General features: G+C 42.3%; 2 long non-coding RNA genes across 3 annotated transcripts; both read left to right on the forward strand.

Moving 5' to 3' along the window:
• Positions 1–16,784: 16,784 nt before the first annotated feature.
• On the forward strand, positions 16,785–22,449 carry LOC115518287. Of its 2 annotated transcripts, none has more exons than XR_003970215.1 (3): positions 16,785–16,923; positions 17,474–17,718; positions 22,302–22,449. It is a non-coding gene; the product is annotated as an uncharacterized LOC115518287 (long non-coding RNA). The 2 variants fall into 2 exon arrangements; XR_003970214.1 differs by lacking the exon at positions 22,302–22,449 and adding an exon at positions 20,741–20,930.
• Positions 22,450–32,250: 9,801 nt separating this feature from the next.
• LOC115518282 lies at positions 32,251–42,290 on the forward strand. The gene is made up of 3 exons (XR_003970213.1): positions 32,251–32,428; positions 38,050–40,418; positions 41,347–42,290. It is a non-coding gene; the product is annotated as an uncharacterized LOC115518282 (long non-coding RNA).
• Positions 42,291–65,324: the final 23,034 nt, after the last annotated feature.

Genomic DNA, 65,324 nt, shown 5'->3' on the forward strand with positions numbered 1-65,324 from the left:
TGGTAGTGTGTTTCCCCAGATTTAATAGTTCAAAGTCTGGCAAGAAATCGACCTTACCATTTATTTTTATTTTGTTTATCTGAAAAACAAAGCGTCCATATGGTGGTATCACTTGAGAACAGCTGACAAATAAATATAATAATCCTTAAAGTCACTGCTTCCCAAACACCCAGTCTGGCCCATGGCAGGGCTGCTTCCACATTGCTTGAGGTGCTGGTTAAAAATACAGATTCCCAGGCAGCTCTCCAAATCAGAATTTCTGGGTAGGAGCCCAGGAATCTTTATTTTTAATGAGTTGTTCAGATGGTTGTATACATCCAAGTTTAGGAAACACTTTGGTGTTTAAAAAATACGACACCTCAGCTCTGGCCAAGATGGAGTAACATGGATTGGATTTACCCTACAGCCCGAAACAACTAAAAGACTGTAACAAAATGTATAAAAGAATGATTTTTCAGAACTTGGACATCAGGCAATATAGGATGATGATGATGATGAGAGGCCAACAAATGATTTTCCACATGCCAGAAAGAGAGAGCGGGACAACGCTCAGTGTAGGACAATCACCTTTACAGGAAAAGATTATTAGAAGGTGATTTTATTTTACTCTATGAAGGATTCTTATTCAGTTCACAGAAGAGCCATCACATAGTGGGGGCCTGGCTGAATACCCTGATGGCCTTCCTTCCAGTGGGATATTCAGCAGCACAGGCGTGCATGTGCAGATACAGACTAAGGCCAAGTCAGGGATGGGTTTGCAACATGCTCTTGTTTGTGTTTTCAAAAGAGAGATTTACATAATACAATATGCAAAATCTTTCAGCAGGACACATAAGAAAGCAGTATGTTGATGGTGTCTCAGGAAGAAGCGTGACAAGCTGGCATGGGGCAGGAGAGAAACAAGTTTTGCTGTATGCTTTCTGCACTGTCAAAAGATCTTTAAATGATCATATATTTCATTTTAAATTAAAAATTAAAATAAATGAGTCATCTTAAGGATTTCTTTAAATATATAACCAGAGGCGCCTGCCTGGCTCAGTTGGTGGAGCATGCAATTCTTGATATCGGAGTTGTGCGTTCAAGCCCCATATTGGGTGTAGAGATTGCTTAAGAATAAATAAACTTTTAAAAGTACAATAATAGGGGCGCCTGGGTGGCTCAGTTGGTTAAGTGTCCAACTTCAGCTTCAGGTCAGGTCATGATCTCGTGGTTCATGAGTTTGAGCCCCACATCAGGCTCTGTGCTGACTGCTCAGAGCCTGGAGCCTGCTTCAGATTCTGTGTCTTCCTCTCACTCTGCACCGCCCCCCCCCACCCTCTGTCTCTCTCTCTCTCAAAAATAAATAAACATTAAAAATTAAAAAAAATATATAATAATGACATGAATAAATATTTAACCAAATTTTATGTGATTTTTACAGTTACCTATCCTCTAACTTTTGAGGAAAACCTCGAGCATGTAAAGCAATTATTATAATACACACCCATCTGATAATTTATCCTATGTATCATTCACAGTTTAGTTTGTCTTTATTCATCTGACATATAATATAATACTATACACCAAAAGATGACAACGAATTACATCATTATTGTGTTTCGACTTTTTTGAAAAACAAGTTGTTGTCATTGCTCGTTCATTTCCAAAATACGAGTTTAAAATTGTTTGTTTCTGGGTTCTGGCACAGTCCCACGCAATGCCCAGTGTCAATTATCTTGTTATATCCACATTCCTGCGGTTGTTCCTAAAATCTACAAAAGTATTCTATTTTAGACTCCCAAGTGTCAGAAGAGTAAGACATTTGTGCAAGCCCTTGTTTTGTCTATGCACGGGTACCTGTAAGATAAAGAAAAGATTCCAGGTCGGAATAAATGTTCTTCCCCGTAGGTAGGGCCAGCGTTCCAACTGGATGTCCATGCTCAGACCCCTGGGTCACGGGAGCCCTTCTGAAGGGGACCCTGCACGGCATTTGCCATTGTGCTTTTTGTACTCTTCTTAAGGCTGACAGCTACATGTTTTTGCTGTTAGGCAAGAGATTTGAGATATATGAATTATCTAAAATTGTGCTTCTGCAGAAAACAAGGATTTAGAAAATGTAAAAATGTAAGAGGCCCAAAGAATAGATTTAACCAAAGAACTAAAGTCAGAGAAAGTGATTCTGGGAATCTAAATAATTGAGACATCATTTCCATTCTTTCTGATACACCATTGTTTTCTCTACTCATGTATTGTCACCAAAGGACAAACAAGGTCAGTTCCTGCCCTCTTAAACTCCCCCTCAAAAACAATGGGAAAGGAAGCAAAATATGGATGTGTTTGTGTTTGCTTGTGTCAGCATAAACACTGGGAACCTACATAAGAAATAAACAATATGGTTACCTACATGGACAGGGGAATGGGGGTGGAGAGGGACTGGCATAGATGGGGATAGACCTCTCAACATTTACATTTTTTTTACCTAAGTATCGTTGACACACAGTGCTACATTAGCTTCAGGCATACAACATAGTGATTCCACAACTGCAGGTATTATGCTGTGCTCACCATGAGCATGGCTACCATCTGTCACCATACAATGCTGTTACGATACCACTGAGTATATTCGCTATGCTGTACCTTTCATCCCGTGACTTACTCATTCTGTAACTGGAAGCCTGTACCTCCCACTCCCTTTGACCTATTTTGCCCATCCCCCACCCCCTTCCTCCTTGACAACCATCAGTTTGTTCCTGTATGTATGGGTCTGTTTCTGTTTGTGTGTGTGTGTGTGTGTGTGTGCGTATGTTTTATTATTTTTTTTTTAGATTCCACATATAAGTGCAATCATATGGGATTTGTCTTTCTCTGTCTTCTTTCACTTAGCATTATATGCTCCAGGTCCATGTTGCTACAAATTGTAAAGTCTCACTCATTTTTACAGCTGTCTGATATTCCATTGTACATATATCACATCTTCTTTATCCATTCATCTATGGAAGGACACTTGGGTTACTTCCATATCTTGGCTATTGTAAATAATGCTGCAAAAAGCATAGGGGTGCATACATCTTCTTGAATTAATGTTTTCAGGGGTTTCTGGAATATACCAGAATAGTGGAATTTCTGGATCATATAGTATTTCTGTTTTTAATTTTTTTGAGGAAACTTCATTTTGTTTTTAACACTGGCTGCACCAATTTACATTCCCTTCAACAGTGCACAAATGTTCCCTTTTCTCCACATCCTCACCAACACTTGTTATTTCTTGTCTTTTCTGACAGGAGTAATAAGATATCTCAGTGTCGTCTTGATTTGAAGTTTCCTGATGATTAGTAATGTTGAGCATCTTTTTATGTGTCTGTTGGCCATCTTTATCAACATTTTCATTTTTATAGTGTTTACATATTGGAATATGTGACACATCACATATTTTTAAAATTTAAATTTAAAAAATATTTCTCAAAGTTTATCTCTTTGTATACAATCTTTATATAACATGCCTAAGGTTAGGTTGAATGGACTGAAGTTGCATAAACTGAGTAAAAACAACAGGAAGCTGAAACCCAACCTCCCCCCTCCCTTCCTCTGCTTATCATTTTGGATGAAAAAAAAGATCTCAAATAATTATCTAAGTGATTTCCTTCTGGCCACCATTTTCCATGGCTTCTATCAGACGAGTCTATAGGTTCTTAGAACATTTTGAAAAATAAAAGACAAAATTCTACTTTGTGTAATTTTTCCTTTTGGAGTCATTCTGGGTCCTCACTACAGAATCACCTATGTACGTGTTAGGATAATAGAAGGCAACAAAACAAAGGGGATCCTGGTAAGAAAATGAGATTGTGGTGTGTGTGTGTGTGTGTGTGTGTGTGTGTGTGTGTGTGTGCATACAAACACACACATACACACACACACACACACACACACACACACACTTATGTGCAGGGGAATGGGAAAGATGGCAGAGAAGGCCTGGAGGTATTTCCCAGTGTAAACATTAGAGGTTTAATTTTTGCAAAGCAGCTTTTCTGGTGAAATATTGCTGACTGTATTTGGAAGTTGATAATATAATTCAGTTCTCCTCTGGGCATTGTGGGTATACTATGATTTTCTTGGTTGAAATGCCTCCCTCCCCACCCTAGAATAGTAGAAAGAGTGAATAATTTCATATTGGACACTTTCCCTTTTGGGGAATAATTTAAGCACTACCATATGTCTTCTTATTTTGTCCTTCTACTGTCTCTTATGAACCGCTGGGCTTTGAAAATGCAAAAACAAAGCAAACACAAAGGAACACACTGAGGGGTGTGTGTGTGGTTGTGTGTGTGTGTGTGTGTGTGTGTGTGTGTGTGTGTGTTTAAAAGCACTCTGTGGTGATTGCCCAATCACTGGGCCATGGTAATTATCCAGGAAGGTGTTTGAAGATATGCTCCACTGAAGGGGAGTGATAACAACCTTCAGAAACTGTTTAATCCCCAGGAACTAAAATCAGTCTGATGGTGGCCGCACAAGATGGGAAGGAATAATCATTGAAATTAGACCCAAGGAGGAATGCATGAAGTGTGCTTGCTCTCAGCCACCAGTGTCAGAACAGCTCAGGGCCAAGGAGCATACATTTGACCTGAGATGAATTCTGCAGTATTTTCTGTCTACACCAGTTTGCTCCAAGTCCCTCCTGGTGGGTTGGTATCTCTCTCCCACATGTTGTGTGACGTCGCATCGTTGTCCCATGTTCACAGTGAGCTGTCAGATTCCCAGGAGCAGAGGCCTATTTCCGAAGCCTCTAAATCAATCTACAAATAATAGTCTGGTTATTTGATTTTTCACAGTTCTTTGCCTTTTTCCTGCACTGTGGCCTTATGTAGCTAACTTTATTCATCAAACAGCTATGGAGGTTGAAGTTATCTCCAATTTGGAGCCATATAATTTACTTGAAAAGTGCAGTGATTCTTTAAGTACACTCAGTTCGTGAGCACTCAGCACACCAGATTATTCAGGAAGCCTCTTATCTCAGAAAGCTGATTAAATTATAGCAATGATCAAGACATTTATTTCAAAGATACTGAGAAAAATCAGAGCATGCTTGTCAGGTGCCTGGGGCACTTTTTACACTTGACCCCAACATTCTTTAACCTCCCCTCCTCAAGATCAGGAGTCCCTGTCCCTGCTTCTGAATCAGGATGGGCTGGTCACTGCTTTGACCAATAAAGTGTGGTAGCAGCATTGCCGGGTGACTTCTGAGGCTATCTTAGAAAAGGCCATGCCGCTTCTACTTTTTTCTCCTGTGGGAGTCACTCTGCAAGAAGTGGAGTAAGGAGTCTACCTCCCCTGAGAAAGGCCTGCTGGAAACGCTTTCTGGTCACAGTGTTGCTGCGTTTCCACCGCTGGCCAGGAGGACAGGCCACCTTAGACACGCAGCCCAGCTGAGCCTTCAGATGGTTGCAGTCCCTGCCAACATCTGACTGCAACCTCAGGAGAAATTCCATGCGACAGAAAGGCAGCTAAGCCCTTCCTGAATTTATAACCCACAAAATCCTCTTTTAAATAATTGTTTCTAACACATTGGTTTGGGTTTCCACCACTATGTTTTGGGGTAATTTCTTATTCAGTGCCAAGGGGAAAGAATTTTCCCTTCTTTGACACACCTTCTCAACATTCCAGATGTTTCCTTTCACTTCTGAGCATTGACACTGGGGTTGTTTTAATCCATTTTTCCTTCGGTTCATCTTTTCATACTCCACAAATACACATACACAACCACATGTCCACAGCCACCTGCACATGCACAAACTTGATCATGTGGCTCAGTTTTACTCCCTAGTTCACTAAGTTCAAATCTCATTTTTCAGCTGATAAAACATGGGTCTGCAGGGACTAAATGTTAGTCCAAGGTCATATGGCTCAGTAGTGGCCCAGCTGGAAGTAAACCCAGATCTTCTGACATCCAGTCCAGTCCTTTTCCTACTAATTACTTTAATATCCCACTGATCTCGTAAAATAGAATGGGTCAAACCTATTCTAGTCCAGGGGACATAAACTCAGAATGAAAGTCCAAACAGACTCCTGGGTGCCGCACCCCGTTGCGCCTTCCAGGGTTGACCAGTGTGCATCTGGTGAGTGCTGCCCATGGCCTACCTCCTGGTTGGAGAAGAAGGACAGTGAGTGAGGAAAAGAAAGAAGTGCTGCTGAGAGGGCCTAGCCTATGCCTGCCCTCGTCCTCCTAGGCCTACATTATGAAGGCCTCACGCTAATTATGGTCAGAGTGCAAGCCAAGATTCCCAAATGGGCGGGAGAAACACCAGATACCCTCACCCCCACCCCCGCTTCTATGTGAGACACATTTTACGAAAACAAGTGTTTTAAAATGGTATATTGTACATCTCTGAAACAGGCTTGAAAAAGGTGAGCGACTGGGACAAAAGCCTGGGAAACTCTCTGTGAGACAGGACTGGGGCTGGTTAGATGTGGGGTGTGTACCTGTGTGCTTTATCTGCCACTGAAAGGACCAGGCAGGCTGTCAGTAATACACTCTCCTCTGCCCACTGCCCCAGCATTGCCCCAATTTCTCTAAGCCCTACAGCACTGTTGTATCATTTGTCTGGAGAGGGAATTAGAGCCAGTGAATAAGAAGGCCACCCCCCAGCCCCCGCAATGGTGTATTTCCATTCCCTTGAGCTGTCTTGCCAACAGCCAGATCTCCTTCCTCCACCCACCTCTCCACCATGCTCCTACCAAAGAGTGAAGGATGATTAAAAGTCTTCTGCATGAGGTGTGGTTTCGTTCAATATGTACTGTTGGTTCTGCAAATATGCTGGTGGGACGTTGACCATGCATGTTATGTGCCATATGCCGCTCTGTTGGCTGGCGTGCAGTGGAAAGCCTGAAAAGCAAGGGAGGGGACGTGGGTATTTTTCTCTGCTTTTGAAGCACAGACTTTAATAAAACGCAAAACAAAAACCCAAGAGTTTTGAGAAAAAAAGATCACATAATTACAGTTTTGTTAATCCTTCATGGATTCCTTACACTGTACACAATTTGCTCTTAAAAAAAAGCAGCAGCAGATTCATTCGACTGCCTCAGATTCATAAAATCACATTAAAATAAGTATATCTCGCTTTCTGTGCTTGATATTTTCTGGAAAAGTTGTATGTAAAGTGAATTTTTGCAAATTTGGCCTTATTTCAAATATTGCCAAGGTGCTTTCTACTTAAACTGGTACCATTTTGTAAAGCAAATAATAATTTTGTAATGCAAATAGTCACTCCCTAACTTATTTGTTTTGTAAGTTTGGGCTATTGTATTTGCATTTTTTTTTTCTAGAAGCCAGATACATCTATAGATGATGATGGGCAATAAGACACTAACTTATAAGTAATACATTGAAAATGTGATGAAAATATTTTTAGTTTTAGAAATTTAATCTAAGAATTTAGATTTGTTTAAAACAACTTTTGGGGCGCCTGGGTGGCGCAGTCGGTTAAGCGTCCGACTTCAGCCAGGTCACGATCTCGCGGTCCGTGAGTTCGAGCCCCGCGTTGGGCTCTGGGCTGATGGCTCAGAGCCTGGAGCCTGTTTCCGGTTCTGTGTCTCCCTCTCTCTCTGCCCCTCCCACACTCATGCTCTGTCTCTCAAAAAGGAATAAATGTTTAAAAAAAATTTAAAAAAAAAAACAAAAAACAACTTTTATCTAAAGAACTTGCACCTATCCCAAAGCAGGGCAGTCTGGCAAAATATTGATATAGCAAAATACTGAATTTATCCTAAGGATGTAAGAGGACAAAGTATAAAAATGGATGTACCAAAAAAAAAAAAAAAAAAGATTGCGGCATTGTTTATAATAACAAAAAGTTAAAAGGAACCCCAAATAGAGAAGTCAGTAAGAACAGTCTTTTAAATAAAAACATGATTTCATTTTCGTGCCATGATAGGTTACGCTTCTGTTAAAAGAGTAAAAGTGAGATACCATTTTCCCCTACCGTGTAGGCAACAATTTGAAAGTAACTTCCTGTTGCCGAGTATAGGGTAACGAGGAGGTCAGAAGCAGTGTGGGTAAGTACATAAAATACTTCCTCACTGGGTGGTTGTCTCTGGGAGGGGCCGTAGTTTTGAGTACCATCAAGTTTGCCAGTCCACAAATATTCAGGACACTGAGACACTATAATCAATGTGACATCAACTTGAATTATTTATTTTAAAAATACTCTAAAGCCATTTTATATATTTAAGAGATTTAAAGAGAGTTTTTAAAGAATTACAGTGTTTAATGAGAAAGTATGAAAGTTTAATTTTCGTAAGATGTTTTTACTAGAAACATCTCTTACTGTTCTTTAAGGGGAAAATATGTATCCAGCCCTTTCAAAACAAGTTCTAGATAAGATCATTTTGTGTATTTGAAAGCTGGGTAGTGAATTTTCTACTTTTAGTGACTCAGTAATTCCGTGGGTCTTCTTTTAGGTAGAGGGTATCCTTGCTGTCTAAAATTTACTTGATTAAAATAAGTTAAGAATTACTTGACAATTCAGTTTATGGAAACGGACTATTATTTGAGATGTGATCCAAAGAATTTCCATTTGGTTACCAGCTTCAGTTTTTGGTGTGTGCAGAGTACAGAAAAATAGAGATAAGGAATACTCACCAATAATCTCACCACACGTTTTTGTCTATTTCCTTCCAGGAGTTTTTCTTAGCATTGTTATCACTTTAAGTACAAAATACTATAAACATATAGAAAAATACAATAAATAATATAATAGGACTCCTGTTTGCTTCAGTATGACAAATTAGATACCCCGAACATCCCTCGTTGAGAACAACCAAAAATGCTAAGTAAAATATCAGAATTAAAAATTATTTTTAAATACATTACTGAACTGATAGGAGACTATGAAATATTCAGGGGCAAATAAAGTGAAAGCAGGAATCCTGGAAGGTAACTGTGCTCTAATTTAGCCTTCTCGGTGGAGGCATCTGTAGAGTCCTGGTGGCATTAACCTCAGGTTTTGATGGTGGCATGGGGTAATGCAGACAGGACCAAGGCAAGAACCCAACCAAGGTGAAATTTAATAGAAGACACATACCCCCATATAAAGCTAGGACCCCCAGTGTGCAATGCCTTCCATATACAGGTAAACTAGATATAAACCCACCCCACAGATGGGAGTAGCACGGAAACTTGCTTATCTTGACTGTTGTGCTGGGTAGAAGGGGAAAATAAATCTCCTTTGAAAATTTATAATCAGAAACAAAACCACAGAGGGATTTGTGGTCCAGAATTTACATTATCTGTAAGGACCAAAAAAAATTTCAAGCTGAAAATTTTATTTTAAAGTGATTTCACATTTTAATTGCCTCCAGGCACATGGCAGAAATAAAAGAAATATTCTCTGGAGGAACCCACCTTGAACCCAGGTCTTAAAAAGTTCCCACAACTAGACACAAGAGAATCTGGCCTGAATGTCAAAACTCACAAAATACACAAGCAATCAAGACACCATGGGGGAGACCCAAGAAACAAAATAAAAGAATCAGACCCCAAATAACACTGAATATTATAATTGTCAGTCCTACATAAAATAAGTGTATTTTTAATTGGCAGAAATTAATAATAGAGGGGATAAAAATATACAAGGAAAAAAGACTAAAAGTAAAGGTCTTATAAATTTGTAAAACAAGTAGAATATCTAAAAATAAAAAAATATTATAACTGAAATAACTCCAAATGGATTGGGTAAACAGAACATTGGGCGCATTAAAAAAAAAAAAAACTGGTACAAATTATCCATACAGTATAATAGGGAGACAACAAGATGAAAAGTATGAAAAAGAAGCCAAGAGACTTACAAGGTGGATAAGATATGTGAATCTAATTGGAATTTCAGAGAACAGACCTAACTTCAATAGTAATCAGGGAAATGCAAAGTGAAACAATGAGATGCCATTTTACCTTTCTCATCCTGGTATAATTCATGACACCAGTTCTGGGAGGATATTAGACAACCAAGAACTATTTTACTATGTTCTAGCAGGGGTGTAAGTTGGAACAACCACTTAAAAATTTTTTTTTTAATGTTTATTTCTTTTTGAGAGAGAAAGAGAGACAGAGCATGAGTGGGAGAGGGACAGAGAGAGAGAGGGAGACACAGAATCCAAGGCAGGCTCCATGCTCTGAGCTGTAGCACAGAGCCCGATGTGGGCCTCAAATGACGAACCGTGAGATCATGACCTGAGCTAAAGTCAGTCGCTTAACTGACTGAGCCCCCCAGGCGCCCCATGGAACAATCACTTTAGAAAGCAGTTTGGCAATATTTATTTTAGGGGTTTTAGGGTTTTGCAGTTTTGTTTTTTGTTTTTGAAAATTACTGCATACTTCCATTCTGCAAGAAAGTAGCACATATGAATCTAGCCATTACACAGCCCCAGGGACAAGTTCACTTCAGGAGGGTGCAAGGACACCTGCAAAGAGAGTAAAAGGTGAAACTGAGGAAGTTCTGGGAATCCTCCTGGTTATTCATTTATTCATTCATTCAACTAATAATTACTGAGGGCCTTTTCTGTAGCAGGTGCTAATAGTTTAAAGGGCTCACTTCTCCAAGCCAGAGTCAGTTCTTTTTAGGGCATGATGATACTCTATCTGTGCATCCTCAAATCTGCTCTTTTTCCCCTGTAGATTTCAGCATTTGGGCTGTTTTACTCACTTTAGACTTCCTACTGGAAAGAGTCCAGAGTACATGAAAGGAGCACAGTTCATTCTACCTTTTGCTAGGAAGGAAAGATGGAAACACAGTTGAAATTCTTCACTCTCCATCCTGCAAGATTCCACTCAGTTCTGATCTTTGTCTGACTATTCCAGCTAATCTGTCTTTCTCAATTCCCAGGCCTCATTTTCTATGGCAGTCTCTTGGTTATTAAAAATACACTTGCAATGGGAGTGCCTGGGTGGCTCAGTCGGTTGAGCACCTAACTCTTGATTTCCACTCAGGTCATGATCCCAGGGTCATAGGATCGACCCCTCCCCACCCCATCCACACTCAGCACAGAGCCTGCTTGGGATTCTCTCTTTCTCCTTCTGACCCTCTCCCCAATTCACGTGCATGCTCTCTCTCTAAAAGAAAATTAAAAAGTTTAGGGCCACCTAGGTAGCTCAGTCGGTTAATCATCCAACTTCCACTCAGGTCATGATCTTGTGGTTCTTGAGTTCCAGCCCCACGTTGGGCTCTGTGCTGACACCTCAGAGCCTGGAGCCTGCTTCAGATTCTGTGTCTCCCTCTCTCTCTGCCCCTTCCCCGCTCATACTCTGTCTCTCTCTGTCTCTCAAAAATGAATAAACGTTAAAAAAATTTTTTTTGATAAACATTAAAAAAATAATAAAATTAAATAAAATTAAAAAGTTAAAAAAATACACTTGCAGTGAAATTTCTTATAATGGTATTTAAATTGTGAAGGAAATTTCTCACTGCCTTATCATGACTTTTAGTTGTTTGATGACCAGAATGACTTTTTAGATCTCATTGTACCAGACACAAGGTACCATACACAAAGTTAATTATTAGTAAAGATTTCTTGAAAAAAAATGAATAAAAATATGTGACTGGATGACTTGACAAAAATTGGGGAATTATTTTTAAATTTTATTTACCAATGTGATCCCTTCTCCTTGTATGACAGATGCCTTTAACTGGAAATCCAGAGAGGGACTGGCATCTGTATATCAAAATATATCATGCTACATATAGTCGAAGCGTAGCTGGAGGTATTCAGAAGCAGTTTGTCCTATAGCTATAAATGTGGTATTTTATGATTTTATAAAATTAGCTGCACCTAGCAAAAAAACAGTATCTCCTGAATTGATGTATCCATACACTTGAATGTGCTCTCAAATAGGCCCATTCAAAGCATTTTTAAGCCTTAATTTTCCAATATCAGATCTCATTTTTAATTAAGGCTTAGCTTCCACTCTCCCCTGCATCTCCATAGAAGGATTAGGCCAGACCACATCACATCTGGCTGGGTCTGTGATGTCTCGGGGATTTATGAATGACAAGCGATATTAAAACTGGGGTCGTGTGCAGTCATCCTGAAATCAGAAGCTGAATGCTCCGTTCCCAGCCACGTGGGGTTGGGGTAAACAGGTCATCAAAGGCAGCAGTATCTCTGCTCTCTCCTTTTGTATTCAGAATCTTCCTTCACAAAAAAATTCAGCACCAGAATCTTGTGGCATTCTTTAATGAGTAACTGTAATCAAAGCAAAGCTCTTTCTTAACGTTGGTTATAAAGAGAGCAAGGGGAGAAAGAGACTGGAAGGGGTGTGAGAGAGAATCGGAAGGAGACGAAGTGGGGGCACATCGGGGGTTCACTCGCACGAGAGGCCTGCTTTTGCGCCCACCAGGAAGACTCATGGGCCCTGTCTATTGGAGTTCCTGCTAATAATATGAGAAACATGCAAACTAGCGAGTTCACACAGAAGTTCAGACATTCTTGGGGCATTACGGAGAATTGTTTTGAAAACATACAATAAGATTATTGAGGGACTGGTTTGTCAGTAAGCAGCAGCCGAAGCTCTGGGAACATGGGAGCTTTTCCTAAAACCTCAGTGGTGACCGTGGGTCGTGGAGGGACACTTGTCTCCCTGTGACCAGGGCTGTCCGTGCCCATCCCATGTGTATGGTCCATGAGACCGGCTGGGTAGCTCGAGCTGTCTTCATTTCCTCAGTGACTGCTGCCACTGAGCCCATGTTCAGTAAGACTCCAGGGGTCACGCCCTGGCTCCCTGAAGCCCCGGGCTTCTGCCTCTTCCAAGGGTAACATGCTGGAAAACAGGAAGGAGAGAAGCAAATATCCCAAAAGATTTCACTGGGAGACAGAGACATACACATAGATAATATATGTGAAAGCATCTTGAAAAGTTCCACGTGCTACATGAATAAAGTTAATACTACTTCTCTATAATAGCATGGCTTAATGGATCCACATGTAAGCACTCTTCCATGGGTAAGCTAGTCCTTCAAAGCAGAACCAGTAGTACCATTTTACTAATCCATAATTCAACCTTGTGGAAATTCATCTAGACTTTGTGATGCATGATGGGTGGTCACCAGCAAGTAGAGTCAGAGACCTTTATTTCTTTATTTTTTTTATTTTTTTTTATTTTTTAACGTTTATTTATTTTTGAGACAGAGAGAGACAGAGCATGAACGGGGGAGGGCAGAGAGAGAGGGAGACACAGAATCTGAAGCAGGCTCCAGGCTCCGAGCCATCAGCCCAGAGCCCAGCGTGGGGCTCGAACTCATGGACCTCGAGATCGTGACCTGAGCTGAAGTCGGATGCTTAACCGACTGAGCTACTCAGGCGCCCCAGAGACCTTTATTTCTTAACTTTGGTTATGGTCAGATAAGCAACGAGAGAATAGGCACTGGCATCCAAGAATTCATGTTAATATGCATCACTTTCTAATTTTCAAAGCACTCATGCTTTACAGCTTCAGAACTGCGTGACATAGGTAGGGATTATTACCTCCCTTTCCCTGGCAAGGAAACTGAGGCCCAGAGAGTTTGCATGGCTTGTCCCCAGGTCACAGGGATGATGAGCGGGTGCACCATGACTGTGTAGTCAGTGGCCTCTAGGAAGCAATGCAGAAACGTGGCAGGATATAAATTCTAAACCCAGGGTGTTAAACAATTGAACTGTAGCACCCTAGAGGCCAAAGCCCCTTCCCTATTTGCGGCTCCCAGTGTTGCTGAAGAGTGTGCCTGGAGATAGGGTGTGTTTAGACTTGGGTACTTTCATGTCTCATCTGTTGTACCTTCTCTTTTAGAGCCACATGCTCTTGAATGATCTGGACAAAGGAGAACTTGCTCTGGTATTAGGGTAATTGCAACATGGTAATACTTAGCACACTCAGCACTTTCCACCTAGATGCTATCTCATTAACCTTCCCATGTCTCAGAGAGCCATGTGCTACATGCAATGTTGCTGTAGCCTCCGTTGCTCTAGGAAAAGAGTCAGTCCTCCTCTGAGCCCCAAGATGAGGTCCTTTGGCTCTGCAGCTATTTTCCTGGATTACCGTAGGCCTGAAACTGAGGTTTCCCTTTATTTTTTTGTTTATTTGTTTTTTTAACATTTATTTATTTTTGAGAGATACAGAGACAGAGTGCAAGCGGGGGAAGGGCAGAGAGAGAGGGAGACACTGAATCCGAAGCAGGCACCAGGCTCTGACCTGACATGGGGCTGGAACTCACAGAACCGTGAGATCATAACCTGAGCCAAAGCCGGATGTTTAACCGACTGAGCCACCCAGGTGCCCCGAGGTTTCCTTTTAAATAAAGAGAATGACTGGGGTCCAAGTGGCAAATACCATCTATTGTTGTTTTCTGAGTGCAGGTATTTAGAAGTCTCATTGCTATAAAAACAGTTTTTGCCTCTCTAGAACAACACTGAGTAACACATGGATGCTTTTTTTTTTTTAATGTTTATTTATTTTTGACCGAGAAACAGAGCATGAGTGGGGGAGGGGCAGAGAGAGAGGGAGACACAGAATCCAAAGCAGGCTCCAGGCTGTGAGCTGTCAGCACAGAGCCTGACTGTGGGGCTCGAACTCACAGACCATAACCTGAGCTGAAGTGGTACGCTCAACTGACTGAACCACCCAGGCACCCCTACATAGATGCTTTTTAAATGTCTGTTACCTAATCCTCACAACGGTGTAGGAAGCACGTGTCATTACCCACCTTATAGGAAACTTTTTAGAGGAGATTCGGAGATTAAATGCCTTGCTCGAAGACACGCTGTTGCTAGATGGGAGATTAGGGTTTGCCGCCAGCTCTGGGTCTCTTCACAGCCTCGATGTAAAGTGCCGGGATCCTGTGTGAGGGCTGGTCCCTCGCTTCTTCGGTCTCATGAGCTGAAGGGAAAGAGCGAGGACCCAAACAGACCATCTACTTGGTACCAGCTACACATGCAGACTCCCCTCCACCCACGGCAGGCTGCCCAGAGAGGGAGGAGGAATGGGAGGGGACAGCACAGCCAGAGCTCATGCGGAGCACCTCGCAGCTCCTGGGCATCTCATCTAAAATCAGGAAGATTTCAAAACCCAGACACTATTTCCAGGGCTGCCAAGAGCCGCGGAGAAGTACGCAGGGGTGTGGAGGGCTTTTCAAAAGCAGGATGAAAGGAGAAGGGAGGACAGAAGTTGGAGAGACCGTTTTGAGGGAGAGGACAGGGTCCCGCTGGGTCAGGGTCAACTCCTGCTGTGGGAGTAAAAGCCTCGATGAAAACATGCCTGGTGTGACCGTAAGAGTACTCGTTGATTTGTGAAAAAAATGGCTTACAATACGCAGAATCTGCATTTTAAGATTTGTCCTACCAAATTCATAAGGAAAAGAAATGCTCCAGCCTGCAATGTCAGTAAAATGAAGTGGTGATGTGTACCTAATCAAATCAACAAGAATGCACCTTTTGAGGCCAATTCTTATATGCCTTTATTGTATTTATGTTAACTTCTGGGTTTCATGTGAGAGTCTTGCTAATAATAGGATTTATATAAAATTGGCTGTAAGGGGAGAGGTAGTTATTGTCTCCGGTTACTTATGATCCATGCCGTAATTTCTCAGCTAGCAGCTCAACTTGCAATTATCATTTGTTTGAGTAGGTCCTTGAACCCAGGCCTTGGCCTTGGGAATGGGTGGCCCTGAGCAGGGCTGCCCCACACCCATGGCCTGGTGGTTTGCCTGCTGTGTGCACTTAAGGGTGTTGACATGGTCAGAGGAACTGACGAAATCCAATACTCATTTTTACATTCTTCCATGGAAAAGTGAATTCAGATTGGGATCAGCTTTACTAATAAACACTCCAGAAGTAATCAGCCACCTTCCCTGAGGCTACATTTCTCATGCAGTGTCCTTGTTCTGGGCACATGACTAATCACAAAGCTCTGATAAGTAGTGTGTGTTCCATGTAAATTATAATGTCACGCTGACATTTTGGCCTTATATTGATGAAACAGGTATTTCCAGCTCTGTCAGATCAAACTTACAGCCTAATGAATACTTTTGGAGGTCTGCAGCTGATTCTTCACCTACTTAAATTTCAGTAATTTATGTTCTCTAAATTAGCACAAAATGACAAACTTCAAGTAGTCATTTGGTTATTCCCATTGCCTTAAGTAGGTGAATAGTAAACTGTTCAAAGACTCCTATTTGGGGCACCTGGGTGGCTCAGTTGGTTAAGCGTCTGACTTTGGCTCAGGTCATGATCTCACTCTTCGTGAGTTCAAGCCCCGCATTGGGTTCTGCACTGACAGTGCAGAGCCTTCTTGGGATTCTCTCTCTCTGCCTTTCTCTCCCACTCGCTTGCATGTGCAAACTCCCTCTCTCTCTCTCTCAAAATAAACAACAACAACAAAAAATCCACTAAGACTCATATTTTTCCCTCTTGTCTATTTTCAAAGGGACAGACTCTCATTGTCAGGGGCCCATGTCAGGGTTCTATCATTCCTACAAGCAGATTTCTCTCTTAAATCCATGCAGAGTCTCTCCTGCTTTAATTAAGATTCCTCTTCCCGTTAGGTCTGCAGAAGTCATGGGGTATAACTATTTGATGTTCAATCCTTGAAACCCTCCATGAACTTGAAAACAGCAACCAGGTTTATCCAGAGGCTTCTCTACCATGAGATAAACCCTGATTCCTTTTAACTTTCCATTTTGACTCTGTTTCTCCCAATAGAGGCTCCTCCCCTCTGGGGTCTTCCCATTTTTATCATGTGGTGATGCACTTATTGGGATGCATTCAGGGGTTCATTCTCTTTCAGTGAAAGCGGGCAGGCCAGTGACTCCAGCTCAACCACACCATGGAGGATGTCTCTGTGGTCTCATGTCCACCTTCATTTGCAAGATGTCTGCCACAGTTCCAGGTAATCCGTGGGATCTCAGGGGAAAGAAGACAGCTCCTCCTGTGAGTCTCTCTATAAGAAAAGCCCTTTTCCAAAATTCCCCAGGTGGCTTACTCTCAGACCTCATTGGCTAGAATTGGGCCACAGGCCAGGGGAAGAGGACAGCCCACATTGCACAGACCAGTCACCATTCATACCCCGCCCCCACTTCTGCTCTGGCAAGAGGAGTCATTTCCTGAGCACATAACTTTGTGGAGAGTGAAACGTCAAACAAAATCAAGGCTCAACCAGCAAGGGTAAAGGGGAAAGTAACAGTGGTGGCTGTTAGATGGGCAGTCAGCTGTGTTTGCCACAGGTGACCCAAAAAATGGAGAGTAAAACTATTCTCCACATAGTTCAAAAAAATTTTTTTAAGTTTATTTATTTTTGAGACAGAGTGAGAGACAGAGCATGAACGGGGGAGGGGCAGAGAGAGAGGGAGACAGAATCGGAAGCAGGCTCCAGGCTCTGAGCCATCAGCCCAGAGCCCGACGCAGGGCTCAAACTCACATAGTTCAAAATATTAACAGCAACACAGCAAAACAAGTAATAACAAAACCCTTTCTGTGTCAGGTATTGTGACAACTAGCAGGCACACAAAACTGAACATCACGTGGGCCTTGACCTGGAGAGCTAGCAAGCAAACCGGCATCCCATGTCATTTCAAAATTGTATAGTAAGCAAGGAGAGGCATGCAGTGTTCTGGAAGCACAGAGAAGGATCCCTCAGCTCTACTGAGGGATGATTCCTGGGGAGAGACCAAGTGGACTGGCTATAGATGCTGAGAATGAGTTTCACTATGAAGACAATGCTGTAAGGTATGTGATTCTTGATTTTTTAATCTTTGTGTAATATTTTATGTTTTATTATTATGGTTCATCTACAGTTGATGAAATAGAAAATCCCTTCAAGCTTGAGGGTGGTGTCCCCTGCAAGGGTCATTTCCCATGAGTTCAGTTTTTCGTATTTTGTATCTGGATGGAATCCATTTTATGATCACAGAATTCCATATTTAAACAAGGAAGCCGCTCATCCAGTAGGAAAATGTGTGAGGGAGTGCAAATGAATTCAGTCTTAATCATTATGATGTCACTGGCTCTGTAAGTGGATTTGTTTTTCAGTATTATAAGAGAACTTCAGTAATTTGAACTGAGGGGGAATCAGTCAGAATGAGTGAAAGTCTATCATGTACAATTGTTTTATTACTTTTATTTATGTGTATGCTAAAATAGCAAAGAGTTGCTTATGAGGAATCTGTGTTAAATTGATAAGAATGATTTCCTTAGCATATTCATTACCTCCTTTAAAATGATCTTCAGGTTGGGAATGCAAGCTGGGGCCGCCACTCTGGAAAACAGTATGGAGGTTCCTCAAAAAACTAAAAATAGAACTACCCTATGACCCAGCAATTGCACTACTAGGCATTTATCCAAGGGATACAGGTGTGCTGTTTCAAAGGGACATGTGCACCCCCATGTTTATAGCAGCACTATCAACAATAACCAAAGTATGGAAAGAGCCCAAATGTCCATAGATGGATGAATGGATAAAGAAGATGTGGTATATATATACAATGGAGTATTACTCGGCAATCAAAAAGAATGAAATCTTTCCATGTGCCACTACGTGGATGGAACTGGAGGGTATTATGCTAAGTGAAATTAGTCAGTCAGAGAAAGACAAACATCATAGGACTTCACTCATATAAGGACTTTAAGAGACAAAACAAATGAACATAAGGTAAGGGAAACAAAAATAATATAAAAACAGGGAGGGGGACAAAACAGAAGAGACTCATAAATATGGAGAACAAACCAAGGGCTACTGGAGGGGTTGTGGGAGGGGGGATGGGCTAAATGGGTAAGGGGCACTAAGGAATCTACTCCTGAAATCATTGTTGCACTATATGCTAACTAATTTGGATATAAATTTTTAAAAATAAAAAAAAAATAGAAACAAAGAAAAAAAGTGATCTTCAGAGGCACCTGGGTGGCTCAGGTCATGAGCTCATAGTTTGTGAGTTCAAGTCCCACATTAGGCTCTGTGCTGACAATGCAGAGCCTGTTTGGGATTCTCTCTCTCCCTCTCTCTACCCTTCCACCTCTCACTCTCTCTCTCTCTCTCTCTCTCAAAAATAAAATAAAGAAACATAAAAAAAATTAAAAATGCTCTTCAGATGACAAGAGACATTGGAAAACAAGCTGTGCTTTCCTCCTGCATCTTTTTTTTTTTCTTTAACAGATGTAAACTTTAGCCTGGTCTGTGTTGAGTTTATTAGAAAATTATGAATATGTAAAGAATAATTACTTTTTAAAACCTTGGATCCATCCTTGGAGTTCTGTGGGCATGTTTCCATGAAAATGTGATCCTCCTGTTATCAAAAGATAAAAGATAATTATTCCAATGAACACCTAAGCAAAAGTCATGAACAGGCAATTCAGGGTAACAAACCATATAAAATAGGGTTAGATGCCTTAATAATCAAAGAAATGAAAACTAAAGCAAGATATCACTGGTCAAATTGGCAAAAGAAATAAAAAAAAATCGGCAAAAGATTTTGTAAAAGTATAAATCAATAAATGAAGTGCTAATGCCCAGGGCTGGTGAGAAGGTGGAGAATTGAGCACTAATGTTTTATTCTATATACAGAGATGAATATATAAGGATGTTTATTCTAGGACCATTTGTTTTAGTACAAAATTTTAAAACAACTTAAATGTTTACTAAATAATGGTGTGTTTGAGCCACTTGAGTGGGTCAGTTGGTTAAGCGTCTGACTCTTGATTTCAGCTCAGGTCTTTATCCCAGGGTGGTTAGTTCAAGCCCTGTGTTGGGCTCCACACTGGGCATGAAGCCTACTTAAAAGGAAACAGAGGGGCGCCTGGGTGGCTCAGTCAGTTGAGCATCGGACTTCAGCTCAGGTCACCATCTCGCGGTCCGTGAGTTCGAGTCCCGCTTCGGGCTCTGGGCTGATGGCTCAGAGCCTGGAGCCTGTTTCTGATTCTGTGTCTCCCTCTCTCTCTGCCCCTCCCCCATTCATGCTCTGTCTCTCTCTGTCTCAAAAATAAACGTTAAAAAAAAATTAAAAAAAAAGGAAATAGAAAAAAAGAAAGAAAGAGAAAGAAAGAAAGAAAGAAATGTGTATTCATGCAATGGAATATTACACATCTGTCAGAAAAGGAAAGTATCTCTGTATATACTGATTTTTAAAAATCTCTCAACATTAAAAAAAATTTTTTTTTTTTTAATTTAAAAAAGGGTGCTTGGGTGGCTCAGTCGGTTAAGCATCCAACTTTGGCTCAGGTCATGATCTCACACTTCATGGGTTCGAGTCCTGGTTCGGGCTCTATGCTGACAGCTCGGAGTGTGGAGCCTGCTTCAGATTCTGTGTCTCCCTCTCTCTCTGCCCCTCCCCCGCTCATACTCTCTCGCTGTCAAAAATAAACATTAAAAAATTTTTTTTAATCTCAAGATGTGTTGCATACACAAAGCAAGTTACAGAACAAAGTAATGTTATCTATATGCACATGTATGGAGACATTAGTAATTATACTTCTGGAAGGATATGTAGGAAACTGTTACAGCAATCTCATTGGTTACCTTTGGGGAAAAGGACTAGAGGTAAAGCATGAAAGACTTTACTTTTCACTTTGTACTTTTCTGTGTGCTTTGAATCTGTGCAAGAATTGCTTTATTCTAAAATATGAAATGTAATTTTTTAAGAAAAAGAATAGGTTACATCTTCATGGTTTGACACGGGAAATTTTCTGCACTGTAAGAGGAGAAAGTGTAGAAAAATCACAATGTTATGACTCTGTTAATGGTGCTATTTCTATCTAGATAAAGATGCAGACATACACAGTGTTTGAAGAAGTCTGGATGAAAATAACTCGCACTACCATCTATGCGGCTGCCCCACAGCCAGAGTGGAGAAGTACTGACATTGTAGAAACCTTCACTTTCTATGTACTGTTTACCTTTTTGTACAGTGCTAGTGAATTATCAGAAAGAAAAACAAATTTTTCCAAATGAGGGGAAAAATTGAAAGAAAGAAAGAAAGAAAGAAAGAAAGAAAGAAAGAAAGAAAGAAAGAAAATCCAGTTCTCCCAACGCCCTTTTGCATGAAGCTTGCATGAAGTGCTCTGGTCTGCTCTATGCAAAAACAGAGTTTGACTCCGCCTATCACCTGGCTCCTCCAAGCTTACTCTCACCACCTTCCCTTTTAAATCCCACCTGCCAGGGAAGCCTTTGTAGTCAGAGTGGGATCTCTCCTCTGATCCAACTTATCTACCCCAGGCTTACCCAACTAGAAAAACTGGAAAATAAAAGTCAAAAACAGTACGTTCAAACAAGACGCTGAAAACTGGCCCAACCTGTACACGAAACCAACATGTCTTATTCGAGTACCATGAGTTTGTGCAAGGAGCTAGCAGCCCGCTGGGAGGAAAGGAAACGCAGGCTGGAGACCCAGGCCCTAGTGCATCCCTGCCATTTTTTGAACTCCACCATTTTTCTCACCTGCTCATCCTATCTGTTACTCTAACTCAGGAGGCTGATAAGAGAATCTGGGGAGGCAGGAGCAGTGCTATGGAAATAAAAGGTAATTAGTCATATCATCGTGTGAGCCCTGGAGGACAGGATTTGTATTGTGGGTTTGGTATGAATATTGCCTAGAAAATGAGGAGAACCCAAGATGTTCATTAACACAAATGTGCTTTGATTTTACGAAGAAAATGCTGTGACAATCCAACCCGAATGATTTCTCTTTTCAATGACTTTTCACCTGAGGATCTCAAAATGTCTCTTCCAGTCTTCCATCACAGCTGCCCCATAATGAGTGTGGGCTGCTACTAGGCCACCAATAGTAGTGTTGACACATTTTCCAGCATTTCCCCCCCTCCCCATCATGAATAATACGTTTCTTGTTACTGGTGAGAGCCATTATAACAGGAAGGAAGAGCAGCTCAGATGTGTCTGAGCGCTGGGAGTTTAGAAAAGAAACCTTGGGTGGAACTGGAAGAGGAGACTGAGCAGGCTGAGGGGAAGTAGCCAAGCAGAGATTTCTAAAGCCAATGCGATGACTTAACCCTACATACTGTGCAGGTCTTCTTTAGTCTTTGTTTGAACCCTGTTATTACTCTAGTTACAGAAGATTCCACAAGCTGGCGCACAAAGCAAGAGACAGCAGTGTTCCTTGTAAGCTGAGAAGATATTTAGATGACAAGGTTGACTACCAGTAGTGGCTGAATTGTGTCCCCCAAAATAGATATGCTGAAGTACTAGCCTCCAAACCTCAGAATGTGATCTTATTTGGAAAGAGGGTCTTTACAGATTTAATCAGGTTAAAACGAAGCCATTAGGGTGGGCACTAATCCAATATGACTCGTGTCTTTCTAAAAAGGGGAAATTTGAATACAGAGACAGACACACAGACATACAGAGGGAAGAAGATGTGGAGACACAGGAAGAACACCGTGGAGAGGCAGAGATTTGGAGTGATGTTGCATCTATAAGCCAAGGTATGCCTGAGGCTACCAGAAGCTAGGAGACAGGCCTGGAACAGATCCTTCCCCAGAGCCTGCAGAGGGAGCACAGCCCTGCCCACACCTTGGTTTTGGACTTCTGGCCTCCAGAGCTGTGAGACAGTAAGTTTTTATTTATTAAGTAGATAACCACCCAGTCGGTGATACTTTCTTATGGCAGCCCTAGGAAACTACTACATGCACCACAGTCACATATCCTTCCAGCAATGGGTATTTGTAGGACAAAAAAAGTAACAGGAGTGGCTTTTCCACTCTAGTGGTAGATTTTTCTGAGAACACTCAGCCTGGAGATAGTTGTCTTTCCATAGAATGCAGAAAGCCAGTAAACCCTCCCTCTGCAGCCTGGCAGAGAGGAGAGGCGCAGAGCCCAGTGTAGGCTGGTAGGGAGCACACCGTCCTACCTTGGACCATTGCTTGGCTCTGTGCAGGGGCCCACACTGTGCACACAGCTGCTTCAAGCCCCACATTTTACCAAATGGAGACAAAGACAGGTATGGGGCTCCCCAAAGGGAACGAAAGTCCTGAGACCAGGCAGTGACCCTTCTAATGCCAACCATGGAGACAGCAATTAGGGGCAAGAGGGCTCACAAGCAAAAGAGAACCTGAAAAATCTCAGGAATACCCATAACTGGACCCTATCTGGCAAAGGAGTTTTCTTTGCTCTATTTGTTTTTATTTTATTTTAAAACTTCCTTGGGGGGAAGTTATCATTAAATTGCAACCCCAGTGCTTAATCTTTGTATGTATATTTGTGAACATATAACTTATTTCTGTGTATGTGTGTCATTCTGTTCTATGGATTCAGTCTCTCTAGCTCATCCTTTTGTTATCTTTTTGAAGCCAGGAAATAAAAACAAAAATTCGGGGCACCTGGGTGGCTCAGTCGGTTGAGTGTCCGACTTCGGATCAGGTCATGATCTTGCAGTTTGTGAGTTTGAGCCCCGCATCCAGCTCTGTGGTGACAGCCCAGGGCCTGGAGCCTGCTTCGGATTCTGTGTCTCCCTCTCTCTCTCTACCCCAACCCTGCTCACATTCCATGTCTCTCTGTCTCTCAATAATAAATAAATGTTAAAAAAAAATTTATTAAAAAAAAAAGCTCAGATGTTATTAAAGAGAAGCCCCTGGACCAAGGGGTCCCCACATGAGGGCAGCCCTGAGTGGGCAGATTCCAGGCCTGAAGCTGTCCTGCCAGGAAGGACTCCCGGCTGTCTGGGGACATGCTCTGCTCAGACCTAACCTCGATCTCTGCAAGGTTAGACAAAGGCCTCGGCACTGGGCCTTTGTTTTCATTGTCCAAAGACCCAGCTCTTCTCTCTTTTGTCTTAAGAGCAGGCCAGGGTGGGAGGAGCGGAAGGACTGACATCAGAGAGGTTCCTAGCAAACAATGTTACAAACTTAGGGTAATTTCCCCTATTTACCTCACTCAAAAAAAAAAAGAAAAAAAAAAGACTACTTTTGTCAAAATAAAAAAAACATGTGAAAAGTGCAGGTTTGTTGTTGTTTTGAAGAATTTGAACAGTCGAGGTGTTTTCCCTGGTACTCAGTTTCAAAATCAACAAACTGGCAGCTAACTGCCTGAAAAAAGGAAAAATGGAGTCAGCTCAGCTCTGTCCTCATCCTTCCTCACAGCGCTCCCAAGTGAAATGAAAAGCGCGTCCTCGGCCCCTGCTGCCCCCAAACTAATGACTGCACAATGCTTCACGACCCGCCTTGGCCTACCCTGGCCACCAGCGTCCTCACACCAGGTGTCAGGAGGGGAAGGAAGAAAGGTCGCCTTGTTTGTACGTTTGGTTATCTCACTACCACTAGGCTGGTAAAATGGTTTTTCTGAGAGCTTCTTGTTCGTCTGGCTTTTAAAAACTTGTTATGCTTCCTTTTTCTTCTTCTCCTTTTTTTCTTCCTGAAGGATAAGAGAGATGCAGACTTTCCAGTGTTAACTGTCCCGGATTTTTCCTCCGCTGTATGACTGAGTGGCAGCAATGTGGTTCTAAGAGGCATGATTTGTTTATAAACATATCTGGAAATAGTTAAAAATAAAAACTGCCAAGGGTGGGGCTGGGTCATAGCCAAGTCATGAGAAGCAAGATGTGTATCCTGGAGGTGGGCATTAACACCCTGGCAGACAGAGTTTTGAAGTAATTTAGGGTCAGGTGGAAACACTGATAGTACTTACCTACGGTATCTGATTATTCTTACCGTCGGTTTTAGGTTCTAGAGAGAATGGCTTCTAGCTTGCTGGGAAGCTGATCTGAGTGGCTCTATACTTTAAACACAATCCTGTTTTGTACAGTTTCTTAGATGAATGCTGACTGGGCGGTATTTAAGGAATAGCTTCATGTCTGTGGCTGCCCCAGAACTCACCTTTACTTCCTCTTGCTTCCTTCTCTTTGTGCTGCCTTGGTCCCTGGCTGTGACACAGACAGTGGAGGAGACTGCCTGGGGACCAAAAGAGGATGGGGAAGTCGTTAGCATGACTAAACTTGCCCTTCCCAGGTTCAGTACATCACCTTTCAATTCTCTTTTTATTCTGTTCTTTCTCTTCTAGTCTAGTGGGAGCGCCTCTTCAGTGACTTTAAGTAGAAGGTAGGGAGGGGTTGTTTGGTCAAAGGGCGTGGAGATGGGAACAGGAGAATCAAGGAGAGGAAACAGGGGGCCAGAGATAAAGAAATCAGAGCTAGAAGAAGAGAAATAAATAGAAACAAAGACGATGAATAATACCAGATACAAAAGAGGGAGCAAGATGATAAAGAAGTGAGACGCAGAGATGGTCCTGCAGAAAGAAACAATTCAAAAATAGAAACATGGGAGAAGCCCAAAAACAAACAGAGAAGCCCATACAGGAAAGGAAAGAACCAAATGGAAGTAAGTAATGGAACCCCAAATAGAAAGGACGTCTGAATGAGAAATGTGACTTAGGGAAGGAACAGAGAAGCCTTTGTGGTGTGTTTGTAGACCAGAGGGAGAACGACAGAATAGAGGGAATCCAGGAGTGTTTATTCCTCACACCTAGCAAACAAAAAATTCATTATTTTTTAATCATGGAAGAAATAGCTCTAAGAGCACCAGGCCTTTCATGCTATCAGTCTGGCTCTCACTCATCTTACTCCCTTAGGACTCCTTCAGAAGTGTAAGGAGACCCAGCATGAGGAACCACATTTCCACCCAGATGACTTTTATATAAAGTTGATTTTAGAGAGATACATTCGCCTAGGCCCTAAAGCTGAGCCCCCTGTTCCGGGTGGTGAATGATCCTGAGCTTTTTAGTCTCTATATATCCCAGGGTTAAATGACAAACATATCTTGATTCCTAAAAATCTGAGTTAAAAAAATGAAATAACTATTTGCATGACTCCCTTTTCAGAAGACTGCCGTACTATTAATAACTTAGAAGTTGCCTTCTAAGTTTAAATAATTTAACAAGTAGAGTAATAAAAAAAATGTAAGTAAAGCATAAACTGATAAATGCAACACATACCCAGGAGAAGCAAAGATCAGTTATTTCATTACTGCAAATTGCTGTTACTAAACATTATGATAAATTATCAGAAAGATGCCTCTCCCCCCCTTCTATAATTTCAGGTTATTAATTTTATTCATATACAAGTAATTCTTTCCTTGTGTGCCTCTCTTGCCCTGTATCTCTAATGAGGAACAGAAAAAAATATGCGGTAGATGAAATACTCAAATTGGAGCCAAAGCAAATGAAAAAAAAGATATCAGAAACAAATAACATTATTAGCTTTTAGCCCCATAATAAGCTCTTATTTATTTAGACCCTATTAATTTGGAATTTGTAATAAGTTGATTGGGATCTGGGCAGAAATTTTCCTTCATTTAGCAAACTCTGTCTTGCTAAGTAGTACAAAAGAGTGATATAAATGAGATTACAAGGGGAATATTTGAAATACATCTTTGAGCACTTCAGGCAATCTCTTATATATGAATAATTAATATAACGAATACATACCATCCTTATCCAATAATTATCTGGTAATTCAGGAGGAATTTGTTAGGTCACCCTGCAGAGTAGGGAGCTGTGGGTTTATCACTAAACAGCTCTCTGACCATAGGAAAGGCACTTAACTTCTTCAGCCCTTGTTTTTCTTACCTGTAACATTAGGCTGATAACACCAAATCTGCCCAGTTCAAGTGGTTTTTATGAACACACAAAAAAGAGAATGGGTGGGAATCCATTTTGAAATTCGGATGGTATTAGGAAAATCTATTTTATTTAAAATGAATTTGCAATTCATACTTGTCACTAATTCAATCTGACCTTCTGCCCAACTGCCTATAGCAGTGAGGTTTTTATGCTTTATAAAGCTTCAGTGAAAGGAAATTCCCTAATGAAATATGTGGACATAAACATACATGTACGGATATAAACATTCATCCTCTTTCTACTCCTGGAAAGAGTCTTCATAACATTATTATGAAGTCTGACAGGCTTGGGTTCAAATTCAGGACCTTCCAAACAGATGAGTTAGCCTAAAGAATGATCTCCTTCAGCCCCAGTTTCTTTGTCTGTAAATAATAATACCTGCTGTATAGAACACTTATAAAGACTATGGGAGAGGGGCAGCTGGGTGGCTCAGTCTGGGTGGTTAAATGTGACTTTTGATCTCTGCTCAGTCATGATTTCACAGCTCATGAGTTTGAGCCCCACTCTGGGCTCTGTGCTGACAGCATGGAGCCTTCCTGGGATTCTCTCTCTTTGTCTCTCTCTCTCTCTCTCTCTCTCTCTCTGCCCCTCCCCTGCTTGCACACACATACTCTCTCTCTCTTTCTCTTAAAATAAATAATCTTTAAAAAATACAAAAAAAAAGGGGCGCCTGGGTGGCTCAGTTGGTTAAGCATCCGACTTCTGCTCAGGTCATGATCTCACAGTTAGTGAGTTCAAGCCCCGCGTCAGGCTCTGTGCCGACAGTTCAGAGCCTGAAGCCTGCTTCGGATTCTGTGTCTCCCCTTCTCTCTGCCCCTTTCCAACTCATGCTCTCTCTCTCTCTCTCACTCAAAAATAAACATAAAAAAATTTTTTTAAATACAAAAACAGAGAGTAGGGGAGATAATGTACATAGCATAGTGCCTATCACAGAGTGGACACTCCAAAGACGTAAGGATTATTAATATGAAAGATAAATTGCCTTGGAGTGCTGTTTGCATTGGTGAAAATACTCAAGACTCATCACTTTGAGTCTCCTGCTCCCAGTACAACTTAGCTCCCAAACATGAGGCCAAGTAGAGTCTTAATCACAGTGTCCTGTACAGGCTTTTTTTTTTTTTTTTTACACATAGACAACCTATATTGCTTTTGATGAAATGTAAGTTGCAAAGTATCAAGTATCAAAATAATGTTTCCTCAATTTTAAGACACTCGCTTTTTCACATTTGAACATTTTGGAAATCAGAAAGAGCTTTAGAATCTTTGTCAAAATAAACATGTCAACTGCTAGGTATAGGAGTTGCTAAAAGGAATTGTCATTTGCTTGTGATGGGTGAATTCAGCCAGATCTTTCAGAATAAAGAATTTTCAAAGCCAGGAAGTATTGGTGTTTATGCTTCACTCAGTTGCAAAACATCTGTCTGTCAAGCTTTTCAAGAGAAGCTATTGAACTTCCTGTAAGATGTAATCAATTAAAAAAAAAAAAATTTAAGATTCAAAACCAGGTGCTTACAGAGGTCAAACTCACAGGCACTTTTATGAATGTGTCACCTCTGCTTGGCAACTGCCAGTGTTGTAGTGAATCCAAGAAATCTGTAGAATATGAGTGAGGATGGTGGGTAAGTAATTGTATGAATAAAATGTGTGCTGTTTGTTGGTTAAAAAAAAATTGGGTATATTCAGTGTTGTATTTCTGGTTCTCTCTCTTAATAAAACTGTCATTTTAATTAGATAAAGCAATCTTTCTTCTGTTTGACAGAATCAACAGAGAAATCTTCTAGCTTTTAAAGTCATGGGTTAAGATATAATTAAATTTATACTTAAGATGGCTGCACTTTGCTGTATGTGTGTTATACTTCAATACAACATTTAAAAATTACAAATAGATGTTCCTGTGTGTTTAACTTGAATACCTGAAGATTTATTAAAGTATATAACCAGGTACAGCTTTTTAACTAGTAAGTATAATGTTTTTTAAGTTTATTTATTTATTTTTTTAGTAATCTTTACACCTGACACAGGGCTCAAACTCATGACCCAAGATCAAGAGTCACATGCTCTTCTGACTGAGCCAGCCAGGTGCCCCTAATCAGTTATAGAACTTACCTTTTGGGCTAAATCCTAGGCACTTTATGCACATGTCAAAATTTATTGAGAATTTACTCTGTCCCAGATACTTACTTGCAAGAGGTCTACCAACATCTCATTTAATCTTTAAAAGGCCTTATGAGGTGGGTATTATTATCTTTATAAATAAGGAAGTGTTTGTATAAGGCACATATAAAGTAGTTACTTTGTAGGTCACACAGCTGGAAACTGGTCCAGGAAAAATGAGAATCTGCGCAGTGTGACTCCAAAGTCTTGCATTTGTGTACTTTTTCACAGTCCCCCTCAACAATCTACACAATAGGTTCTATTGTCCTTACTTCACAGATGACACTCTAAAACTCAGAGAGGTTAAAAACTTTGACTGTATCACACACCTTGTAACTGGGAAAGCCAGGATTCATACCCCGTCCTGTCTACAAAGACACTTTTGGCTCCTCTATCATAGCCAATGTGATACCTTTCTTGGGGGAGGACATGTTCTTCAGACATCGCCTTCTTTAAAAAAAAAACATTTTTTTTTTTTTACTGTTTGTTTATTTTTGAGAGAGAGAGACACACGCACAGAGTGAGCAGGGGAGGGGCAGAGAGAGAGGGAGACAGAATCCGAAACAGCTCAACTGTCAGCACAGAGCCTGACGTGGAGCTGGAAGCCACAAACCGCGAGATCACGACCTGAGCCCAAGTCAGACGCTTAACCGACTGAGCCACCGAGGCACTCCACACATGGCTTTCTTTTACATCACATCATAGTATACCCTAGGAATGAGGGTGGGGTGGAGAAAGAAGGGGAGGGAAGAAACCCAAAAGAACAGCTCTTAGAACTTCAAAGGAGTTGCCATTGAGCTTTGTAACCCTGGCCATGCATAAATTGGAATTTTCCTCTTGAAATGACCTTCTTTGGGCGCAGTTGCCATTAAATTTAGTTCACATCCATTTGGATATTATGCTGCGAGGTTTTCTAACTTGGCAACATTCCCTTCCTACTATGCCCTTATACACCTACCCCCCTTAAGAGAAAAAACAAAACAGAATTTTAAGGAATGTATTCCTCAAACTTGGAAACCTCTGATGGGCAGTCACTGTTGTCTTGCTCAAAGAGGCACCAACCAGGGGATGCCAAGCTGTGTTCCTATTAGGCCTATTTTAGCTTCCTCTATGACTTACCATTTGTAAATTAGTTCTAACCCTTTGAGATTCCAACCATACCAATTTTAAGAAATGCTAATTTCAACAACCATTTATCTTGGGCCATTTCAGTTGGCTGCCCTTTTCTTTATTAGTAACTAAAAATTATGATTGGAGTCACCTCCACGCCTGTGGAAAAAAAGCTTCATTTCTCCCCACCCTGAAGACATTTACAATAATGACTTGGGAACTTGCAATAGAGAGAGAGCATTGAACAACAGAGTACTATTTGGGCATTTTTAGCATTTCAGAAGTCACGTACTACTTGTAGCTTGAGAAATTTTGAAAGAATTTTCTAAATGTTGGGTTCTTGAAACAAATTAAAACAGATATTGGAAGAATTTTACAAAATTGCCAGTCTTTTGGGGAAGTTAATAGGCTATAATAATTTACTGAAAACAGCACGTTCTCATTTCCATGTGGTTCACTATTCATAAATGTCCCTTACAATAGTGTGTATTATGAAGAAAGGTGGGGGGCAGGCACGTGGGTGGCTCAGTCAGTTGAGCACCTGACTTTGGCTCAGGTCATGATCTCTCAGTTTGTGAGTTGCAGCCCCACATTGGGCTCACTGCCAGTCAGCAGAGCCTGCTTGGGATGCTACTTTCCCCACCCTCTCTGCCCCTCCCTCACAAGCGCTCTCTCAAACGTAAATAAACACTTAAAAATATATGTAAAGGTCAGCATCAACCTAAACAATAAAAGTTAAAACTTTAAAAAACAGTTTTAGTGAGACCTCTCATTAACAACATTTATGAAGTAAAAGGTTAAAAAAGAATTCCACAGTCCACATGTTTTGAATGTTTGTCCTTTTAAGTAGTAGGTTAAGGGGTGTGTCATTTTCTTTTCTTTGTGTTCTATGTCCTTTCCAGCTGTTACATAGTGACATGTTTTGCACCTTCAGCCATCAAGGCGGTTGAAAAAGAAAATAATCTGTCCCTCTGGATTCTAGTTATGGCTCTGCACCCCAGCACCTATAAACTCAAAGTCAAAACTCCATGGATGCCTGGATTCCAAGATTAAACCTCTACTCACAAGCAAAAGGGCTGGTTGGATAGGAGGTGGGGACAAGAAATTGTTTGTTTGTTTAGAGAGAGAGAGAGCTCTCTAGAGAAAGAAGCAGAGAGAGAGAGCGCACGCGAGAGAATCCCACACAGGCTCTACACTCAATGTAGAGCCCCACGCTGGGATCACGACCTGAGATGAAATCAAGAGTCAGATACTCAACTGACTGAGCCACCCAGGTGCCCCCAAAATTATTTCTAATTAAAGAAGTGGAACTTACAAGCAATGGTAATGAAACTTCAGCTGAAAAATACTAGACTTTCTAATGCATTTGGATATTAGGAGCTGTGATGTGAATGTCCCTTTTCATAACTATTGCAGTAGGTTGAGAAATCATCCACCAGAGAAAGTTGTTCATCTGGTCACCAGACAAGGGAGGCTTGGGTGGACTTAGTTAAAGTGTCTGTTTAATGAGGTGGGGCTGTTTTTGAGAACATGTGATGGGTCTAAGTTTCCTGGTGCAGAAGTGTTAGGCAGCGTGCTTTATTAGGAAAAGAGGAATCTGCAGAGTATTGAGAAACATCAACTTGTTGCCAGTCAGGGCCTCCCTGGCCACAGCTACATTGATGGGGGAATCCGTAGGATGAACAATGCCCACGTCTAATGTTGTGTTTACAGTTTTCCACCTTAGTGTAAGTTCAAATGCCTGCTTTGTCACTTACTAGCCTTGTGATTTAAGGAAAGTTACTTAACCACTCTAAGCCTCACTCTGGTCATCTGTAAAATGGAGATAATAATGGTCGCTATCTTACAGGGTTGTTTAAGGGCCAATGTATGTAAAGCCTTTTAGCACAGCACCTGGCACATCACATGTGCTAACAAATGATTGAAATGTGTTTACATCCTTTTATTACTTAGACCATTTTTAAATGTGTCATTTGTATGTTGTGATGACAGTTTGCAAAACAATTCACACCACTTTGAGGTTTCATGTGTAGTAGGAAGCTCTGAGTTCTGCCCTGGGAAAGGGTACTTTGTTGGCTTTCTGTGGAGGAGTTTTGGAAATAATTGGTCTCTCCCATCCTCCAGGCCTTGAACTTCATCTGTGGACTCTAAAAAATGCAAAAGAGGGGCGCCTGGGTGGCGCAGTCGGTTAAGCGTCCGACTTCAGCCAGGTCACGATCTCGCGGTCCGTGAGTTCAAGCCCCACGTCAGGCTCTGGGCTGATGGCTCGGAGCCTGGAGCCTGTTTCCGATTCTGTGTCTCCCTCTCTCTCTGCCCCTCCCCCGTTCATGCTCTGTCTCTCTCTGTCCCAAAAATAAATAAATAAATAAATAAAAAAATGCAAAAGAGCTGGAGAGAAATGGCTACCTGCTGTGGAAGACCAGGCCCACCCTGTATCCTCAGCCCTCTGCTCTCTCGCCTTTGGGCCTAAAACTATGTGTGAACAAGAAGAGCAGCTGTCACTATATGTATGAAGGCACCCAGCTGGGGGTGGACAACATCGAGACCTGCATCCAGAAGGTCAGCATCCAGCAGAGGGGACATGGGTCGGTTCACTGGGGGTCTGGAAGGTCACACCCTTTAGATCAAGTAGGGGAAACTGGTGCCCAGAGTAAACACCAAAACCCAGCTCGGAGGCCCTCAAGTCCATTCCCAGAGCTGATTCAGAGATTTAGGCAGCTTCTCCCCTCACCCACTCACAGGCCGACAATGGGAACTCAAAGAATAGGGCCTTCCTTCCTTCCTACTCTGACTGCAGACCTGTTGGTCAGCAATGGCCTCAGGGAATTGTAAACCTTTTGGAGAAAGAAATCACAGGCGAGGGCTGCAAACAGACAATTCAGTGAAAATCTGTTCAATTCAAGGAGGCCTGCAGAGCTCTATTATTAGCTCCCGAAGCAGTGAGGGAGGAGCCTGGACGGTGCCCTAAACACCAATCCTCTTCAGCCCTTTTCTCTCTTCCATGGAGCCTACTTCAAACCTTCTCCATTGTTAAAAATCAGTACAGGGGCGCCTGGGCGGCTCAGTCGGTTAAGCGTCCGACTTCGGTTCAAGTCATGATCTTACGGTCCGTGAGTTCGAGCCCAGCATTGGGCTCTGTGCCGTTAGTTCAGAGCCTGGAGTTTGCTTCAAACTCTGTCTCCCTCTCTCTCTGCCCCTCCCCCACTCACTCTCTGTCTCTATCAAAAAATGAATAAACAGTTAAAAAAATATTTTAAAAATCAGTAGAGAAAAGGGGCGTCTGGGTGGCTCAGTTGGTTAAGCGTCTGACTTCGGCTCAGGTCATGATCTCATAGTTGGTGAGTTTGAGCCCTGCATCAGGCTCTGCACTGAGCGTGCAGATCCTGCTTGGGATTCTCTCTCTCCCTCTCTCTCTGCCCCTGTCCCTCTCTGCCTCTCCCAAAATAAATAAACTTTTAAAAAGTCTTAAAAGAAAAAAATCAGTAGGGAAAAAACCAACAACCTAGTAGAAAAATGGGCAAGGACATTATATTTGTCAAGGTTCTCTAGAGAAACAGAACGATAGACAGATGGATAAATAGATTTATGATGAGGGATTGGTTACATGATTATGGAGATGGAGAAGTCTCAAGATAATCCTGTCTGTAAGCTGGAGACCCAGGAAATCCAGTGATGCAATTCAGCCCAAACCTGAAGGCCTGAGAAACAGGGAGGCTGATGGTATAACTCTCAGTCCCAGGACAGGAGAAGATGAAATGCCCCAGATCAAGCAGTGAGGCAAGAAAAACAGGAGCGAATTCCTCCTTCCTCTGCACGTTGTTCTATTCAGGCCCCCACCAGATTAGACAATGATCACTCATGCTGGGGAGGATGATCTGCTTTCCTGAGTTTAGCAAGTCAAATGCTAATCTCATCTGGAAACGCCCTCACAGACATACTTAGAAATAATGCTTAGTCTAGGCCCCCATGGCCAGTAGACTTGACCCGTAATACCAACCATCATGATGTGAACAGAGTGCAAGTTCACAGCTACATATTTTCCCTAGTAGACACTCTCATATGTATGTCAAGAAGTGTGCACAAGGAACGGATTAAATAAGGTGTGCTTCACAGTGGGGTGGATTTATTTGTGTGGCTGTGGAACCATCTTCAAGACACGGGTTAAGTGAAAAACTGGTTCACAACAGGGTTCTGACTTTAGACTTGCAGTCTAAAGAGATTGTATGAATTTACACTGTTATACTCCTCCCAGTCATTGATAATATAATTTATTAGTGAATATTTTTATTTTGGCCAATCTGATAGGTGAAAAATGAAATTTTGTTTCACTTTGGGTTTTTTTAACTGTGAGGGAAAGAATGAATTCCTTCTTAACAGATTTTCTTGCCTTGCACTAACAGAGAAATAGAACCCTCAGTGGGAACACCTTTAACCTGTCCCCACAGCCAAGCATATGCTCTTTCCTCCCTCACACTCATCTTTCCACGTTCTGTATCCTCCTCAGTCTCTGGAGGCTGTCCTCAGCTTCCCCTAGGTCCTTGCACTCTTTGCTCAGCACATAGCCCCACCTTCCCTCCTGAATTTTTATCACTGACATTTAAATTCACCAGAGTCTCCCGGATCTTAAACCACCACTCAGCAGTTGCCCCAGACCCTCTTTTCCTCTTTTGGGTTTAATCTCTTGAAAGAGTTGCCTACACTGCCTATTACCTGCTCCCCTCCCTGTGCTCACTCTGCAACCTGCCTTCTGTCTCTACCACGCTCCTTGAACTTGCCCCTCCAAAATCTCATGTGACTTCCGTGTTGCTAAAATCACCGGACACCTTCTCGAGCATTCTCGTCTGCTCCTCCAGCTAGCTTCAGTTGCCAAGCCTATATCTTTTGTCTAGATCCCTCAACAACTAAGTAACTGATTAAGTAACTAACTGCTGGTACTGGTCATCCACTTTGGGGGTCTTGTGGGCAGCTCAGCTTCAGCATGCTGAAAACTTTCTGTCCCCAGTGCTCTCTCTCTCTCTCAGGCAATGGCTCTGTCATCCAACCAGTTGGCCAAGCCAGAGACTTGGGAGTGGCCCTGTCACTGTGCCCCTCCCCTGCCCTCTGTGGCCAACCTTGCAGTTACCCTTTGAATCTTCCTCCTCAGCTACTATACTAGCTCAGGCCACCATTTTCTCTGAGGAGTTACAATAGGTTCTTCTCATTCAGTTCTCCACACTGCCTGCTATAGCCCTTTTCAAGGGCTTCTTCCTACCCTTAGGATAAATTCCAAATTCCTTACCATGGTTACAAGACCCTTGGTGACCTGGTCTCATTCACTAACCACCCTCTTGCATTCTAAGATCCAGACCTACTGAACTTGCTATAGTTTTCTAATGCCTAACATTCTTGCCCTCTTCTGAGTCCTTAAATATGGCATTCCCTCTGCCTCTTCTTTTTTCTTCTTATTTTCTTCTCCGGGATAACTTCTACTCATCCTTCAGGTCTTGGCTTGAAGCTCTCTTCCTCTCTTCCTTGTTTCTTTAGTTCTGATTCTTCCAATAAGATTCAAATTTAAGACGGAGCTTATGCCCTCCTAAAACATCATTGTGCCCCCTCCCACTGCTAAGTACCAGATAACCTTTGCAGGAACTGATGTATGCATGACCATCCCCCATTTCACAATGCATTTTGTAAAATACTTTTTTTATGTTTGTTTATTTATGTTGAGAGAGACAGAGAGGGTCAGGGGCAGAGAGAGAGGGAGAGAGAGAATCCCAAGCAGGCTCTGCACTGTCAGCACAGAGCCTGACGTGGGGCTCGAACTCACGAACCACGAGATCATGACCCAAGCCCAAATCAAGAGTCTGATGCTTAACCGACTGAGCCACCCAGGTGCCCCTCACAATGCATTTTAACAAAGAAGTGTAAATAGAGTCTTTGCTTTTGTGGAATCATTATGGAGGAAGTAGCTTAGCCAGAAATACCCTATGGAGTTAGAATTACAATTCTAACTAATTTGTTAGTGTTGTCCCTCTGGTGATAGATATTAAAATTTACAGAAAATTTGTAATAGTGCATCCCCTCGTCTTCTTTTTTAAAACCCTGTGTGTGTAAAATGCACATATGTGTGTCAGAGAACAACTCTGCCAGATTGGTTTTTGTAGTCCAGTAGTTTGAACTAAAAAATCTGTGAGAAGATTGTTTTTTTAGCAAGTTTTCCAAAAATAATCTTGAGGCAAGACAGTGGGAACTGTGTATTTAAAAATGTATTTTCGTGGCTGCTGTACACATACAGTTTGTATTTCTGAAATTTTAACACATAGGCACCTGAAGTGCACTGTTGAAATCAAATAGTATACACATTCCAAGGCTCAAGGCTGACCAGTGTCAGAATTACAAGTGTCGATTGTTGGCAGAAAACAAAGTGTTTGGAAGCTAGAAAACATGGCTGTTTGTTCAGATTAATTCTGAGAAGGGGGGATGGAATCAACGAGTTTGTGAATCCAAGCAAAATTCAGACAGAATTTCTAGGAATGCAGTCAGAGTGAGAGCAGACCTTTTAGAAATGAAAAGAATTTAAACACCAAGTTGAATAAATGAAGCAGCAAAAGAAATGGCGTTGACCTAGCTGTGAAACGAAGAGAACTAAAGTAGTGAGTTCTTAGCGGACCTCGCAGAATTCCCAGTAAGAGGAAAACAAAAAAACAGGAGTGTTCGAAGCGGTTTTCTTTTCCTTAAGTCCACAAGTGTATGGATGTCCCCACAATCCACCCAAGCTCCCCTCCTCAAAACAGGCCCCTTCTGGACACTGTAGCTTCCTCTGCTGCAACCCCTCCCACCTTCTTACTCACAGGGAAACCTGGGATTCTCCTCACCCAACCACCGGCCTGAGTCTTTTCAGCTCCTACTACTTAATAGCTCTAGGGCCTGTCTCTCCACAGCTGCTAACCTGGTACAAGCCGCCCCCCCCAGCCCACCCCCCACAACGCCACCACCACCCCCCACACCAACACAGCTTCTGCCTGGCCTGAGGGCAGGAAGGAGCATCTGTGCTGTCCAAGCAGTGCTATCTAGAGATGGACCTCTGGGTCACAGTCTGGTTCCAGCACTTTCCAGCCAAATAGTGCCGGCCCAATTTTTCTGTGTCTCAATCTCTTCTTCTGTGAAAAGTGGGGGACAGTAGCATCTGGCCCATAGGGCTGCGTGAGAATTAAATAAGCTGTGTATAAAGGTCATAGAACAATACTTGGTCCGTAGTAAAACATGTTACATAAACATTAGCTACCATTTTTCCTTATTTCCTTATTCCCTTGCTTCCTTTCTTGACTCATTTGAACCTATTTTCCTGGAGCAAATCATGTTCAAATAAACTGATTCTTCAACTTACTGCTGAAAACACTTGGAGAATTTCCCTGTGGCTTTTAGAGAAACCCTAAATGCTTAAAGAGGCTGACAGGGCTGGGCTTGGGCTGGGCCCTGTCTCCCTCTCCAGCCCCATCCTGTACCCCATCCCCCTATTCTCAGAGCTCCAGACTCTCTGACCTTCTTTCAGTTCTTCAAACCCTCAGAGCTTCCTCTCACCTCAGGGCTTTTACACAAGCTGCTTCCTCTGTCCGAAATGCCGGAATGCCGACTCATCCTTCCCGTCTCCACAGGAGCCTCATCACTTCCTCAGGGAGACCTTGCCCAGCCTCCCTAACTAGGTCAGCCCTCACTATGGCACCATGTCTTTTTCCTCCATGGCACTTCTCAGGGTTCTCCTCTGACACATTTTCATGGGGTAATTAGATTTACATTTCTCTCATTCCTACAGTGGAAGCTCTGTGAAGGTGGAGACCATGTCTATTTTCCATTTATTCCAAACCTCAGAGCCTGGCATAGTTCCTGAATATAACACTGTGCGTGCTCAATTAATATCTTTGAGATATGGAGGGGAAGGAGGGGGGAAGGGAAGAAAAAGGTGTGCCCAAATGTCCTTGACTGTTCTGGAGGCCAATCTGCCACGAGGGTGTGTGGTGGGTTCAAGGAAACCTCTCCCACCACAAGCCTGTGTGCTCTTCCCTCCTCTCGCTGCCTTTGATTCATTAATGTGTTTCATTCACAATTAAATTCAAGTGTTTATTCTTAGGAAGAAAGGTCCTCACGTTGGCATTATAATGTGACCTTTGAAGGCAATTTGTGGCATATTTTTTCTCATGCAGACATTTTGTGGCTCCAAGGAAGGACAAGGTCCTAGGCATGAGGTTGCAGGGGAATAAATTCCCCCCAGCTACATCCAAATGGGATGCTTGACCAGACTGTCAGCTTGCTCCCTGGTATTACCACCCCATACTGAAAAGCAATCCACATAAGGAGCTCCAGCACCAGCAAAAGGTAATGCAAAGAAGAGAGGAGAGAAAAGCCTTCCGGGTTCACCTTTCCCACCATCTAGGGAAAGCACTAGAGAATGAAGGTCAGCATAAACAGAAGGACTCCTTTCTCTAAACTAAAAGCAGAAGAGATAGGCATTCCTCTTGCTGCATGTGGATGAATAGAGATGAATTCCAGAAGAATAAGAGAAAAAGGAATGTCAGAGTTGAAAGTGATGTTTTACCCCCGGTCCATCCTCATTCTTACATCCAAGAAGCAACTGAGGGCGAAGAGGTGAAAAGGCTTTGCCTAAGGCTACACAGAGGCCTGGGTTCCACAGGGAGGCTGAAGGAGGAAGGCAGCTGAGGTTTTTAGTGGTTTGACATTGAGCTCCTGTCCATAGCTCAGGTGCTTCACCCTGATTAAATCCTGACATAACTGTAGGAAGTTGTGTCATTACCCCCATTTTATAGATGAAAACCCTGATGGTCAGGAAGTCCTGGGACAAGACAAAAGCTGTTCAGTGGAAACTTTCTGAGGCTAACACTGCAAAGTATCCTTGGCCTTGACTGTGCACCTGAGCAGCCTTATCTGTAGGGTGACCACATGCTCTGGTTCACCTGAATCAAGCCTGGTTTATACCTGTTGTCCCAGGGTCAGTAGTAATGGCACCTTCTTTTGCTCTCAAAAGTGCCCCAGTCGGGATAATACATTTATCATGTGATTACTCTAGTATCTACAAAATGGGGTATTCATATTACCTGCTCATGGAGTTTTCGCAAGGAATCAATGGGATTTCACACATAAAATGCATGGCATCTGGCATGTAGTAAGCACTAAATAGATGTTAGTGGTTATTGTTACTGTTATTATTATTATTATTAGGAAGGTATCTGAAGAGGGGGCAGCAAGGAGTAAAGACATGGTTTCCCACTTGACATGCCCATCACAGTCTCCACGAATGGCGCTCCCTGGAGTTGGGCAGTGCCCATTCAAACTGACCTGTTGGGAATGGCACCATCCACTCTAGCCTAGAGGCCATCTGGAGGCACTGAGCTTGCCTCTTCCACCTCTCCATCAGTCACATTCACTGCTTGGGTCTCTTTGGGTCCCAAAGTTGAAACTGATTTTTTTTTTTTTTCCCTTTTACTCTAAAGTCTAAGGCTTAGATTTCTTAAAGAGGAAGAAGAGTCACAGAGAATCCTATAGAGGATCCCCTCCCCCCAGCCCCAGCCTGTGCTTAATTAAGTGAGTGGCTTAAGGGACTTGCTTCCTCTTCAAGATTAAGAGGTGGGTGTGAATATTTTCCTCTGGCCCCCTTATATGTTCTTGATTACAGTAATAAAAATGCTAAGCTCTATTGCCTCTCACTGGAGTAAAGGCAGCTGAAAACTCCTCATTCCCTGAAGAACCTAATTGTTGATTCTAGTGCATCTAAACAGGTGTTCTTTAGATTGCTTTTTCTAATGCCTTTTCACTGGAAAGATCAATTTAAATGTTGCTTTGAGCTAATCAGTGATTGCTTCTGTATTCATCCAAATTTATATCTTTGCTTCTGCGTGCTAGATGAGACATTACTTTCAAAGTCTATAAACTTAAATAAGGGAGGTGATTTCTAATTTAGCTCTTTGTCCTCTTCTGTCTTCCATATTTTATGCAAAATATGCATGTATTTCTTTTTGTTATTTAAAATCCTAGTTGAAACCTGTGTTTGAACGTCCTGAGTCATCTTTGGATGTCCTATAACGCCACGTGTGGTATGTCCTACAGAGTGGGTATTCAATAAATATTTGTGGAAAAGATAAATTCATGCCTTAACCTGGATTGCAAGCACATTGGATTTGTGGTCCCTAGGTGTCTGAGTTCAGGAATTCTTTCAATATTGTCTGAACTTTCTTGTGTCTGCATCTGTGTTTATTCTGCTCTCTCTGCCTAGAATTTCCCCAGTCCCATCTCTCAGAAAGCTCACGTTCACGCAAGGTTCTCATCAAATGCCAGCTGCTCCACGAAACCAGGCTGCAGTCTCCAACCACCTCTCCTGGAGTCAGTATCCGAACAAGGGATCTGGAGAGGGTTGCATCTGATTTTCCAAACCCCACGGTACTCTGCACCTCTCTGATTTATCTCATCTGTGGGTATTTGCGCCTGGCCTTTTTTCACCCATGGTGAGCACGTGAAACTTCTTCAGGCAACACAGAGGGTGTACTTTGCTGAACCACAGGTATAGACTAAAAAATAGTTGTTGCTTAATGAATTGTAGGTGTATAGTTTTGAAGAATCACATTTTATTTCTTTTTTTTTTAAGTTTTATTTATTTTTGAGAGAGAGGGAGGGGGAGGATTAGAGAGACAGGAAGACACAGAATCTGAAGCAGGCTCCAGGCTCTGAGCTGTCAGCAAATAGTCTGACACGGGGCTTGAACCCATGAAACATGAGATCATGGCCTGAGCCGAAGGCCTATGCTTAACCAACTGAGCCACCCAGGCGCCCCAAGAATGATGTTTTAAAGTAAAGTGTACCCGGATGGAGAAATGATGGATGTGGCTCTTCAATCAAGTCCTCAGAACATAATCCTTTAGCCATCTATCAGCACTCTCTCTTTCACACGCAAAGAACCCCTGGTTCCGAGAGTCCTGGGTCTTCCTTAAGGTCACCTGGCGGGGAAAGACCAAAATTCAGCCAGCAGATCTTCTGTAGTGCTCTTCCAGACATACCTTCAGGCATAATTTAACATGTATCAGTTTATCCTTGAGTGTAAAGTACACTTCATGATTGGTGACCGGCTAACTATTCATAGTTCCTCACTCCCTCCCTTTTAGTGCCTGTTTCTAAGCAGCAAAGTTGTGGTTCAGTGACTTCTGTCTGGATAATATGAAAACAGGGCACCCGGCCAATTTTGATGAGCTAACTATTTCCCTAAATTATCATGCCTAAGCAAAAGGCCCCAAACCTGCTGTTCAACACTTATCATTGGATCTGGGGGATGGGCTCTACACAGGCATATCATCAAATAACTGGAATTTTACATTTGCGATTGTCAAGCAGTGAAAATTGTCATCCTTAGAAATGACTGACAGTTCCCCTGCCTCATTTCTGCTACACTGAGTTAGGTAAAGAAAAAAAAAAAATCACCTTCACTCTTTTTACAGATTTCTTGCTGAAGACCCATGTGACAGGACTATAAATTTTCACCAGAAATTGATGGGAGAACGGACACTTCAAAGTGCCTGAAAGACTTTGCAAAAGGTCCCAATTAGCAGAATGCAGCTAACACCTTAAAAAAAGAAAATAGAATAAATGTTGCAGTGGGAATGAATCTTGCCTGGAGTGCTGGGTTTTTGGCTGATTGCCTGGCGAGAGTGGTGGCCAGGACTTGCCAGCTGGCTGATCCACACGCCTATAAAGGATGCGGTCAGCTTACACCTTGGCAAGCTACAATTTTGATGGAAATCTTAGAGGTCGGCAGGCGTTCTCCCTAGTAAAGTACGTTAGATCAGGTCATTGCTTTTATTTGAGTGAAGAAAATATCCTGATGGCCAGGATTAGGAGCACCAAGTCAGTACTCTGCTCCAAAGGAGAATTCATTACTGCATCAGAAGGGATATATGCCCTAAAGGAGACAGAGGGTGTAATTGAAGGTGGCACATTCATCTAATCCCCACGTTAAACCAGTCATGCCACCGAAGCAAACCAACTGGCTCGCCAGCAACCACACATCTTCCCACAAGTTCCACTCAACAACCAGTTTTTCAAACTCTGAACTCCAAAGCTACTGCTTTCCTATCCTCTTGTGTTTACTCATATTTACCTGTGGGTAGTTGTTTCACTTGTTTGTTTTGCATAGATCTGACTTCGAGGATCAGATGTAAACATTCTAGTAGCCCCACAGTGGCTAGCTTAGTGCTTTTCATCTGGAGGCACTCCATGAATGACAAAGCTGCCAAAGGAGCTTCCATAGTCCACAGTCCATCCTGAAAATTTAAAAACCAGTTTTAAAAAACTGACAACCTCTCTATCAGTCTCCCAAATGGATTTATTTTTTTGAAATTTATTAAAAACTGATTTTAGGGCACCTGGGTGGCTCAGTCGGTTAAGCGTCCGACTTCGGCTCAGGTCATGATCTCACAGTTGGTGGGTTCGAGCCCAGCATCAGGCTGTGTGCTGACAGCTCAGAGCCTGAAGCCTGCTTTGGATTCTGTGTCTCCCTCTCTCTCTGACCCTCCCCCGCTCATACTCTCTCTTGCTTTCCCAAAAATAAATAAAACATTTAAAAATAAATAAAAATAACAACTGATTTTAATATTTATTTTTTAAAAAACAAGCACGTAAAAATATCCAGGAAAAAATACAGTGAACAAATTCAAAAGTCAAATACAGACTGTGAAAATCATTTGCAAGACTGTAGATGTAAATAACAAAGGGTCTATATCCTTACTAAAGAAGAGTGGACAAAGAACTTAATCTGGAAATTTACAAAATGTGAAATGACTATTTAACATATGAAAGCATTTTCAAACTGAGCAGTAATGAATACAAATGGAACCAGATACCTCTTTTCATTTATCATATAAAGAAAAACCCAAGTTGTCCTGGATATGGGTTATTTGATGCTTTCATATACTGACCATGCCAATGCAAAATAAAACCAGCTTTCCGGAGGGCAAATTGTCAATTACTGTCAATACATATTCAATGTATATTCGAAGGTTTAACTGTATGACCTGCAGAAATTCATCCCAATTGAATGAGTAGATCCCAGACAAATATTTAAAGATCTGTGTACAAGCAAACCAGAAGACCCTAATTGTTGAACAGAAGACTAATCAAATGAGGAAAACTCCATCCATTCCTTCATGCAGCCATTAAACTGATAAAATTGATATCTATTAATTTGAAGAGAAAGATGTTTACAACATAATTAAGAAAAAAAAAAAACAGGCCACAGAAAAGTATGATCAAGTTTTTGAAAAACATATTTATACATATACATATCTGTTTATATTTACACACACACACACACACGCACACAAACATATAGGTTTACCTCTGCAAGGTAGCCATGATTTATCCCCTCCTCAGAGTTGTTTTGATTCATTGAGCTTAGCTCTGTGATATAAATATGAGGGTTTTGTTCAAACTTATACGGTTTTATTATTTATTTATACGTTTTAATTTTTTTTCAAACATACTTAAAAGTTTTAAAAACCTAAGATGTTGGGGCGACTGGGTGGCTCAGTCAGTTGAGCTTCCGACTCTTGATTTCGGCTTGGGTCATGATCCCAGGTTCGTGGGCTTGAACCCTGCATTGGGTTCTGTGGTGAGTGTGAAGCCTGCTTAATATTCTCTCTCGCTCCCTCTGTCCCTTTCCCCTGCTTGCTTATTCTCTCTCTCTCTGAAATGAAAAATGAAAAATGAAAAAAAATATATAAAATGATATACAAAAGAGGATACCAGAGGATTTGAAGGAGAATTCTATAGATGCTTGCTTGAGTAATGAGAAATGTACTAATTGGTTTTTTTCCTTGCCAGAAATCAAACTGGATTAGGTTTTTAGACTTAACTATGTGAAATATGGATATGTACATATTCATGTAGGAATGGGGAGGTTGGATTAGATGGAATCTAAAAAGTCTTCCATGCTTTAGGTTTACTACAGTATAAGCATATACAGGCAACCCTTGACTCACACTGGGTTGTATATGGGAGGATTATATTAAGTCTGAAGTTGATGGTACAATTTCAAATCTATGGAGGAGGTGGAAGAAGGGAAATTGATGAGGAAGCGAAGAGTAAAAACAGAGCCGTTGAGAAAAAACTGTAAAAAGGTAGGGAAAAAATAATCTTTGTCTTAATGCCATAGAAAATTAGCTGATGGAGAATAGTTGAAAATTACTAATGTTGAATAAAGTAAATCAAATTAGTATTAGTATGTGAGTATGTGATTATGAAAAGATGGACTAAATTAGCTGTCTTTTCAAGACTATTGGTGGGGCGCCTGGGTGGCGCAGTCGGTTGGGCGTCCGACTTCAGCCAGGTCACGATCTCGCGGTCCGTGAGTTCGAGCCTCGCGTCGGGCTCTGGGCTGATGGCTCAGAGCCTGGAGCCTGTTTCTGATTCTGTGTCTCCCTCTCTCTCTGCCCCTCCCCCGTTCATGCTCTGTCTCTCTCTGTCCCAAAAATAAATAAACGTTGAAAAAAAAAAAAAAAAAAGACTATTGGTAATAGAATCAATTAGGGTTCATTATTAGCTATATTAACAGAAAATTAGCCCTTGCTAGCTCCTAAAAATCTGAGGTTCTTATAAGAGATGATCGTCCCTTATCAACATATATAAAACTTGAACATTTATAAAGCAGCTCCCTTCCCAGAGCTAAACTAGATTAGATGATCAATTAATGGTAAAATGTTACTGTATCTCTTTTTAATATTTCTTCTCAAAAACTTAAATATTCCTGATTCAACTTGTGTTTCTATTTGAGTAATATAATTTGGTCATAATTGTTTTCATTTCGATTGTCTTTACATTTTGGGTACTTATTATCTTTTCTCTCATCCCCTGGGAATGCCAAGTACCAATTTTTGCTATTTAGCAAGTCAGTAAGGAGCTTCCCACTGAGTGCCTTAATTATTGTTAATTGAATATTGTAAATGGTTTTTCAGGATCACCATCTTGTGACATTTTTGTCAGTTAGCAAGACTTAAAGCACCAAGAATCCCTTCTACCCCTTTCCATACAATCATCAAATCAGTAACTATAAAAAATACTCTCCTCTTGTCAAATGTCAAGTCACATACGTGCTTCATATGTATTTAGAACATGGTGGCTGCTCAATGAATATGAAACAATAGCTGCCCTTTTATTTTATTTTTAATGTTTATTTGTTTAACAGAGAGAAAGCAAGAGAGAGAGCGTGCATGAGTGGGGGAGAGGCAGAGAGAGAGAATCTCAAGCAGGCCCCAAGCTGTCAACACAGATCCTGACACGGGGCTCAATCCCACAAACCATAAACTGAAATTAAGAGTCGGACAAATAGCTCTCCTTTTTAAATGGAATGATTCCCAGGTCCAGTCTTCGAGGGAACATCCCTTTCACTTTCCCGAGCTCCCACAGTGCATCTCATCCAGCATGGCAGGCCTGGTGCTCTAGGGTAGAGCTCATCCTTGTTCATGCACCAGGACCAAGCTTTCTAGTACTTTTTGCTGCTCTATAATCAAAAGAAGGAAAAAATTGTAAATAAAGAGCCTCAGAAAATCTGAGAATGTCAAAAATGCTACAAGCAAAAAACTGGAGAGTGGAAAAATCACTGAGTCAGCCTTCCTATGTACTTCTTGCCTTACAATGAACAATAAAAAAGAAATGAGAAATTTATGATGTGCCTTTTGAACTTTCAAACTATGTCTCCAATTTTTTAAGGGGCTGGGGGATAAGGCTTCAATGTACTGAAATTGTATTGGAGGTTGGTTTTAACTATGTAAAATCTTGCCTTCTTTATGATTTGTTTTCTTGCTTGGTCAATGAAATCTCAACCATCCTTAAGAAATCAGGACCAGAAGAAGCCTTGAGACATAATCGAGAGTCCTTTCCCATCATGGTGGCCCATAAATTACCAAAAAGAGAATGAGAGAGTGAGAGTGTATATGTCTCTTTGGAGGGATAGGCTTCCACAGAATTGGCTTGGTTAGTAACCTAATAGAATGTAAATGCCATTTTCTGTCAGGACTTTTGCCTTGTACCTAGTCAACTGTTATTAAGTTTGGCAGGTTTCAGATTTAGAGACAAATTCAAGGCCCACCTTTGGTTATTTTCCAAAGTCAAGTTTTATGTACTATGCAGTGATAATTTTGCTCCTGGCTTTTGATTTTTCTTAGGACAATAAGAACTTGCTTTCATTTCTCAACTATTTGATCTTTATTATATAGAGATTTGTAAATCACCTTAAATATTTTATGATAGAAAATGAGTCAGAATGGATAAATGCATGAATAAAATAATAAAAATGTCCTCAAGCTCAAGTTTAAGAGAAAATTTGCTAGCTCTGAAGAAAAGCTAATTATCATTATTTTGTAATAGAGGCAGCAATCAGAGCCTGCTTACACCCCAGACACTTCTAGTGAGAAATGCCCTGAACACAGCCTTTTACTTCCCACCAATCATTTGCTCCTAGGAATTGGACCAGAGGCAGACACCTGACCTGAAGGTAACCATTGAATTGGCTAGAAATGGCCTCTAATGTAACCTGGAACCAATAGGTGAACAGGAGCAGTCAGATTCTGTCTCCTGAGAATTGAAGGTGCAGCAAGAATGTGTTCATTAGTAAGAGGGAGCTCAATGGGAAGGACCTCTATTAGGGAGGGTCCCGAGAGCCATAATGCCATGTGCACACTGGCCGACGAAGCAGAGACTACAAGGAAGCCACAAACGTGGTCAGGGGAGAAAAGGAAACGAGTCAAGTGGGCCTACCGGATAGATATGGGACAACAGCAGGACCCAGAACTGCCATTCTTTCTGGAAACTTCAGCATCTGCTTCCAGTCCACATGCATTCTCCTGGTCAACCTCCCGTTTCTCCAAGGAAACCTAGCAGAACCTTTGTTGTTTGCAGTTCAGAGTCTCAATATGTGTCAAAGCATTTTCTTTTCCTGTTTTTACTCACTTGTAAAGTTTTTACTTGATCACTTTGCGCTTTTCATTTCCCCAATAATACTAAAAATTTCTATCTCATAAAAAGATATTTGGGAGCAGAAGTTTGAAGGAAACCAACAGAAAGGGCTATTATTCCCATTTCCTTGTCTCTAAATACCATATTAAAAATTCCTTGATATTTACGAAAGGAGATTCGCTAACTTCCTCCAACGGCTTGCTTACTTTTCTTACAAAGAGTGGAACTCATCTACTGTGAGGCCCCACTGTCTGATATTTGCATATACTGGGGTTTTCTCCACTTTTTCCAGTTGCTGTGGGTGGAATATCTGGCTTGACTTGATTTCTGCCTGAGACATGCACTGCGTCTCCACTCAGTGCTTCCTTCTTTAGGGCTCAGTTCCCTACACTAAGGCCTGTTTATCTGGGGGCTATGGGAGGAGCATATCAGCCTGTTCCTACACATGAGCCGAAACTTTTTAAACTGTAAACATGACAACAAACCTGCAAGGGAACACTGGTGATTAGCTTGATGGAAATGTAGATCTCATGGGGGTTCTACCACAGTAGACACCTCTTAAGTCACCGTGTTCTCCTTGTCCTTCATTTATCAGTCACTTCAGGCTTTCAGAAATAAGCAGACATTTCAACCCCTAATGCTTCTCGTTTTCATTACTTCTGTATTCTTTGGGCCCAGAATACCTGCCACACAGAGTCCAAAATTTTAAATAATTCACGAATTTGTCAATGTTTAGTTTCTTTTGGGGGTCATCTTAGTGACAACAATGACTATATAGCAAATCAAGTCAGTTGTGCAAAATCCAGTTTGCTCATCAGCGAAAACATCAGGAGGACTTTTCAGTCTGAATATGTTCCAAGAAGTATAATTCTTCCTCACAGTCCGATGCATGTTAACTAAGATTGAGTCCCAGCTAATGGTGGCCGGATTTGCCACTTTATCTTTCAGGGCAGGGTCCTCTTGTTCTCAACCTTATGAACTACTCACACCTTCTCTATTGAGAAGCTTGTTTTGTAAACCTTTGGCCTACTTTCCATGGGAGAACCCTAGCTGCTTAATGGTACTTTTGCATCAGCCCTCCCCCCCACCAAGACATTCATGCCACCGTGTGGTGCATAATGCTCTCATTCTGCTCTGCTGGAATGTCCTCCTTTTCCTGGCCAGCTGTTGAGGCCCAGCGTAAGTCTTCCCTTCTTTTCAAATTCTCCTCTGATTTTTCCAGTTCTTCTCAACTCTCACAGCCTTAGCCATCCGTATCAACTTAACTCATTATTATAAACTGCAATGAATTGTTGCCTGTATTTGGCAGGTCAGACCCTCCACCAGATCACAAGCTCAGAAACGGAACTGAACTATGGCCTTCACTGTGAGTTTATGCTCCACATCTTTTGCACATTAGTTCTGATACACAAAAGAGAAAAGTTATGGTTGATATACTGCAACTGCATTTTCTTTGCATGTGGAAAAGCGGTAGGAAGCACAGTCACTATAATCTCCTCTGTGGGAAAAACTAGAGGGGGCATGAATCGCCTTCCAGATTTGAATCGTTCTGGAAAAGGACCCTTTATTCCCCCAGGAATTGCCCTTGCAGGAGGGCAGCCTGGAGAGAGAGGGCAGCTTTCCAGTTATCCACAAACTTGCTTCCTTAAGTTGTTCTAAGGGAATGCTCGGGTGCTCTGATGTGCCCCGTATTCAAGCGCAAGTATGAAAACCTACTCTAAAATGAAACCTAAGTGATTTGTAAAATCATTCTTCTGAGAGTGGACAGGGGAGCACCCACCACAGAGGTAGTGACAACCAGCCATTGTGACTACCATGGTGTCATTGTTCTCTTCCTCCCCAACTCACAGGGCATACCAGTCGCAACTGAAAAGTAGTCTCGAAATATTTGAGTTGAAATGTTACTAGAAGACTTTCTTAATTTTCAATGTTTATGTATTTTGCATGTCAAAGATGCAAATTTATTTTTACCATGCAGTCCAATGGCTCCATACTTTTTGACAATTAAGGTTATGGTGGCATTTGCTCACAGCCAGTAAGTTCAAGCTTGTAAGGCAAGCCCTCCAAAGCTAGACTAATTTCCCCTAAGCCCCAGGACTGGAAATTAGGTTACCGCCACTAGGGTTTTCACATGACTCAACCCTTCTCCTAACTCTCTCTGCTGAGGCAAAGCATTTAGCTCACAATCCGGTCAATGCCTTCAAATGAGATCATAATTGGGAACAGGCTTTGTAAGTGTCCCCTTTACTGTGGGAGCTTAGGTCTGACAGCAGCAACCAGAGAGAGAATAGCACAGAGAGTTGCTGTCACTGAGCCAGCCCATAGGACTCTAGGACAGAAGACCTTCCAAGGCCTCGGCTTCTCACTCTGTGGTAAAGGGAGGCAGTACCGCTCTTTATTACATGTAGCGGCCCTGGAGGAGCAAAAGACATGGACAAGTCACCTAACCAGCTGCAGGATAAGCAGAAGCAGAGTGGCGGAGGGAGGAGGGGGAGGGGGCAGGCGAGTAGCCACATTCAAGTGGGGAGCACAGCAAATGCTGAAATCCCAGAGACATGCTGAGGGCAGGCATCCGGGCAGACAGACTTCGGAAACACAAGGTCTGGGCTGGGCTTGCCATTGCAGCTGTGCTCTGGAGAAATCTCTTTTGCAGGCTTGAAGTACCACCGGCTTTGAGGCACATCTGCCATCGTTACGAGACCACAATTCAGAAGCGACCGCTTCACACCAAACACGTGGAACAGAAAAATAGGATGAATTTAAGAAGTGGTGGGGCACCTGGGTGGCTCAGTTGGTTAAGGGTCCAACTTCAGCTTAGGTCATGATCTCGCAGTTCGTGAGTTCGAGCCCTGCCTTGGGCCCTCTGCTGACAGCTCAGAGCCTGGAGCCTGCTTCAGATTCTGTGCCTGCCTCTCTCTGTGCCCCTCCCCTGCTCATGCTCTGTCTCCTCTCTCTCTCAAAAATAAATAATAAACATTTAAAAAATTGAAAAAAAAAAAAGAAATGGAGTTGAAAGTCTTGGATTCACATTCCATGCAGTGGAGTATCGGAGTGGGCTCTCTAGAGCCAATGCCTCTCTTCCCAACTCCACATCCAGTGATGTCAGGATGATGCCTTGAAATTGGCTATTGTTGGAACATTCACACGACAGAAATTGGCAAACAGTAGGGCCACCTGGGTGGCCCAGTCGGTTAAGCATCTGACTTGGGCTCAGGTCATGATCTCATGGTTTGAGACTGAGCCCCACATCACTGTCAGCACAGAGTCTGCTTCAGATCCTCTGGCTCCCTCTTTGTCAGCCCTTTCTCTGTTTGTGTGTGCTCTCTCAAAAATAAATAAATGTTAAAAAAGAAGTTGGCAAACAATAAAGCTCAGTGTGGTGGGTGTTTTTCTCCCTGCCAAAAGTCACCTTTGCATATATGCCACATGAGCCGTGTGAACCTTGGGTGATACTTATTTCACAGGGGGATTAGTGCAAATGAGATACTTAATTTGGAAGTCCTCTGTAACCTGTAAAGTTTCTACATGTGTTAGTTTTTGCTATTTGAAATAAAATGTTAAATATGAAGCTTTAACATTTATTAAAATCTAAGTGTGTAATTATTACCTTTCATTGCAAGCTTCAAATATGATATAGGACAAGATTTCAGAAAGCAAAACAATTAGGAAGCAGCCTTTTTGTGTTGGTTAAAGCTATTATGTGCAAGTTACAAAACTCCTAACTCCAACCAGCTTCAACAGTGAAGTGAGTTCACTGTCACCTAAACTAAAAGGCCAGAGAGAGTGCCAGCTTAATTCAGCTAGCTTAATCCAGAGGCCAGGCTAAACCCAGCAGGTCAGATGATGCCATCGTAGAGCGGGAGGACCATATGTTCCTGTTTGCCCAGGATAGTCCTGTTTACGCATCCTATCTGGTTTGGTGTATGTCTTGCCCGGTTTCATTCTCGAAGTTGTCCTAGTTTAGAAGATAAATGATATGTTTACTTAACCAAGGTTTGCTCTCTCTGCTCAGTTTTTTTGTGTTGCAGGATTCACCCTCAGGTATCACAAGACATGTTTCCCCACCCGTTCCCTGCAGTTCCAGCCTCTTCCGTGCAGAGAGCATAAGATCTGTAGAAGCTGCAGACCCCGTAACGTCATACCACCCAATCTAGTGGGACAGAAAATCTCTTCCAGTAGCCTGTGCAAGTGCTGGGATTCACTGCCTCTCCCTGGTCTGATTTGGGTCACATGGCCATTGCTGAAACATCCCTTTGGGAACATGGATTCACCAATGGACTTAGTCAACTGTGCTCACACCTAGAGTAGGCCTGAGAGAATTCCAAACAAATCACCCAATTGAGAATGAGGTGACTTCTCCCAAGGAACAGCAAGTAACTGTCGGCAGCAGAAGAGGTGAGTGGATACTGAAGAGGGAACAAGAATGATCCGTGGCCTTGCAGCGCAGTAAAAGTGCTGGAATAGGAATGAGCCGACCCAGCTTTTAGCTTTTCCACTAACTAGGGTTGGGATGGTGGGCAAGCCTTTGCTTGCCATAGGCCTCAGTTTCTTGTTAGGTAAAGTGGAAGGGTAGGACTAGAGAATTTCGAAGGTTCCATTTCACTCACCGTGTTTAATTTATGGCTGTGTCCTCTCATTAGTCTTCAGGGTTATCAATTCCAGGTTTATTTTCATACCGGATTTTTCTCACTGGGCCTAAATAGAACTCACCTTGGCTTTATTCCTGATGCTAGAAAACTTCCAGCTCTGGTGGAGATCTGAAATGTTCCATTGCTCCTATTAAGTAAATCATATTCTTTAACTAGCTAACTTTCCCCACAGTTTACAACTTGTGTCAGACCCCAGGAAGATTTGCTTTTAGTTTTCTCCCTGTGAACCAAACAAGTCATAAAAACAGATTTATATCATGGTTTCCTTACAGCTGCATTTTATCCTGGGTTTCTTAAATCAAGAAATTGACTAACATAATGGCTGAATGAATAAAACACGGCAGCAATGAGTGACTGCCTTTAGCAAACTGAGAGGGAGCCTTATTATTTAAATGTTCCTGGTTATATTAAGTGGAGCAAAAGGCTTGGAATGGAAAGTGAGAGAAATAGACAGCCAAGTCAAAAACGCCACCAAGCTGTAAATAAAATATGAAACTGGCTTGGAAAGGGAGCTTTACTTCGAAGTCAAACACTGATATATAGTCCCTAATTGTGGGACGTTTGTAAAAGGTGACATGACACCTGTCAATTATCTACAGCAGCCAGGAAATGTAGATTACATGAATAATTCACCAATCCAGTGCCCTTTGTTGCCAAGCCAGCTAAGCCCGGTCCATAAAATAACTGCTGATAGGAAAGAAGAAAAAATATGTTTAAATCGCAACAGCCGTATGTTACACACGGAAATGTTTTTAAGGCAGTTTCATTATACAACTATGTTCCAGTCAGCACCAGTGGCTAAATAATTAACATGGGAGCTTTTATCAGGTGTAACACGGGAGGGGGCTCGGGCTCTGGAAACTTTATAGGTCCCCTTGGGGAGGCCACAGAAGAGTCTTCAGTAACAGAAACATATCATTACGTATCATCATTTCTCACCCGCACAAGTAGCACACAACCCTTTAAAAAAGCGAAGTCTGAACTTTTGTTTTGGAAACATGGAATCATAGAATAATACATTTGGCAGGTCACTTAGGGATAGCCTACTCTATTGGTTTTTAGAAGCAATGGAACCCCTTTTTTCAAAGAAAACCTTATGTGCATGTACACAACATAAGACAGATAAAAGTGGGATGATTTTAGCTCACTCTGGGAGTGGTGGTGAGGAGGATTATAGATCCCTGGGAACTGCCTACTTAGCAGCCCCCTGCCCTGCACCTCACTCCCTACCCCTGCCCAACCACCTACAGGGATCCAACAGTCCCATTTCACAGATGAGGAAAATGAGGCTCCTGAGAGGCAAAGGGGGCTCCTTGAAGTCCCAGAGCGAGTCGATCGCAGAGCTGGGACTGGAAGCCAGACTGCCGCCACCCATGCACCACATATACACATGTACGACTGTCAGGACAGCTTGTCTACACGGCCACGTGAGCTGCCAGGATTTGGAGAAATACCAGTTCTGCAGCTCCCAGGACCTCACAAGTGAGCTTGAGGAATGGAAACAAGTGACTCTTTCATCTGTGGCCTGGGCCCAGGCAGCCTGATACCTATCCTCCCCCTACCGCCCCCACTTTCATGTTGGCCACAGGGCCAGGGTCAGAGGCCACAGGCCAGGTAGAAGGTGGGGCCTTGCAATGCCCAAGGGACTGGGCAGGCAGCCATAGGTCACTGGAGCCAGCCATCCAATCCACCTGCTTCTCTGGGCCGTAAGAACAAGCCTGACTGGAGAGCTACAGGGGGCGCCAATTCCAGGAGCAAATCCAGTCACCGCAGAGAGAGCTTTTCTCACCTCCACAAGATGGTTCATTCCTGTAACTTCCTTCCTACGTAAGGAAGATCCCAGCAGACTAAGAGGGACAAGAAAGAGGTTCCATTTCATAGAGTGTATGTAGAAAAGAAAACTTCCTCCTCATTTTAGGTTTATTTACTACCAAGGTTTGGCTTCATCTTTGAAAGTTTGCAAGGTGGTTTCATTCCTGTGTAAACCCACTAGGTACAAGTGCTTTGACACAGGTTTTCTCTAACCTTGTTATTTTTCTCTAATTGTTCCAACTGATTATACACACACACACACACACACACACACACATATATGGCTTATTAGAAGGCTACTGGGAAAGAAAACAAACTTTCTGATGCAGATTAAAGGCAAGTATAATTTCAAGACTTGCTGAAACTCTCTCTGCACTCAGTCCTCACTTTTAGAATGAACACATGATATTTAGTTATACATAGAAATAAAACTGTGCTGCTAGTTTTATTGTGAAGAGCTGAGTGAAGAGTTTTCACTTTGATCATTCCAACTACCACAAAGCAAGAGAAGTTGGGCATCTTGATATTATGGCTGCTTTGAGACTGATTCTCTCAGTGCGTTATGCTACTTCATCCCTTTGACTGCAAGGCCGCGGGAGTTTCTTTCAACAAATGGAGTTCATTATTAAATGAATCAATGGTTATCTAAACCAATTAATGCTCATTCCAATAATGTTTCAGTGTCTCTCAAGAAGAATCTGGAGAGCTCTTCTCTAGTAAGAGGCTGGTGGACCTAGAGCAGCTGAGGGTGAATTCTGGCAAATGGACAGAACTTCCTGAACCTAAGTTTCCTTATTTGTAATTTGGGTGCCATGATGGTGGTAACAGTGCCTGTCTTACAGAGTGATGGTGAGCATTATGGCTACCTCATTGCCTGACAAAATCTTTGCCCAGGTGGTTTGTAGTCTGGGCTCCCAGAAAGCTGGGGCTGAGACAAAGGCTCACATGCACGTTCTTTATGGTCATGGGATTCCAGGGACCTGGATGAGAAATGGAGGAACCATGGAGGAAGGAATCAGGGCCTGTGGCCTGTATGAGCATGCATGTTAAGTTGGCTACTGCTTAGGGTTTTCATATTTAGCAAATAAAAATACTAAACACCCACTCAACTCTGAATTCTAGAGAAACAACAAAGAATCCTTTGCAACACGTATGTGCCATGCAATATTTGGGACATAACTTATCGTAAACAAATAAAATTATTTGTCATTTATCTGAAATGCAGTCAATGGAGCACCCTATACTTCAGATGGCCTGCCACTGTTACTAGTGATGGGTTGCTTGTTCCTGTAGGACTGTCTGAGAAGTTGTATGAAATCTGTCTTGGGATTGAGCCATTTGTCCGCATTTTCTGTTTGGCAAAATCAATGTTCCCCATGGATTGTAACTTCTCAAAGGCCTTCTGTGTTGTTCACTTGGGGTGAGCAGATTCCTATTCCGTTCTGCACGGTCAGGTAAGAAGCCTTCTGTGAGGTGCTGTGAAGCTGCTTCTGTGTGAGGCTGATCTAGTAATGGTGGCCATATACAACACAGTGGAGGATGTGCCAGAGGCATTCATACAGGGGGTGAAGTGCAGTGATTAACAGCACAGATCTTGGAGCCAAGAAGGCCTGCACTCAAATCTCAGCTCTGCCAATTACTAAGGTAGGTCATCTAAAGTCTCTGTGTCTCAGTCTTCTCATTTTTAAAATGGGGACAATAATAACACTTAGTAGGATTATTATGAAGATTAAAAACAAATACAGAGTTCTCAGAATGGTCCCTGGGACGCTGTAAGTGTCTGTTGTTATTATCCTGACAGTAGTAGATTTCAACACTGTAGCTTGGCAGCTGGCGTATCTTGAACACGTCGCAGCTGTCAAATTTGATTTGACAAAATTTGCCAAACTTGATTGATGTCTAGAATACAATTTTTTTTTCATAAATGAAGCTAAATGGTATCGCCTTGGTTTGTTTTGGTTTTATTTTTTCCCCAGCACTGAGAATTATTTTCTGCCCTGACTAGTCTTTTATATAATCAGAAAGGAAAGGTTTTTCACCCTCCATTGAGCCTGTGGTCTCCCCCTAGAACCAGCTAGATGCCCTGAGTCTCCCAGCACTCACTCTCAGGGTCCTCCTCCATCTAGCGCCACAGGAGCTGCTCAGTTTGACACAGTCGGCTGACACTGAGGCAATGGTATGCACCCACGGTGGTAGCAAAATTAAACCTTGAGTATTGATCAGAATATAAAATCATATTCTGTCACCATATACTGAGATTAATAGCAAGTTTCTACAATTCTGTGAAACTTGCTTCTTTGGCCCAGTGTTTACTTCTCAGTTCCTCAAGTGGCCTGCCAAAAATTCTAAAATTTGAAACTGGGCCTTCAACACAAAATTGCTGAAAAATGCTGTCTTAAAGAGCCATTCAGGCTATGTTTCCTCTACAGAGCCATCTTCCCGCTCTGTGCCGAGTTACAACTGGCCCCCCCATGCTCTTGGGAGACCTGCTAACAGCCTCACTGGTAGCCCTGACTGTGGGGTGTCACACTGGCTTGTTTGGAGGTCTGCTTCCCCGAGGCTGCTGAGCTCCTTAGGATGGGAGCCATGTACGTTCATCTTTGTATCTCTAACCTGCAGCCCACATCTGGCACAGGCTGAGGAGCAGGGCTGCCTTATCCAGTAAGCATGGTAGGCTCAGGGTCCACAATATTTTTTGGGGGGCCGTGAAAATGTTTGATTTTTCTTAAAATCATAAGAAGAAGACAGGACTGTTAGTATAGAACTTTTATTTATTTAGTTAGTTAGTTAGTTAGTTCTAAAGGTTTTATTTTTAAGTAATCTCCTCACTCAATGTGGGGCTCGAACTCAAACCCTGAGATTAAGAGTCTCACACCCCATCGACTGAGCCAGCGGGTGCCCCTAGAATAGAACTTGTTTTACTTTTTTCTTCATATCAGAAAAATGAAGGATTTTTAGGGCCACAAAAATTTATTAGACTATTTTAATGTTTTGGTTTTTTTAATGGGGGAAGGGCCTAAGAACGGAGAAGTGCCTAGGGCCCACAAAAGTCATGATGTGGTCCTGGTGTTGAAAGAATAAGTAAACAAATGATTAAATATTATAATGACTGTTAAAAAATGCTTTACAAATGACAAAGTGCCATGAAAATACAGCTTATTATTAAAAGCTGACAATTTTATTGCTGTTGTGAAGTTCTCTTACCCATTGGGACACTATACTCTAAGGAGTTTCAATTATTTCTCTAAATTCAAAGGTTTTCTTAGTCATATTCATATTCTTACTTGCTGTGAAAGAAAAGCTTTAAGTGGCTTTATGTGAGGAATATTTTAGTGTGGACAGGGGAGGGGCAGTAAAGGCACAGAATATAAAGGCTCTGGTAATCAGAAGAGCTATCCCCGTGTACCACACTTCAGAGGAACCCCTTAAATGAAAAGCTGAGTTCCTACAGAAGGTACACCAAGATGACTGTTGTTTTTACAAAAAAAAAGGGGGGGTGGGATTCCTGAGCTTTAACCTTCATGTATGTGTTATCAACATCCCATGACGTTGCCTCACCTCTGAGAAAAGTGAAGTCCTGTACTTCTGAGGCGATCTGGTGGTATATTCTATCCTTTGAGTTGGTTGATGACAAATGAACAGTTTCTCTCTTGGAAAATATAAATAGAAGGGACACTGATGTCCAGGATATCTTCAAAGAGATGCTAAGAATGTTCTGACCTGAAGATCACTTGAGGAGATGATACTCAATGTGAGCTTCCTCATATTACCAAGTAGCTACATCCTTATCTTGCAATCTTGAAGGGTCTAATTCATATCAAAAAGAAACTTCACCTTCTGAAATTATTCTCAGGATATTTACTTTATTTATTTATTATCTATTATTTTTTGAGAGCATATGAGCTGGGGAGAGCAAGAGAAGGTTAAGCAGCCACCATGTGGAGACTGATGCGGGACTCGATCATACGATCCTGGGATCAGGACCTGAGTGGAAATCAAGAGTCAGATGCTCAACCGACTGAGCCAACCAGGTGTCCCAGGAGAGTTCCTTTAAAATGTGAGTTCTCATAGTGCATTTAAATTTGAGAGTATAAAATGACCAGAGGTGGTTACTTTAGGAAAGTTCTTTCCTCTTTCCTTTCTCTTCTGAGTATTCTATAATGTGGCTATAGTAGACTCACAAGGATAAAACAAGTAAGAGTTACAATTTATGGAGTCCAAAACCCTGCTCTAAGCTCTTTACATACATTTTCTCATTTAAGGAGAGAAATTAAGGATGATGTAATTTGCAAAGGGTGTTTTACAAAACTATTGAGAAAGAGGAGGACATGTTCCACTGATAAAAATGACAGAAAAGCAAAGTAGACTATAAGAGAAAACCTGCTGTATTATTCCCTTCTTTCAGTTTTCAGTTGTATGTTTACCGGCCGGGCTTCTGCACAGCTTGGTTTTCATTTGGTGCAGAAGGCAGAGAAAAGCCCTTATGAAAGCAGAGTCTGATCAGAATGGTCATGATCGGGCTTCCCAGGAGATGGGCAGCCAAAGAACAGAGAGCAAAAGGAATAAAAATTTCCAGCAAATGAGTAACTACCACCTCTTGAGGGTCTCCAGCTATTCTAGACAGCCATTCTAGGCATCTTACATTCATGAATAAGTGTCACATTGGACAACTTTGGGGAAGACTCCTGTGTTCCAGGCACTATCCCAGGCATTTTTATGTTTATTAACTAATCTTCCCAATATACCAACAGAGTAGGTCCTATTATTAGCACTCTCATGTTAGAAGCAAGGACAGTGAGGCAGAGAGAAGCTCGGTGTCTTGGCCAAGATCACTCAACCAGTAACGCATATTGGTCTGGAAACCAAACCCTGGAGTTACGCAACTTAACGTGGGGCTTGTAACAATTCTAAGAAGTAGGGACTTTCATTATCCCATTTGACTTTCGGAGAACAGGAGATTTAGAGATGCTATATGGCTTCCTGGAGTTTACCCAAGCAGCTGGGCCCCTGGGCCCATGCACTGAATCGTTTCAACACACGGAGTCTCCCTGTTCAGGATGGCGCCTCCAGACTGTTTGTCGAGAATGGATATAACAGCGACAGAGATAGGTTGGTGGCAGAGAATAGAGGTGAACTGACACGTGGGGTTGGGGTGGGAGCACAGAAGAGGCTCTGGGGAGTATGGAAGAAAGAGAAAGGGGACGGCCTCTGTGCTTTACAGAACAACAGTGAGCTAATGCAGCTTTCCAGGACACAAGAAGACGAAGCAAATCAGAAAATACACGAGGCAGAGAGTTTTAACAGAACCATGGGGACAGAGGAAAGGGGACAATAAAAGTGCAAGGAAAGAGAAGAAGGTGAACAAACTGTAAAGAAGGCTGTGGTATAAGTGCCTGGGAAGTCTGGAGCCACCAGCTCCTGGAAGGCCAGCGTTGGGTGGGCAAGGTGACAGCTCACTGCTCATGCAAGGCCTCCTGGGGCTCTGTGCAGATGGCCACGGGCAGCCCCCTCTCTGTGGGGGTGACGCACACGTGAGGATTGTAAGACGAGGCCCTTGGGGCTCTGTTCACAATAAAAACATTGTACAGGCCTTCTACACATGACTCAGTGTGTATTGTGTGTCTGACTGAAAGAAAGATCGGCTTTACCTGCAAGTGCGAACGTGTAGGCTGAGTTGAAACGAGTGCACAATTACATAAGAAACAAAAATACCTGGGGAGCAAGCAGTCTACTGCCTTCCAGGGGACATGTAGAATCCCTAGAGGAAGAGTGCCAGGCCACTCCTTTGCCAACTGCGAGAATAGCTGTGGTTGGACAGGGTGTTTTGTTTTGTTTTGTTTTTACCCTGGCGCTTGGCACAGAATCCTGAACACCGAGTGGGGCCCCTGAACCCTGCCTGACACCAAACCTTGCGTTAGCTAACGTCATTCCTGTGTTACTTTGTTTGAGAAGGAATGGAAAACAGCAAAGGGGAAAGGGAAAGAGTCATTCAAATTTGTCTTATGTGAGGGCTTTATATGCTAAGCCTGAGAGAAACAATGTAATGTTTGAAAGTAGGGGGTCTGGGGAGAGACATAGGTTCAAGCCTTGGCTCCATCATGTCTTAGCTGTGGCACCCTTGGCAAGTGACTCCATCTTGCTGGATCTTCATTTTTCATCTATAAAATGGGTGTAATGGTAGGACCCACCTCAGAGAAGCTGGTAGGTGTAATGGTAGGACCCATCTCAGTGTGAGAACTGTATGAGATCATGCAGGCAGATAGCTTCACTTAGAACCAGGCACCCAGCACCCAGCAAGTGTTCACCAGTGTTACCATCTGTAAATTGAGAGAGATAACCTCCCCAGGTCCCTCAAGGGACACTAAGGCTGCAGCCAAAGGTTAGCAAAATGAGGGCTTTTTGAAAAGTACTGAATAATCTCTATTCTCTCCTTGGCAGTGTGATGAAGTAAAAACAATTATCGACATTGAATTCATTAAAAGATTTAGATTCTGGGATCACCTGGGTGGCTCAGTTGGTTAAGTGTCCGACTTCGGCTCAGGTCATGATCTCACGGTTTGTGGGTTCAAGCCCTGTGTCAGCCTCTGTACTGACAGCTTGGAGCCTGGAGCCTGCTTTGGATTCTGTGTCTCCCCCTTTCTCTTTGCCCCTCCTCTGTTTGTGTTCTGTCTCTGTCTCTCGCTCAAAAATAAATAAACATTAAAAAAAAAAAAGACTTAGATTCTGGTCTCTGGACCTTCATCTCTCATCACTCAGTGGGGGCATTAACTAAGTTCCCTTTAATATCCCTTTCAGCTCTAATAGCCAGTGCCCAGTCATCCCCCTGACTGACTGCAGCAGGAGGGCAGAGAACCTCACTCTGGTGGGCTTGTGACTGTAGCTCCCATCCCCTCTGGCCTGCCAGGGCCCCAGGTGATGGATTCAGAGGGGCAGAGAGACAGAGAGAGAGAGAGAGAGAGAAAGAGAAGGAGGAAGGAAGGAAGGAAGGAAGGAAGGAAGGAAGGAAGGAAGGAACAAAGAAACACATACCTAGGAAGATGTCCCAGATATTTTAAGTGAAAAAAAGGCAAATTGAAGAACTAGAAATAATTCTGTTGAATAAATATTCAAGAATAATTTAAAAAATATAGATGTGTGTATGCAAGGATTATCTCTTGGGCAGGATTAAGAGAAATTTTACTTTACATTTTACACAGTTCTGTATTGTTTGAAACGTATACTATGAGCATGTTTTATTTGATAATCAAAATAATAATACTAAAATAATAATACTAAAGATGTGAACAAAACTAAAATGTGTTTTTTGAAATTTATTTTAGAGAGAGAGAGAGAGTGAGCAGGGGAAGGGCAGAGAGAGAGAGGAAGAGAGACAATCTTAAGCAGGCTCCATGCCTAGGGTGGAGCCCGACACAAGGCTCCATCCCGAGACCCTGGGATCATGATCTGAGCCAAAAGAAAGAATCAGAATCTCAACCAACTGAGCCACCCAGGCACCCCTAAGACATGCTTATTGCAGACAGTTTGGAGGGGAAAAGAAGAAAAATCACTTATAACCCTCCCCCAACATAGAAATATTGCTACTGACATTTTAATTTACAACATTTCAGTCTTTTTTCTATATGTTTATAGCATAGAAATATACATACATATTTACAAAATGGAATCACATTTGTCCATGCTGTCTTATAATTAGCTCCGTTTAACAATATATTGTTTGTATGTTTCCATGTCATTAAAGTTTCTTCTACACTCTACAGCATGATTTTAATGACTGCTTCTTTTTCCATATTGTATGTGGCCAACTTTGCATTGCTGCACATTTTGGCTGTTCTCCGTTTTCCCCCATTGTAAGTATTGACAGGCTTTTGGAGAATAATGAAACGCTGAAATGCTTGGCTTTGTCTCTCTCTTTGGGTAGAGCTGGCTGCTCTCTTTTCTTCTTCCTCTTTGTATCCTTTAGCTTTTGGGTGGAGGCCCAGAGAGCTCCACAAGGGGTGGTGTGTGTTTAAGAAACTCAGCTAAAGAAACAAACGGATCGCAGAGAGCTCTGAACCTACAGTGTTGGGAAAATGCTGAGCGCTGTAATTGGCCTAATGTTGCTCCCGTGAGAGATGCCATCTGCCTAGGCCTCCAAAGTCCTGGCCAGGATTTTAACTTTTCTCATCCAGCTGATGACAGACAAATATTCCTCACTTCAACAGTTATGCGCAACCCCCAAAATGTTTCCTCAAGTCTGTCAAACACTCATGGGAAGAGACTACCAGCTCATCCTTGAAGACGGAGAAGCAGGCAAGGTCACGTCAGCAAATCAGGACTGTGGGCTTTAAGTTTCATTGAAAAGATAGCCTCTTGGACAGCTCTGTTCCCTGCTCCCTGAGCCAGGCTGTTGGTCCAGTGGTGACTCAGGAAGGAATGCCACTGACGAGCCACGGGCATGCCAGGGAATTATTCGGCACATGCCAACAAGTAACCTCATACGATAATCAAACGCCAGCCAATCTGTGAACACTTTGCGTAACAGCATATTTGGATTTGGGGCTTAGCTTTCAAAGCTTGAGTTTCACGTTTGCCCGAGCACATTCCCAGCCTCCTGGGGCCTCTCCTGTGTGCCCTGCCTCTGCTTGCAAGTGCAGAGAGCAGTTCTTCCAAGAGCCAGAGCTTGGCTCTCCCCTCGAGGTAAAGCAGAACTCTGCCAGGGATCAGCGGGCACTCATCAGTCTACAGTTCTCAGTTTGGCCAGCACTGCTTCTCCATATGCCCTGTTTCTTACCAAAAGGCCAGCAACGTGGGTGATGGATGCCTCCTTTTGCTGTGGAGACGCTGAAAAGTCATTCCTAGTATTGTCAAGGTCTTCGATGCACCTTATCCACAAGAGAGATTTGTTGACTGACAGCTGCTGGTATAACAATGTCCTATCAGGTCTGGCTGTAGGAATCGGCAAAGTATTACAGCATCAACAGGTATCTGGGCTATCCAAGAGCCTCAGAAAGGGCAAAGAGGCTTGCAAATTTTAAGACTCCTTACTCCTGGCTCTCGTCCTTCTCCTGCAGATACCCTGAGAGCCAAATGTTTGAAGGATTTAATTTTGGATCCACAAAAAGGTGATACACTTTCGGGCACAGATTTGCTACAGAATGGCAGCCATGCCCTGAGGGGTCCTGGTGAGCTGGGTAAATGACCTGGCTGTGCACCGCCGCCCCCCCCCCCTCCCGCCCGTCTCACCAGTAGCATAGGTCAAGGTTTCCTTAAGGCCTTGGGTGTTTGTATAGTCAAGATGATACTGAACATGAAATATTCAAATAGCAATACCTTGGGTGAGAGACAAAGTCTAGTCAATGATCTTATTCATAATTCTTCCAGTGAAGAAGTTGTCACCATGAAGTAGGGCTTTCAAAGTGCTCCTGCCCTTGCCACAGTGATCTCAGAGAGAACTCTGACCTCCCCAGGAGAATGTTGTCGTGAGCACAGAGTGCCCAGGTTAGAGACACTAAGAGCTGCAGTGTCAGTCAGCTACATCAGTGACACAAAGCCTTCCCCAGGAATAAGTTGATAAAGACTTAGTACCTAAACATAGTACTTCCAAAAAGAAATAAATCAGTAATTAGAGATCCTGAAGACAGAAGCAGACATTCCAATGCAGACCTAATCATAAGACCTCATGGGATGTTCAAAAGTTCTCCAGAGTAGGTATGAACAGATTTCCTTTACCCCATCAGTTAGGCTGGGTAGAAGCCTTACTATGTCTTCCTAATTTTAAGCACGGATGACAGAAAGCAGGGGATGCCCAACTGAAGGAGGTGTCAGTACTTTTTTGTAGCATGGCGTTTACGTGCCAGCCAAGGTCATTAAGAATGTGAAATTCCTTTCAAAGTGGAAAAATATACTTGTTCTCTTCTACAAGTGAAAGAGTAAATTCACAGTTAATTATCAATGCTTTATTAGTAGTTACAGGCCCCACAAATCTCACCAAGTTGAACCTCCACTACGTATATACAAGAACATAAAAAGTGGCCTTCAGTGGTAATAACAGGAGGAAAGAATAAATCTGGGAAATTCTCTGCATAGATCATCCTAGAAATTTATCAATCCAAAGTCCTTAGATTATAAATACAATTTTTGAAGGTTTAAGAGGTGCACTTCAAAGAGCTACTTCTTTAATATGAGCTGTGTGAAGATCATTAAAAAATTTTAAAGTCACAGGACACATAAGAACGCCTCAGGTTCACAAGGAAGATTGGAGAGCTTAGAGTGGAAGCCCAGGCATTTGGCCCAGATGTTTGCTGCTGATTTCTGAAGCTGGTGGGTAAGGATCTATCCTCAGGAAGGACCCAGCAGAACCTCTGCACAGTGCCATCGTGCAGGGAAACTCAGTGGCCTCTACTCCTAAAAATGGGACCACTCAGCTTGGCCACAGCTGGCTGAAGCCCTGGCTTTCCTTGTGGGCAAGGTTGTTTCTGGAGCTTCTTGTCTGATGGAGGTAGGGTCTTGGGCGCCCATGTCATCTCCCAGTCATGTTGCCCACGAGCAGCACTGTGAGGATGTCCTCGAACTGACCCAATTCCCAATCCCATCCCTTCTATTTAATGAAACCCTACAAACACTAAGAAAATATATGCCATCCCACCTCTCGCTCTGCTATTTATCTGCTTTTTTCTTTCATACACTCTCTTTCCAATTATTGGGCAATCATGTCCAATTCCAGGAAACCAATGCTTATTTTACCCTTCTCATCTGAAGATGAATAAGGAGTCTACCTTCTCTAGTCCAATGCATAAGGTGAACTTTCTCAACTCGTCCTCCTCAAGGCAAAGTTGTTGCCAGTCTTGTGTGTGTTTGAAGTTTACACACATCTTATGTATGTATATACATACACAGACGTGGCATCCCCTCTCTCAGGAAGGTAGGCTCCATCTGTGTGGGTCAAGCAATATAAAGACTGCCATGGTTATCATCTCTGTTTCATTGACAGTGTTGGGGGAAGCACCCGAAATGGGCATATTGCAATTTAGAGGAAACCCTGGCTACTTTTATTCTTTCTTTCTTTCTTTCTTTCTTTCTTTCTTTCTTCCTTTTTTTTTTTTTATCCCTGGCTACTTTTTTTTTTAAGTTTATTAATTTATTTTGAGAGAGAGAGAGAGCAAGTACAAGCAGGGGAGGGGCAGAGAGAGGGAGAGAGAGAATCCCAAGCAGGCTCTGCACTGTCAGCACAGAGCCTGAAAAGGGCTCCATCTCATGAACCGTGAGGTCATGACCTGAGCTGAGACCAAGAGTTGGACTCTTAACTGACCGAGCCACCAGGCACCCCAATCCCTGGCTACTTTTAAAGCTGGATCACCATGTACATATTCTGTAAGGTCATCAGTGACAGCACATTGGTTGCCGTTTCTTGAAAATGCTTCTCTGTAGAAGTGTTCATATGTGCCTGGAACACTGTTTCTGCTTTCTTAGATGCCTGTTTATTCCCCACACTGAAGATTCCTTAGAATCATTGAAAGTAAGTCTTTTGACATGGGTTAGGGGGAAGTGAATGGGGAAGAGGATGAAGAAAGGAGCTTAATCATTTAAAAATGTCAATAATTCTTACTCTTTCCCTGGGTCTGTCACCTTCTGTCTATGCCTCGGTTTCCTCACGTGCAAAACTGGGATGGTAATAGGGCCAAGCTCAGAGAGGTGGAGGGTACAATGGGTTACTATTGGTTAAGTGTTTTGAGCACTGTCTGGGGCATAATAAGTGCTCTTTTTGTCCCCCATCCTTATTTATATTCTAATCACTACATAAGGAGTCAGAGGGGCTGGCCTTTGGAAGGAGAATAATTCTTCATGTCAACACCACCATCACACATTATTGAAGAGATTTTGGTGTGAATGGGGCCATTTGACACCCCAGCTTCCTGTGCCACATTTCCCCTACCTTTCCGAGTAAGCTCTCCTTTCCCTAGGCTCAATGTCTTTCTTTTATCTACTGTAAACCACAGATAACTTATCAGGTTAGTCTGCCAGGGGAATTC

Source organism: Lynx canadensis, chromosome A1 (assembly GCF_007474595.2).
Source record: "Lynx canadensis isolate LIC74 chromosome A1, mLynCan4.pri.v2, whole genome shotgun sequence".
In the NCBI taxonomy this organism is placed as follows: Eukaryota; Metazoa; Chordata; class Mammalia; order Carnivora; family Felidae; genus Lynx; species Lynx canadensis.